This window comes from Chiloscyllium punctatum, unplaced genomic scaffold, assembly GCF_047496795.1.
Source record: "Chiloscyllium punctatum isolate Juve2018m unplaced genomic scaffold, sChiPun1.3 scaffold_842, whole genome shotgun sequence".
Taxonomy (NCBI): Eukaryota; Metazoa; Chordata; class Chondrichthyes; order Orectolobiformes; family Hemiscylliidae; genus Chiloscyllium; species Chiloscyllium punctatum.
In genome coordinates this window covers 472-63,762 of record NW_027310576.1, presented here as the reverse complement: position 1 = coordinate 63,762, position 63,291 = coordinate 472, and the positions used below count along the sequence as shown (strand labels likewise).

General features: G+C 51.7%; 1 protein-coding gene across 1 annotated transcript; it reads left to right on the top strand.

The window, feature by feature from the left end:
• Positions 1-4,961: 4,961 nt before the first annotated feature.
• LOC140474109 (serine/threonine-protein kinase MARK2-like) lies at positions 4,962-41,252 on the top strand. The gene is made up of 15 exons (XM_072567669.1): positions 4,962-5,006; positions 6,248-6,313; positions 13,285-13,355; positions 14,352-14,408; positions 15,760-15,996; positions 17,257-17,376; positions 17,849-17,948; positions 18,035-18,147; positions 18,500-18,641; positions 19,190-19,368; positions 19,511-19,611; positions 21,016-21,147; positions 22,180-22,437; positions 33,058-33,084; positions 41,189-41,252. The coding sequence occupies exons 1-15, from the start codon at positions 4,979-4,981 to the stop codon at positions 41,235-41,237; spliced, it is 1,680 nt and encodes a 559-aa protein (XP_072423770.1). The 5' UTR covers positions 4,962-4,978; the 3' UTR covers positions 41,238-41,252.
• Positions 41,253-63,291: the final 22,039 nt, after the last annotated feature.

Sequence of the window (63,291 nt, the reverse complement as noted above, 5' to 3'; positions counted from 1 at the left end):
TTACATTGACCTCACTGGATTTGACCCTTGGCACGTCAGCTTGGCTGCTGCGCAGTGTTGTTAGTATTTATTTATAATCCCGAGGGGCTGGGAGGTGTGGTTACCACAGAGCTCTTTCATCTCGCTCTTGCTCTTGCTCTTGTTCAGAAATCCTGACGATAACTTCCCGTACTCCTCGCTGTTTGAAGAAGGGAAGGTTCCTTTTGTAACCCATAACCGACCAATACTACAGCTGTATGGCCCCTGGGTGTGTGCTCCTTGTACCTTTGCTGAGAAACTGTGTACATCATGCTAATCCTGGTTGTTTTTTCGTCCAGTACTTACTCTCATCTGGAATGCTTATTTTTTTGCCCCCCTGTCCTCAGTTTGGATACAAATTTCTTTACAGCCGCAAGCTTTTAAGTAAGGACCACCCATAAATCCCAGTGCATTCAATCTCAAAAACAAATGCCAGACAGTCAGAATCTGATTGTTATCAGTCTTCATCAGGGCACTGAATAAAGTACTGCGGCTACTTAAGGGAGTGCGAGAACTTAAGCAATCATGCACAACAGATTTTACTAAGTGTTTATTGTAGCAAACAAGCTGAAAGTTGCAGGAAAGGCTAGATTCAGTTCCTATTTGTGTGGCTGCTGTTAACATTTAGATGGCTCAGGGTTAGCAAAAACGCTTGTCATTCCTATCGCTGCACTGCAATACCTCTCTCATTATTGGAAAATTCACCTTTCTTTCTGTCAGTCTCTCCTTGACTCTGTATTTGCAGATCTCCTCTAGTCCCTGGAGCGCTCAGAGATATCTGAGCTTCTCTGCTTCTGGCCCTTTGCTGCCCCCCCACCTTTTAATCTAGCCCCATCATTGCCCCCAGTTATCATCATAGAATCCCTACAGTGTGGAAACATGACATTTGGCCCATCGAGCCCACACTGACCCTCTGAGCAGCATCCACCCAGACCCAGCTTCAACAAGAATAAAAAGAAATGATTCCCAGTTACAGGAGCAGTCAGAAGCCAGAGGTACACAGATTTAAGAAGATTAGCAAAAGAGAAAGACAATGACAATATTGTAATACAGCAACTTGTTGTGATCTAGAATGTGCTGCCTACTGGGGCAGTGGAAACAGATTCAACAGGAAATATCAAAACGAATTCATAGATTTAATGGAATCCCTAGAGTGTGGAAGCAGGCCATTCAACCTATCAAGTCAGCACCAACCCTCCAAAGAGCATCCTACCCAGATCACACCCCTAACCCCCTACTTAATTAAATAAATCTGCAATTAAAAAGCTAATCACCACCAATGGTGATCATAAAACCATAATGGATTTGTCGTTTTAAAAAAAATACTGCTTTACAAATGTTCTTTAGAGAAGGAAACCTTCCAAGTTGACCTGGTCTGACCTAACCTAAATAGGACTCTAGAGCCACAGCAATGTGATTGATTCCTAACTGCTTTCTGAAACAACCACACAAGACACACTACTGTCCAAACAGTCACTTGGTGGAACAAAACTTGAATCCTCTTGAAAAGAGAAACATGTGATTTTTTTTCATTCATTTGTGGCTTCGCTGGCTGGCCAGCATTTATTGTCCATCCATAATTGTCCTTGCGAAGGTAGTGGTGAGCTGCCTTCTTGAATCACTGCAGTCCATGTGTTGTGGGTTGACGCCTATTGCCCTTAAGGAGAGAATTCTAGGATTTCCACAGAAGGAGTGATGATTTATTTCTAAGTCAGGATGGTGAGTGGCTTGAAAGGGAACTTGTAGGTGATGGTCTTCTAATGTATCTGCTGCACTTGTCCTTCGAGATGGAAGTGTTGTGGGTTTGGAAGGTGCTGTCTGAGGGTCTTTGGTGAATTTTTGCAGTACATCTTGTAGGTGGTATATACTGTCCCTACTGAGCATCCGTGGTGGTGGGAGTAGGTGTTTGTGAATGTGGTGCCAATCAAGCAGGGGGCTGCTTTATTCTTGTGTGTAGTTGGAGCTGCGCTAATCCAGGCAAATGGAGATTATTCCATCACACTCCTGACTTGTGCCATATAGATAGTGGACAGGCTTTGGGAAATCAGGAGGTGAGTTACTCGCCTCAATATTCCTAGCCTCTGCCCTGCTCTTGTAGCATGTGTTTATGTGGTGAGTCCAGTTCATTTTCTGGTCAATGGTAGCCCCCAGGATATTGATAATGGAGATTTGATGATATTAACACCACTGTCAAGGGGTGGTGGTTAGAGTGTCTGTTATTAATGTTTGTCATAGTGTGGCATGAATGTATCTTGCCACTTGTCAGCCTAGACCTGATATTGTCTAGACCTTGTTGCACTTGAACATGGACCACTTCAGTATCTGAGGAGTCACAAATGGTGCTGAATGTTATGCAATCATCAGCACATATTCCCACTTTTGATCTTTTGGTGGAGGGGAGGTCATTGGTAAAGAGCTGAAGATGGTTGGGCCTAGGACACTACCCTGAGGAACTCCAGCATTTGTCTTGTACTCAGAAGAACAAATCAAGAATGCCAAATTTCAGACAATTACATGAATTGCTGCTATAGGGAGAAAAGGCAACTTGGTTGGCAAGTTGACTCTGGCTGATTCTCCAAGCTGCAAAAAATGTGCAGTGCTCAGAATAGTTCAGCAAGTGCTGCCCAATTGTAGAATCACATCTAACTGTCAGTGGTTTGTTTTGGGATTGGAATATACAGGCTTGATGAGGATGGTTAGTAGTACTCTTAAATGATGAAAAATTGAAAGAACATGAGCTTAAACAGGAAATCGGAGATGTATGTGGTAAAAGGACATCTATAATTATGGGTGACTTTAATCTGAAAATAAATTAGGTGAATCAACTTAGTCACAATTCTATCGAGGAGGAATTCTTAGCATGTAAATGGGATGGTTTTCTGGTCCAATATGTTGAGCAACCAATGAGAGACAGGCCGTTCCTAGACTGGGTATTATACAATGAGAAAGGAATAATTGGTAATGTGATTGTGAGAGGCCCCTTGGGAATGAACGACCACAATGTGATAGAACTCTTTATCAAGATTTTAATTTAGATAATTAGACAATTTAGGAGTATAATTTAGATAAATGTGAGGTGCTGCATTTTGGAAAAGCAAATCAGAGCAGGACTTGTATACTTAATGGTAAGATCCTATGGAGTGTTGCTGAACAAAGAGACCATAGAGTGCAGGTTCATAGTTCTGTGAAAGTAGAGACACCGGTAGATAGGATAGTGGAGAAGTTGTTTGGGATGCTTTCTTTTATTGGTTAGAGCATTGATTATCAGAGTTGGGAGGTCATGTTACGGTTGTACAGGACATTGGTTTGGCCACTGTTGGAATATTGTGCAGTTCTGGTCTCCTTCCTATCGGAATCATGTTGTGAAACTTGCAAGGGTTCAGAAAAGATTTACAAGGATGTTGCCAGGGGTTGGAGGATTTGAGGCTGAACAGGCTGAGGCTGTTTTCCCTGGAGCGTTGGAGGCTGAGGGGTGACCTTATAGAGGTTTATAAAATCATGAGGGGCTTGGATAGGGTAAAGAGACAAAGTCTTTTCCCTGGGTTGGGGGAGTCCAGAACTAGAGGTTATAGGTTCAAGGTGAGAGGGGAAATATATAAAAGGGAACTAAGGGGCAATCTATTCACTCAGAGGGTGGTGCCTGTATGGAATGAGCTGCCACAGGAAGTGGTGGAGGCTGGTACAGTTACAGAATTTAAAAGGCATTTGGATGGGTATATGTTTAGGAAAGGTTTAGAGGAATATGGGCTAAGTGCTGGCAAATTTGACTCCCCCACTCACCTATTGTACTCTGCTACTTTCTCCCCACCCCCACCCTCCTCTCATTTATCTCTCCACCCTTCAGGCTCTCTGCCTGTATTCCTGATGAAGGGCTTTTGCCCGAAACGTCAATTTTACTGCTCCTCGGATGCTGCCTGAACTGCTGTGCTCTTCCAGCACCACTCTAATCTAGACTCTGGTTTCCAGCATCTGCAGTCATTGTTTTTACCTTGTGGATAAGCAATGGCAAAGTTCAGAAACATGGTCATAGTTGAAAGATAAGGGGTAAATGTTTAGCACTGAGATGAGGAGAAATGTCTTCACTCAGAGAATGGTGGGCCTATAAAATTCACTACCACTGAAACTGGTTGAGGCGAAAGTATAGTGTGTTTTCAAGAAGGAGATAAAATTAGCTCTTGTGGCTGAGGGGATCTATGGATATAGGGGAAGGGTGGGATTACAGTATCGAGCTCAATGATCATATTGAATGGGTGAGCTGGTTTGAGAGGTCAATTGGCCCACTCCTGCTCTTATCTTTTATGTTTGTATACTTGATTCAATCTGAGAGCTAGCCTACTAACCTGGTGTTACACCAGCACAACATTGTTTAGTCACATCTCAGGCGCAGTCTCTTTTCAGGTTGTTGGCAGAATTTCAGTGACGGGTTGAGAATGGTTCTGTGTTTGTACAGTCACCTAGTTGAGATTAGTTAGCTCTATTTATGATCACTTAGCTAATATTAGTTAGTGTCTGCACTGTCGCTGTAGTTGCCTTTAGGGTCACTGAGGATTGGATTAGTTTGTCCCTGTGTGTTCCCCGGGATTGGATCGGTTTGTTCCTGTGTGTTCCCCGGGATTGGATCGGTTTGTCCTGTGTGTTCCCCGGGATTGGATCGGTTTGTCCCTGTGTGTTTCCCGGGATTGGATCAGTTTGTCCCTGTGTGTTCCCCAAAATTGGAGTGGTTTGTCCCAGGGTTTCCTATTTTGTGTCTATGTTGTCCCTTATTTTAAAATAGATATTGAGATCCCTAATGGGAAAAGTGTCACAGACACATAGGGACAAACTGGTTGAATCTTTGGCGACAGGGTTAAAGTTTTATAAACTCACATGTAGATTCTTTGTGTAATGTAAGATGTCAGGTTATGTTGACTGAATTGTCATTTTGTTTGTTCTCTTCTAGTTATTTCGTGAAGTGCGAATAATGAAGATTCTAAATCATCCTAATATAGGTAAGAGTTTGCTTCTTCAAGCTGACCTTCAGTCTGTGGGGAACTGGCTGGCTCTACTATGAGACTGTTAATGGGCTGTTCTATGTGGAGCAGAGTGTTGAGGGTCTCCTCATTCAGACCCAGCTGTTTTTGTTATGTTCCATCCTTTCTCACTTTGACCCTTCCTGACCCTAACCCTAACCCATCCCAATCTGTGGAAACAACTGATCTGCATCTTCCCTGTCCACCCCTCTCAGTATTTTGTAACTTTCAATGAGATCACCTCTATCCTCCAACTCTCCCAATCTATGGATTCCAGAGCCTAAGTTGGAAAATGTCAGCCCTACAACTTGCTCCAGCCCACCTCACACCATGGCTAAGCAAACACTTCCCGGGTTTGGGGAAGCCACTGAGATTCTTCTCTCTTGAATTAATCATTTCCAATTCAAATATACAGCCTTGATCACCTCAGGATGTAATATGGTGGAAAGTGCTGGCATACAATTAATCCTCTCCTTGAAGGGGTAACCTTCCCTCAGAACAGCAGGGATATGAGCATACCAATTCGGAACAGGCAGAGGTCATTCAGCTCCTTGATCCTGCTCCAATGTTTGTGGAGTTGATAGCTGGCATGTTCGCATTGGAGTTCTGCACTCCCATCTACACACCTCTGCACTTGACTCCCCAGCCTAACAAGTTTCAATCCTCTTCCATCTTAAGTGTTCAGTGACCCCACCTCATTTGCCTTCTGAGGCAGAGTTCCAAAATCAGACAACCCTCTGAGACATAAAAATTCTTCATATCTTCATCCTGAAAGGGTAGTTAATTTTTAAACAGCTCCCTCCAGATCGAGTCCGATCTATCCAAACTTTTGTCCTTAAGACAGCCCACTTTTTCTGGATATCGATGTAGTAAACCTCCTGTGAACTGTCTGCAATGGTAAAACTCTCCCTGGGTACAGAGCATTGGCTGCCACCTCTCATGTACCACAGTCCCCCACTCAGGAATCCTTTGAACATGACAGAGGTTGGGGGAAGATTTGTTTGTGTAACTCTTTCACAGTTTAGTCGCTGATTGTATGATACATACCTGACTCATTGCTCTCAAAGCATGTAGCCGCAGGCTGAAAGTTCAGACCTGTGTTCAGTTTTCTTCTTGATCCTCACCCTTCTTTCAGAAGATTAAATCTTTATTGCCCCATAACAGTATATTGAATCAGAGGTGAAACTTCACCTGATTTCTTTTCTCTCTGTGTTTTGCAGTTAAATTATTTGAAGTTATAGAAACGGAAAAAACACTGTATTTAGTAATGGAGTATGCCAGTGGGGGTGAGTATTGCAGCGGTTTGTGTGTCTGAGAGAATGATGTGTTAGTCACTAGTCCAGAATCTGCTCCAAGCTGGGTAATCCAAATGGAGGACAGGAAAAATTTCTGGCTCTAAGAGCTGCTCCTTTTTTTGAGGTATTTTAGGTGTTGGAGGTGATTTCCTCAAATTCCAGGAGCAGCAATTACTGTTTTATATGCTGTTGCATTGTTTTGGAACTTTGGAGAAAAAAGTCAAAACAACAGCACTTTTAAAAGGGAGAAGAGCAGACAAAGGAAGCACATGGTGAGGTCAGTGCAGGAGAGAGAGAACCTGCACAGTTACTGCCTTTGCTGTTTGAATTCATGTATCGCTGGACATCAGAGTGCATCTGGGAAAATTAACAAACAGTGAAATTCACAACTCATCTTGGAGGAACTGTTGGGTGAAGTTCACAGCACAGAATCAGATAAGTTAATTGTTGTTTTAAGTCTGTCCAAGAGAAAGGCTGCAGTAGTGAGTACAGTGGATTCTTTCTTGGCTGTATGTTTCTGGAGATGAGTCTCTTTATTAAACTTAAAATATAAGCCATAGCTATTAATTTAACCTGGGGCAGTGTTTGTAGAGGAATAAGACGGTGTTATTTTCTGGGTCTGTAGATTGTGAAGGAGTAAAAATGGCCTTTGCAGTGATATGTACTTCTTGTCAGATGTGGGAGTTTAAGGGTTACTGCCATAACTGCTGTTGGATGCGAATCTTATCAGATCGAGTGGATCGGTTGGAGAGACAGATAGAAGCGATGAGGAATTTGCAACAGTATGTGATGGATGACAGTTGTAGATAGGGGGGAAAGTTTCAGATACAATCATATAGCTGGCTTAACTCCAGGAAGGGTAAGACAGGTAGGCAGCTAGTGCAGGAGTCTTTTGGGGATATACCCATTTCAAACAGGTATGCTGTTTTGGAAAATGTAGGGAGTGATGGATTCTCAAGGGAACGTAGCACGAACAGCCAAGTTTCTGGTATTAAGACTGGCTCTAATGCAACAGTGGGGGGGGGGGTGGGGGGGGGGTGGGGGGGGTGGGGGGGGGGGGGGGGGGGGGGGTACGTCGGCTTCCAAGAGATCAGTTGTGTTAGGGGATTCTGTAGTCAGAGGTACAGGCAGACGTTTCTGTGGCCAGCGGAGAAAAAGCAGAATGGTGTGTTGTTTCCCTGGTGCCAGGATCAAGGATGTCTCGGAGAGGGTGCAGAATGTCCTCAAGGGGGAGACGGGCCAGCAAGAGGTCATTGTCCACATTGGAACCAACGACATTGGAAGGGAAAAGGTTGATATTCTGAAGGGATATTACAGAGGGTTAGGCAGAAATTTTAAAAAGGAGGTCCTCAAGGGTAGTAATCTCTGGATTACTCCCAGTGCTACGAGCTAGTGAGAGCAGGAATAGGAAGATAGAGCAGATGAATGAATGGCTGAGGAGCTGGTGTATGGGAGAAGGATTCACATTTTTGGATCATTGGAATCTCTTTTGGGGTAGAAGTGACCTGTACAAGAAGGACGGATTGCACCTAAATGGGAAGGGGACTAATATACTGGCAGGGAAATTTGCTAGAACTGCTTGGGAGGATTTAAACTAGTAAGTTGGGGGGGTGGGACCCAGGGAGATAGTGAGGAAAGAGATTGATCTGAGATGGGTACAGCTGAGAACAGAAGTGAGTCAAACAGTCAGGGCAGGCAGGGACAAGATAGGACTAATAAATTAAACTGCATTTATTTCAATGCAAGGGGCCTAACAGGGAAGGCAGATGAACTCAGGGCATGGTTAGGAACATGGGACTGGGATATCATAGCAATTACAGAAACGTGGCTCAGGGATGGGCAGGACTAGCAGCTTAATGTTTCAGGATACAAATGTTACGGGAAGGATAGAAAGAGAGGCAAGAGAGGAGGGGGAGTGGCCTTTTTGATAAGGGATAGCATTACAGCTGTGCTTAGGGAGGATATTCCCGGAAATACATCCAGGGAAGTTATTTGGGTGGAACTGAGAAATAAGAAAGGGATGATCACCTTATTGGGATTGTATTATAGACTACCCAATAGTCAGAGAGAAACTGAGAAACAAACTTGTAAGGAGATCTCAGCTATCTGTAAGAATAATAGGGTAGTTATGGTAGGGGATTTTAACTTTCCAAACATCGACTGGGACTGCCATAGTGTTAAAGGTTTAGATGGAGAGGAATTTCCTAAGTGTGTACAAGACAATTTTCTGATTCAGTATATGGATGTACCTATTAGAGAAGGTGCAAAACTTGACCTACTCTTGGGAAACCAGGCAGGGCAGGTGACTGAGGTGTCAGTGGGGGAACACTTTGGGGCCAGCGACCATAATTCTATTTGTTTTAAAATAGTGATGGAAAAGGATAGACCAGATCTAAAAGTTGAAGTTCTAAATTGGAGAAAGGTCAATTTTGACAGTATTAGGCAAGAACTTTTGAAAGCCGATTGGAGGCAGATGTTCTCAGGTAAAGGGTTGGCTGGAAAATGGGAAGCCTTCAGAAATGAGATAACAAGAATCCAGAGAAAGTACATTCCTGTCAGGGTGAAAGGGAAGGCTGGTAGGTATAGGGAATGCTGGATGACTAAAGAAATTGAGGTGAAAAATGTGTTGCTGGAAAAGCACAGCAGGTCAGGCAACATCCAAGGAGCAGGAGAATCAACGTTTCAGGCATAAGCCCTTCTCCTGCTCCTTGGATGCTGCCTGACCTGCTGCACTTTTCCAGCAATACATTTTTCAGCTCTGATCTCCAGCATCTGCAGTCCTCACTTTCTCCTAAAGAAATTGAGGGTTTGGTTAAGAAAAAGAAGGAAGCGTATGTCAGTATAGACAGGAGAGATCGAGTGAATCCTAAGAGTATAAAGGAAGTAGGAGTATACTTAAGAGGGAAATCAGGAGGGCAGAAAGGGGACATGAGATAACTTTGGCAAATAGAATTAAGGAGAATCCAAAGGGTTTTTACAAATTTATTAAGGACAAAAGGGTAACTAGGGAGAGAATAGGGCCCCTCAAAGATCAGCAAGGCGGCCTTTGTGTGGAGCCACAGAAAATGGGGGAGATACTAAATGAGTATTTTGCATCAGTATTTACTGTGGAAAAGCTTATGGAAGATATAGACTGTAGGGAAATAGATGGTGACATCTTGCAAAATGTCCAGATTACAGAGGAGGAAGTGCTGGATGTCTTGAAACGGTTAAAGGTGGATAAATGCCCAGGTGTACCCGAGAACTCTGTGGAAAGCTAGAGAAGTGATTGCTGGGCCTCTTGCTGAGATATTTGTATCATTGCTAGTCACAGGTGAGGTACCGGAAGACTGGAGGTTGGCAAACGTGTTGCCACTGTTTAAGAAGGGCGGTAAAGACAAGCCAGGGAACTATAGACAGGTGAGCCTGACCTCGGTGGTGGGCAAGTTGTTGGAGGGAATCCTGAGGGGCAGGATGTACATGTATTTGGAAAGGCAAGGACTGATTAGGGATAGTCAGCATGATTTTGTGAGTGAGAAATCATGTCTCACAAACTTGATTGAGTTTTTTGAAGAAGTAACAAAGAGGATTGATGAGGGCAGAGCAGTAGATATGATCTATATGGATTTCAGTAAGGCGTTCGGCAAGCTTAGATCTCACAGAATACAGGGAGAACTAGCCATTTGGATACAGAACTGGCTCAAAGGTAGAAGACAGAGAGTGGTGGTGGAGGGTTTTTCAGACTGGAGGTCTGTGACCAGTGGAGTACCACAAGGATTGGTGCTGGGCCCTCTACTTTTTGTCATTTACATAAATGATTTGGATGCGAGCATAAGAGGTACAGTTAGTAAGTTTGCAGCTGATACCAAAATTGGAGGTGTAGTGGACAGCGAAGAGGGTTACCTCGCATTACAACAGGATCTGGACCAGATAGACCAATGGGCTGAGGAGTGGCAGATGGAGTTTAATTCAGATAAATGCGAAGTGCTGCATTTTGGGAAAGCAAATCTTAGCTGGACTTATACACTTAATGCTAAGGTCCTAGGGAGTGTTGCTGAACAAAGAGACCTTGGAGTGCAGGTTCACAGCTCCTTGAAAGTGGAGTCGCAGGTAGATAGGATAGTGAAGAAGGTGTTTGGTATGCTTTCCTTTCTTGGTCAGAGTATTGAATACAGGAGTTGGGAGGTCATGTTGCGGCTGTACAGGACATTGGTTAGGCCATTGTTGGAATATTGTGTGCAGTTCTGGTCTCCTTCCTATCGGAAAGATGTTGTGAAACTTGAAAGGGTTCAGAAAAGATTTACAAGGATGTTGCCAGGGTTGGAGGATCTGAGCTACAGGGAGAGGATGAACAGGCTGGGGCTGTTTTCCCTGGAGCGTCGGAGGCTGAGGGGTGACCTTTCAACGTGAGCAAATGCGAGGTCTTGCACTTTTGCAAAAAGAATAAAAGCACAGACTACTTTCTAAACGGTGAGAAAATTCGTAAAGCCAAAGTACAAAGGGATCTGGGAGTGCTAGTCGAGGATTATCTAAAGGTCAACATGCAGGTAGAGTCTGTGATTTAGAAAGCGAATGCAATGTTGTCACTTATCTCAAGAGGGTTGGAATATAAAAGCACCATTGTGCTACTGAGACTTTATAAAACTCTGGTTAGGCCCCATTTGGAGTACTGTGTCCAGTTTTGGTCCCCACACCTCAGGAAGGATATACTGGCACTGGAACGTGTCCAGCGGAGATTCTCACGGATGATCCCTGGAATGGTAGGTCTAACATATGAGGAACGGCTGAGGATACTGGGATTGTATTCGTTGGAGTTTAGAAGATTAAGGGGAGACTTAATAGAGACGTACAAGATAATACATGGCTTGGAAAGGGTGGATGCTAGGAAATTGTTTCCGTTAGGTGAGGAGACTAGGACCCGTGGATACAGCCTTAGAATCAGAGGGGGTAAATTCAGAACAGAAATGCGGAGACATTTCTTCAGCCAGAGAGTGGTGGGCCTGTGGAATTCATTGCCGCAGAGTGCAGTGGAGGCTGGGACGCTAAATGTCTTCAAGGCAGAGATTGATAGATTCTTGTTGTCTCGGGGAATGAAGGGCTACGGGGAGAATGCGGGTAAGTGGAGTTGAAGTGCCCAGCAGCCATGATTGAATGGTGGAGTGGACACGATGGGCCGAATGGCCTTACTTCCACTCCTATGTCTTATGTCTTATGGTCTTATAGAGGTTTACAAAATTATGAGGGGCATGGATAGGATAAATAGGCAAAGTATTTTCCCTGGGGTGGGGGAGTCCAGAAGTAGAGGGCATAGGTTTAGGGTGAGAGGGGAAAGATATAAAAGAGACCTAAGGGGCAACTTTTTCACAGAGGGGTGGTATGTGTATGGAATGAGCTGCCAGAGGAAGTGGTGGAGGCTGGTACAATTGCAACATTTAAGAGGCAATTGGATGGGTATATGAATAGGAAGGGTTTGGAGGGATATGGGCTGGTTGCTGACAGGTGGGACTAGATTGGGTTGGGATATCTGGTCGGCATGGACAGATTGGACCGAAGGGTCTGTTTCCATGCTGTACATCTCTATGACTCTTAAATTTTGCTGCCAGGCCTGGTTACCTGTAGTAGGTTGAAAAGTATTGTGTTACTCTGTCTCACACTTAATTCATTGTCCTTACTTTGAAACTAGACACCATTCCCTGTGATTGTATTCACTGACAGTTCCCTGAATGCTGCATCATAGCTCTGGTCCCTCTGTCTAGACACAGCCAAGAGAGAACCTATGAGAAAAGGCAGCCTGTTTTGATGGACTGCTTTTCATACACCAGTCATCTTCAACACCCCATCCCATATTCCCTAGTTTAAAAAAAGCTCCTGGGAGATGCCATGCCTGGAGAGTTCTTTGTCCACTGTGTCTCTCCAATCCTGCAGCCAAATGCAGGCTCTCCCTGAATCCTGAATTAATCTCCAGAATTCAGCAGATTCTTGACCTGCTGTGATTGCCTCATTATCTGAACATCTATTGATAGGCCCACAGTCTGATTGCATTAGCCTGAGCTGGAATTAGCTGTTCACTGCGTTCCATACAAGCCAATTAAATAATGTTTCAGAGATCATTTCCACCACCTCCACTTTGATACTTCTTTATAAACCTGGTGGTAACACTGGCTCGAACCTGACTGGTGGTATTACTGGACTGTGAGCTAACCTGAGTTGTAAGTTGAACTGAAAACAAAAAATGCTGAAGATCACAGTGGATTAGGTAGCATCCATGGAGAGAAAGCGAGCTAATGTTTTGAATCTCGATGACTCTCTATCAGAGACGCTCTGACCTGTTGTGATCTCCAGCATTTTTAGTTTTCGGTTCAGATTCCAGCAACTGCAGTAATTTGCTCCGGAGTTGTAAATTGATCGGAGAGTGTGCTAACACATTTTCTGGTGACCCTGTTTATCAATGAAGTGTGAACTGTTGGATTCCAAGCTTTTTGGATACTGTGTGGAAGGCCTAACTCTTAACCTTCCCCACCCTGAGCTCCACAGGAGCAGTATTTGACCGGATGCGTGAAGCTGCTGAGAGGCTGTTTTTTCCCCCCAGGGAATAGACTGTAGGTCAGAGGACAGGCACAACTTCATGAAATAGTGAAGAACTGGGGGCAAAGGGCTTAATCCTGCTGTAACACTTCATAAAGACTTGAACAGTTTGGTGGATAGGTGGCAGACGATTGTGCTGAAGAAACCTCATGTGTCGTGGTTGTTAATGAGTTACAGAATTTCACATGGTCTTTCCGCCCAACATCTATTCTTTGGGTCAATAGTTCTTTGTTGTACTTCAGCCTCCAGGTCTCTGAAGGGATGGGGATTGACTTTTGCCTGGTATTATTTTAGTATTAAATGATGGCCGCAGCTCATTGCTCACATTGCGTTCTATGGGCTAAGTTGCTGAACAATTTGGTTGCAGCTTGCTAAGCAGTGTTTGTGTGCTCCTGCAGGGGAAGTCTTTGATTATTTAGTTGCACATGGAAGAATGAAAGAAAAGGAAGCAAGAGCGAAATTCAGACAGGTCAGTGCTCGCCAACAACCTCTCCACTCCATTTCTTCCTTCCCTTATCTCTCTCCGTCCTTCATCAGCCACAGTTCAAATTCATCCTCCACCCTTCCCCGAACCCTGCCACCTCTGACTGGCCCTTCTCTGATTCCTACCTCCTCGTCCTCTCCTTACCTCCCTCACCACCTTCCCTTTCTCCTTTCTTCCCTTCCTCCCTCCCTCCCTCCCTCCCCCGTTCATTCCACATTTTCCCACATCTCCGTCCTTTCCCACACCATTTTCAGCCGGAGCCCATCCCCACTGTCTCCTCCCCCAGACCCCTTTACCAACCTAGATGTTATGTGTTGACTTTTGCCTGATATTATTTTGGTGGGGGGGTGTTGGTGGCAGTGGTATGGAGGAGGGGAGGCAGAGGACGAGGTGGTGTTGCTAAGTGGGAGCTGGACCTCTAGCTGTGGATCCCTGACCTTCTCCGCTGTGCCCACCCAATGAATACTGAGGGGCTCAACTGGTTCTCATTGAGCTGAGCACAGGACAGAGGTGAGGCATGGGTCCTCCTGCATGGTGTAGAGGGTTGCTACAACATTTGGAATCTGCTAACAGCAGACATTACTGTATTGTTCTATATTCAAAAGCTAAGATGTTCACAAAACCTCACAACCTGGAATTACATTCTTTTATCTACAATGTGCATGTTAAGCTGCCATGTTGACATTTCCTATTTAACTTGCCTGCCTGTACTGTCACTGTGCATTTGCAGCCCCTGGCCTCACTGGTATCTGGTGAATTTTTCACCACAATATCTTGTCCTCTGTCATTCACAAGTATCATTGTTTGTGATTTCTGTCGAGATTCTTGATTGTTCCAATCATGATCCTGCTCATTGGGATATTGGTGAAGTCACTGATATTGAAATTAATCCTGGACTAGCTATAGTCTGGTTTGCTGAGTTGATTAAGACCCTAGATGTTAACCAGATGTCTCACTGTTTCTCCTGCTTGTGTTTTGTAGATAGTATCTGCTGTGCAGTACTGTCACCAGAAGTGCATTGTTCATAGGGACCTAAAGGTAAGGACCACTGTGACTGTTTCTCCTCCTATTAGCTTCCATTGTGATACGTGATGACTATGCTGGTTCATTGCTTATTTGCTAGTTGTTCTGTGATTATACTTATCCTGAATATTGTGCTTCACATTATTGACTCCTCTGACGAGTGAATTGTACTTGGCATGCATTGCTTGATATGTGGGTGAGTTGATGCAATCCATTTAGTAGTGCACACGCTCGCAGCCTGCTTGATTGGCACCACATCCACAAATATCCACTCCCTCCACCACTGATGCTCAGTGACAGCAGTGTGTACCATTTACAGGAGGCACTGTAGAAATTCACCAAGGCTCCTTCCAAATCCAGAATCACTTCCATCTGGAAGGACAAGGACAGCAAATACATGAGAATACCACCCCCTGTAAGTTCCCTGCCAAGCTGCTCATTATCCCCACTTCAAATGTATCATTATTCTTTCAGTGTCATTAGGTCAAAATCCTATGACTCCCTCCCTAAAGGTATTGTGGGATTCCCTGCAGCAGCACATGAAATACAGCATTTCAAAAAGGCAGCTCACTACCACCTCAATGGCAGCTCGGGGTAGGCAATGAATGCTGGCCTAGCCAGTGGCATCCATCTCTTGTGAGTGAGTTAACATGAACAGCATAACTAAGAGCAGCTGTAACCCTGAGGTGTATTTGAACCTTGCTGGTTCCTCCAGGCACTGTGGTCTCTCTGCCCCCTTCTTATGGATTACTCGCCTTATCTCAGGCTGCAGGACTGGACCCAGGCCTTCTTGCATAGAGGTAGGGCTACTACCACTACCAGAACAATCCTGCTGAAAGAGATTACGCAGACCATGCTCATTTTCCAGGTGTGGGAACCTGATCAAAATTGATAAGATGATTAACGGGTTCAGTTGAGAGAAACCATTTCCTCTGGTGAATGGCAGAATCCACAGCATGTGAATAATCTTACAACATGAGCCAGATCTATGAAGCAAGATGGCAGGGAGCACTTTGGCCAGGGTAATGGAAATCTCCATAATGCTGAAAGCTGATTGGTGTCCTTTTGTTCCTGATACAAATAAGTGACTTATGTCACAACCTTCTCACTGCACTGAACTGAAAATAAGCAAATGAATCAGACTTCAAATTGTTTTGACGAACTGACCTGACTGGAGGATGATTGTTACAGGCTGATTGCTCTGTGTTTAGAAACAGGTTGGAGTTTAGTGTTACTGGTGACTGCTCTTGCTGTCACTCTGTCTCACTATTGTCACACTCCTTTTGTGTGATCAAATAATTTAATCTGCTCCATTTTCTGTTTCTGTAATATTCAGTTAATTTTTATTTGTGTCCTTCCCATTCAGGCCGAGAACTTGCTGTTAGATGGAGATATGCACATAAAAATAGCAGACTTTGGCTTCAGTAATGAATTCACACTGGGGAATAAATTAGACACATTCTGTGGGAGTCCACCGTACGCAGCTCCTGAGCTCTTCCAGGGGAAGAAATATGATGGACCAGAGGTGGACGTTTGGAGTCTGGGAGTGATCCTGTACACACTTGTGAGTGGTTCACTGCCCTTTGATGGACAGAACTTGAAGGTACTTGGATACTCTGCCTTTATATAAAAGGGTCACATGGGATCATTGGCTGCATTTTTGGAGGTTTAGGCTACAGAATCAGTGGAGTGATACCGAACTGTAGTGAATAACTGGGTCAGGTCTCAACAGTGGTAGTGTATCTATTTCTGAACTGCATGCTTTAGGAACAATGTCAGGAATCGTGGGACAGCTGTAAGAGAGGTTTGTCCAGAATCCTGCTTTAGGGATGGAGAATTTCAGACCGGAGAAACTGGGGCCCCTTCATTTTTAACATGTGTATCGGGTCACCTCTCAGCCTCCTGTTTATCCAAGAGGGTAGAGCCCAGTCTGTTCTGTTATCTTTCCTGATATTTAAAACCCTCTCAGTTCCAACATTATTCTCATTGTAGCTCCTTCAGTGCCTCATGTTCTTCTGGTCATATGGGATGAGTTGAAAGTGTCATTCCATTTCTTGGGCTATCTTGCCCACTGCCCTGCAAGATTTTACACGTCAGGTATTAACCCTATGACCTTCTGGATGTTCCTGCTGAGTCTATATGCTAGGCCCTATGACAGTTTTGGAAACAGCTGAGGCCTGCAGTGGAAAAGCGTAGGGTCTCTCTACTGGTGTGTATTAGGGTGGACCAATGACTGCCCTCATCCAGAATCAGGGCCTGCTGGTATCTGTGGGAGACTGAAGCTCCTCTTGTAACAATCTGTAATATCTTTTTACTTTCCAGTTAATACTTGTTTGTTGCAGAAGGAGGTCACAGCCTGAGGTGGGGAGGGGTGTGTATATAAGGTGCTGGTTCTCTGTGTGTCTCCCACTGTATGGGCATTTGCTGGGTGGGGAAGGGCATGTGACTATTGATCTATTCCTTTTTGTGTGATTATAATGGCTGAGCCTGGATTACTAGATTGGGGCAAGTTTGAACAGAGGTTCTTGTCAATCTAGTACCTTCTTAATGCTTCACACATGGTGCATCAAAGTGGAGCAAGTGTTTGTGGACCCGCTATCTTTTACCTCACGAGATCCTAGAAGCCACAATGGGCCTGATCTAATTTATTGGTGTTGGTCAAGGGTAGAGGCAAAGGATTCTCTGCTTATTCCTCACCCCCTCCCTCCCTCTATTGACCCTCTCCCCCTGAGCCTCTCATGCCCACAACCCTGTGTCTCCTGGCCCCTTTGCTGTCCCCCTGCTCCTCCCCCAACCTTTGAGTCTGACTAGGGTGAAATCTGCTTCTTTTTAACTTAAATACTTTTTTCTATCTTTCCGTCAGGAACTCCGAGAGAGAGTGCTGCGAGGCAAGTATCGAATCCCCTTTTACATGTCCACAGACTGTGAAAACCTCCTGAAGAAATTCCTGGTATTAAATCCAGCTAAACGAGGTAGCTTAGAGGTGAGTTAGAGAGAGACGTCAGTGTACAGTCTTTGTGTAGGGTTTAAATTACAGTGCTGCTCCCACAGTGCAGCCAAGTGTAGTCTGTACAGACACATCAGTGTACTTGCTTCAGTCAGCCAGGTTGAGGCTGTGCTTGACATTCATCCTCCTGAAGTACTGTTCTCAGTCAGGTCTACTGCCTGGTGGGCAGAGAGGGTGGTTATCTCCCAGTCTAATTATCTTGCCTCTTTTCATTTGGTGCATCCCAAGAACGAGAGGTCTTTGCGCCTTTGCAAACACAGTGCAGAATTAGCGGCACAGAAATGTGGATCTTGCTGTGGTGTTGGCTGCTGCGATTTCTCCATTGCCCAGGTGTCTATCCAAGGTAAAATCTGATTGGCCAAAGGCGTTTGGGAGGCCCTCGGGTGCTGGAAGGCAATGCAGAAATCGGAGTTCCTTTGAGACTGACTGTAATTATTATCTTCACCAGCAAATAATGAAAGATCGCTGGATGAATGTTGGTTATGAAGACGATGAACTGAAACCGTACACAGACCCTGAGCCAGACTACAAGGATCCCCGGAGAACAGGTCAGTCTTTTTCTCAGTAGCCATTCCTCTAATCTCGGAACTTGGCAGTCCTTGTTTGCTTTAACAGTGTATACCCTTTGCTGCAGAGCTCATGGTAAACATGGGATACACTCGGGATGAGATCACTGACTCTTTGGTGAACCAGAAGTATAACGAAGTCATGGCAACGTATCTGCTACTGGGCTGGAAGACCTCTGAGGTAACTGAGAGTTAAGAATTCATTGACAGGAGCTGATGCCAGATTCCCATTGCATTCTCCCTTAAGTTTGTCACATTCATGTTTCCCAACTGTGACAGAAGGTGTTCCTGAACCACTGCCTTCTCCCTCATTTACTGTCCCTACCTCCCCTCTCAAACCACACAGCTTTTACCAGAAACCACTAAACGCCTGGTTACATCGAACTGTTTGTGTCAGCCTGGTTGTGCCACACCTTCAGCCTGGTTGTCCTGTGGTAGTCTGTGGTTAATGCCTGAGTCCGGTTATTGGTGGTATGATGTGGCCAGTTGATGTGCTGAGTTTCTGAGATTGGGATTGTTTGTTTTGTGCACAGTTGGATACAGATTCGCTGTCCACCAGTAACCTGTGTATGAAGCCACGTACTGACCACGCCAACAGCAACGCACAATCTCCCTCCAGCAAGGTACAGCGAAGTGTCTCATCCAGTCAGAGACCACGTCGGATCAGTGAACAAGGTATTTTCAGATAGTTTCTCACTGCCCAGGAAGAGCTGGGTTTCTGTGCTAATGATTCATTGGGAAAGATTAGATTGTATATTTTCACTATTTGAATGCTGTACTCAATGACTATAATACACTGATTGTGGCAGAGACTCAGATCTAAGCTTTAGTGATACTTGTTTCAGCGTTTTACTGCCTCATACAAAGGCAACTTTACTGTCTATCAAACCCCATGCTGTCCCTGTCCTTTGGAGTGTTCAATGGGTGGGACAGTGTAGCGGGAGCTTTCCTTTGTATTCTAACCCTGTGCTGTATCCAGGTTGATGATGTGTTGCAGGTTCGATGTAGTCAGTTGCTGAATTTATAAAGTACTGGTGGATTTTCGACCCTCAGTCTCTGGGAATGGATAGCAGGAAGGGCTGAGGGTGGTGATTATTCAGTCCCTTGAACAGTTTTTGTGCTGAAATCTGGGGGACAGTTCTGTCTTGAATACTTACTGCTGTCAGTTGAAATTCCCCACCCTCTGTCATTCACCCTGTGACTCTTTCTGATCACTTCTGCAGCTGGTCCCATCAACCCCAGCAGTAATTCCTACTCCAAGAGGAACCAGGCCAACAGCACTGACTCCAAACACCAGGATGAGGACAAGGACAGTTCACGGCGCTCCAACAGCAATGTGAAGGTACCAGCCAGTCCACACACTGGTTCAGACAGGAAAAAGGCAACCACACCATCCTCCATGGTGAGTTGGGCTACAGTATCATTCAGCTGCAGGGATAATATGTCACCAGCCTCATGAACGTCACTCTGCCTCACTCTCCTGTTCTTAAGTGAATGTTGTTTTTTTGTCTCTGCTCTGAACCCCACCTGTCCCATTGTTACAGAACAACGCACTGACCAGCAGCGTGAGCCGTGACAGGAACTCCCCGATGGCAGATCGAGCTGGCACAGGTCAACAAGGCAACGTGCAGAACGGCAAAGACAGGTAACTGCTCTGAATCAGACCATTGTGTCATTGTGTGCAGCATCTATACTGCAGACTGTAGGCATGTCTGCATGATTGCAGACTACGTTCACTGTGCCTGCTCGATCCCTTACTGGGCATCCTGGACCTGTACAAGGCCACAGTCAGGATGTAGTTGGATTCTATCAACATTTGAAATCAGAGCAGAAATAGCCCATTCAGGCCCTCAAGTTTGCTCCACCATTCAATAAGATCATGGCTGATCTGTTTATAATTTGGATTCCATACTCCCATCTTCCCCAATAACTCTAATACTCCTGCATAAGAAAACTCTATCTAACTCTGTCTAAAATATATTCAATGCCCTGTCTCTCAGACCACCTGAGGCCAAGATTCCAAAAATATGCAACACTTGGAGAAAATACTTCTCCTCATTTCCGTCCGAAGGAGAAAAATCCTAATTTTATACCGGTGCCCCTTAATTCTGGACTGTGCCACATGAGGAAACATCTTTTCCATGTCCACCTTGTCAAGACCATTCAGGATCTTATGCACTTCAATCAGGACGCCCCACGTTCTCCTAAACTCCAGTGGAAACAAACCCAATCTGTCTGACTGTTCCTCATTCGATAACCCACTCATATCAATCAGTGATAGAGAATGGTCTGCATGGGTACAGTCCAGACTGTTGCCACTCTTTCTGCTGCCTGTCAGCCTCTTCATCTCCACTTAAACTTCACCAGTCAAGTGATGAACTGCAAGTTCTCGTCAGATATCAGAGTAAAGAGCTAACACTGTCTAGTGACATAGTTTAGGAATCCTACACTCAATGATGAGACTTAATATAGGAACTCCAAACTCCACACTCAACAAGACACCATAAAGGAACTATATCCCCACATCTCCCCACCATAGCTATGTGAGCAAAATAACAGCATCAGGAAAGCCTGGGGCAGGGCAGAGAGTCAGAGGGTGAGGGGGCTAGGGTTTGGTGCTCAGGCAAATGAGAGGAAAAGGTAAGGGGGAGGTAATTATGCGCTGCTGGGAGGGGGAATGGGGGAGTGCTGGGTGAGGGGGCAGTTACACGTTGGGCATGGGTTGAGGGGATGAGAAGGGGTAACAAGATCGGGGTCAGTCATGAGGTGCATCCTGGGTGGGAGGCTGAGGGTTGGACAGGATATTACTGGAGTCCTTCACTATGCACAGGGCTTCACCCCCGGCTCCGCTGGCTGACCCCCTGACTCCCGCTCACCAATCAACTGCCCCCCAACCCGGCCCTCGGGTGTAGGTGGGTTGTATGGAAAGGAGACACAGGATGAGAGAGTGGTGGATGCAGAGGATGAGGTGGGATGAAGGGGTTTATGTGTGTATAATCTGTGAAGTAGGATAAGCAGAACTTTGCTAATTATATTTTTTATCTTCCAGTTCGTCAGTGCCAAGCTCCAGAGTATCTTCCATGTCTGTCACCTCAGCAAGAACACGGCACACAAAATCCATGTCCACCTCTGTTCACCCATCCAAAAACACAGCAACAAACAACGACGCTCAGCGTCCAAGGTTAGCTTTCTGCAAGCGGTCTTTTATCCAGTTATAAAACTTGCTGGTCTGCTGTGATCTTGAGTTGCTGTGTACCTGGGACTGCAGTTTTTCACAGCAACTTCCATCCCAGGAGCTCTCCTGTCTTTCACTTGCACTGCAGGACTGCCTGACTCTGAATATTGAGCTTTTGTTTCCCCTGTCTTGGCTGTGCCACTCAGATTCCCAGGCACCAAAAGCTAAGAACTAGCGGGGGGATATCAAGCCTGAGGCAGACTGTGCAATACAGCCAATGGAGAGGACAGTCTGAAGCTGTCAAGGGGAAGCCCACTCCACATTTCTGAATGCAAGCATTATCCTGGGGGAATCCTGTTGTTTTTCACTGAAAAAACGTGCATGTACTGCAAAGCACTCACTGCAGAGGGGAAGCAACCACAATTAATATTCCCTGTCAGTCCTGGAGCAGGCAGGTTCCCTGAGAATGGGAGCGATTTCACTTACCGAGTGTGAGCTTCACAAATCACTGGCTCAAACTGTGAGCTGAGGCCACTCGTGTATACAAGGATACCCCCATTGGAGTTAGCTCTTCTACAAAGATACCTGAATGCTTTAGGTGCATTATGATTTGATTCAAGAGTGGAGCCACAAAAGCCACTTTGTCCGTAGTCAGATCCCAGAGCAATGGTGAAGTAAGGAAGGTGTTGTTGTAGGTTGCTCATATTCAGAAATATTGGCCCTGGTAGATCAGGGAGAACCCATGCAGCTCCCCGGCCACTTGTTCTGCTGTGGAGACCTTAAGCATCCGCTGGAATAGATTAGTGTGATACAACGCCACTGATGATTCAGCACTGACCCTCTGACAGTGTGGCTCTTCCTCTATGATGATTCTCTGACTGTGTGGCGCTCCCTCGGCCTTGACCCTCCCTTGTGAAAGCTGACTGTAGTACCCAGTGTGTAGTTTGGGTTTATTGTTCAGAAGTGTAGTGCTGTTTTACTGTTGTGTTTGCAGGGTATTTGTTCATATTTTTTGGCTTCTTTCTGTTCCCTCCACAGCACGGCTCCCCAGCGGATCCCTGTCACCTCGCCGTCTGCACACAACATTAGCGCTGCCACTGAGCCCAGTAACTTTCCAAGGGGTGTTGCTAGCCGTCGCACCATTGATGGGGGACAACTTCGACAATTCCGTGATCAACAGAACACTGCGTTCAATGGCCCCCCTGCCTCACCCACTCTGTCTCATGGCAACAGCCAAGCACGGAGAGGGGCATCGGGCAGCATCTTCAGCAAGTTCACCTCCAAATTTGTCCGCAGGTAAAGAGTTCATCTGTTTTTCCTCTCCTCCCGTTCTCCACTTGGGGACCCCTCTTTGGTGATCACCTGGTGTCCTGAAAGCTGTATACAACAATCAGCCACCCACCCCCACTTTCTGCTCACCCAGTCCCTGTGGGAGACCTGGTTTGATAAGTGGATGGAGAAATTGCCAGGGCTGTGGCTAAAAGCAACAGGAGCAGTAGGATGAACCAGGTAGACCCCACCAAAGAACCAGCCTGAGCATGATGGGTAGAATGGTCTCCTCCATTTTATGACTCTGAAGTTGTCTTGGTTTTATCCTTGTGGTACAGTCAAACTCTCACTCCAGCAAGATGGCAAAACTCAAGGTGAATTGTCCAGTGCCCCTCTTCGATTTCTCTTCAGAAGCCAATGCAGACTTTGTTTAGATTCCAGCTCCTCCGTCTCCAAGAGCACAGTGCCTGAACTGCCTTCTCTTATCCCAGCAATTCTGCCCTGGTCCCACGGTTGGTAGGGCTGCATCTCCTCAGGAATGGCACCTCATTGGAGAGATAAAGGGGATGGATTGTTGCTGAGGGAGGCATGAGGAGAAACTGGGGAAGGTGCTGGCACTGCAGAGGTATTGAAAGTGCCTCAGGAATCTCATAGTCATGTGGCACTGGAAGCTAACAAGCAACCACAACATCTCAGAACATCTCATCAAGCTAAGATACTTTGGAGGGGTGGTTATGCTAATAAGCACAACCGGGAGGAATGAGCTAAGTTCAGGAAGTGGGTGTCGAGCCAGCTTGCTTAAAGATGAAATACTGACTGACGAAAGGCACTTGTAGGATTGTATACAGATCCTCCAACAAAGTAATCACACGGCAATGTATTCAGGAAGAAATTTGGAACTTGTCAGAAAAGCACAGTGATCATTTGGAGGATTTTAACCTGCAAGTAATAGACAATAGGTGCAGGGGTAGGCCATTACGGCCCTTCGAGCCAGCACCACCATTCATTCTGATCATGGCTGATCATCCACAATCAGTATCCTGCTCCTGCCTTATCCCCATAACGCTTATCCTTAAGAGCTCTATCCATCTCTTTCTTGAAAGTATCCAGAGACTTGGCCTCCACTGCCTTCTGGGGCAGAACATTCCATATGTCCACCACTCTCTGGGTGAAGAAGTTTCTCCTCAACTCTGTTTTAAATGGCCGACCCCTTATTTTTAAACTGTGTTCTCTAGTTCTGGACTCACCCATCAGCGGAAAAATGCTTCCTGCCCTCAGAGTGTCTAATCCTTTAATAATCTTATACATCTCAATCAGATCCCCTCTCATCCTTCTAAACTCAAGTATATGCAAGCCCAGTCGTTTCAATCTTTCAAAATATGATAGTCCTGCCATTCTGGGAATTGACCTCATGAACCTATTCTCTACTCTCTCAATAGCCAGAATGTCCTTCCTCAAATTTGGAGACCAAGACTACACACAATACTCCAGATGTAGTCTCACCAGGACCCTTTACAGCTGTAGAAGGACCTCTTTGCTTGTATACTCAATTCCTTTTGTTATGAAGGCCAACATGCTATTAGCTTTCTTCACTGCCTGCTGTACCTGCATGCTTGCTTTCATTGACTGATGCACAAGAACACCTAGATCTCGTTGTACTGCCCCTTTACCTAACTTGACTCCATTTAGATAGTAATCCACCTTCCTGTTCTTGCCACCAAAGTGGATAACTGCACATTTATCCACATTAAACTGCATTTACCATGCATCTGTCCACTCACCTAGCCTGTCCAAGTCACCCTGTATTCTCATAACATTCTTCTTACATTCATCCTGCCACCCAGCTTTATGTCATCAGCAAATTTGCTAATATTACTTTAATACCTTCATCTATATCATTGATGTATATTGTTAACAGCTGCTGTCCCAGCATCGAACTTTGTGGTACCTCACTGGTCACTGCCTGCCATTCTGAATGGGACCCGTTTATCACTACTCTTTGCTTCCTGTCAGCCAGCCAATTTTCAATTCAAGTCAGTATTTTGCCCCCACTACCATGTGCCCCACCAATCTCCTATGTGGAACTTTATCAAAGGCTTTCTGAAAGTCCAGGTACACTACATCCACTGGCTCTCCCTTGTCCATCTTCATGATTACATCCTCAAAAAATTCCAGAAGATTAGTCAAGCATGATTTCCCCTTGATAAAACCATGCTGACTCTGGCCTATCCTGTTACTGCTATCCAAATGAGACGTAATTTCACCTGTTATAATTGACTCCAACATCTTTCCCTCCACTGACGTCAGGCTAACTGGTCTGTAATTCCGTTTTCTCTCTCCCTCCCTTCTTGAAAAGTGGGACAATATTAGCCATCCTCCAATCCGCAGGAACTGATCCTGAATTGGTAGAACATTGAAAAATGATTACCAATGCGTCCATGATTTCTAGAGCCACCTCCTTAAGTACCCTGGGATGCAGACCATCAGGTCCCGGAGAGTTCAGACCTAACAGTCAATCCAACACCATTTCCTGCCTGAGATTGCTTGTGAAGACAGATCCAAAGTACCTATTCAACTCTTCTGCTGTTTCCTTGTTCCCCATAATAAATTCACCTGTTTCTGTCTTCAAGAGCCCAATTTTAGTCTTAACCATTGTTTTTCTTTTCACGTACGTAAAAAAGCTTTTACAATCCTCCTTCATATTTTTGGCCAGTTTGCCTTTGTACCTCATTTTTTCTCCGCGTATTTCCTTTTTAGTTATACTCTGTTCTTTAAAAGCTTCCCAGTCCTCCGATTTCCCTCTCACCTTTGCTATGTTATACTTTTTCCCTTTTGTCTTTATATGGTCCTTAACTTGCCTCGTCAGCCACGGCCACCCCTGCCTCCCCTTAGGATCTTTCTTCCTCTTTGGAATGAACTGATCCTGTACCTTCTGCATAATATCCAGAAATACCTGCCATTGTTGTTCCACTGCCATCTCTTCTAGGGTATTGAACCAATGAACTTTGGCCAGCTCCTCCCTCATAGCTCCATAGTTCCCTTTGTTCAACTGCAACACTGACCCTCCCGATTCTCATATTATGGTCACGACCTCCTCATGGCTCCTTTACTTCAAGGTCCCTGATCAAATCCAGTTCATTGCACAACTCCAGATCCAGAATTGCTTTCTCCCTGGTAGGCTCCAGTACAATCTATTCTCAGAATCCATCTTGAAGGCACTCCACAAACTCCTTTTCTTGGGGACCAGTACCATCCTGATTCTCCCAGTCTACCTGTATGTTGAAATCCCCCATAACAACTGTAGTAATACCTTTGCGACAGGCCAATTTCAACTCCTTATTCAACTTACACCCTACATGCAGACTACTGTTTGGGGTCCTGTACCTAGCTCCCATTAGGGTCTTTCTGCTTTTAGAATTTCTCAGCTCTCTCCATACTGACTCTACATCTCCTGATTTTATGTCCCCTTCCCTCGCAAGGGACTGAATATCATTCCTCACCAACAGGGCCACGCCACTTCCCTCTGCCTGTTAGTCTGTCCTTTCGATAGCACGTTAAGTCTTGAATATTCATTTCCCAGGCCCTGTCCACTTGAGGCCACATCTCACTTATCCCCACAACATCGTACCTGCCGATTTCCAACTGAGCCTCAAGCTCATCCACCTGTTAGGTCTGAACTCTCCGGGACCTGATGGTCTGCATCCCAGGGTACTTAAGGAGGTGGCTCTAGAAATCATGGACGCATTGGTAATCATTTTTCAATGTTCGTGCATTCATATATAATATGAATTTAATTTGTTACTCCCCTCACCCTTCCTATCATTCCCTATTTCACTTGACCATACTGTATGATCCCTTGAGTTTTCTGCTCCATTGATTCTGTTGTCTTTCTTAACTTCTTTTATTCTCATTTTCCCTTTAACTTCCTAGAAATCCAGATTCCTCCCCCCCAACTTCTTAGTTTAAACACTCCTGTATTGCAGTGGCCAACCTGCCAGCCAAAATGCTGGTTTCCCCCACCTATGAAGGTGCAGCCCATCCCTCTTGTATATTTTATAATTACTGCAAAACATATCCCAGTGATCCAAGAATTTAAATCCTTGCTTCCTGCACCAGTTCCTCGGCCACACATTCAAGTCCAATATCTCCCTGTTCCTGCCCTCTCCAGCCCAACAAACTGGAAGAAAACCAGAGATAACCACCCTGGAAGTCCTGTTTTTCAGCCGCCTTCTGAGTTCTCTGAAGTCTTGCTGTAGCACGTCCCTCCTCTTCTTCCCGGCATCCTTTGTGCCGGCATGCACCACCACCTCTGGCTCTTCACCTTTGACATTGAGGATTCCCTGCTCTCTGTCGGTGACGTCCTGGATCCTGGCACCAGGGAGGCTGTCCACCATCCTCAAATCCCGTCTGTTGCCACAGAAACCCCTTTCAGTCCCTCTCACTATGGAGTCCCCTATTATCACGGCTCTGCATGATGTTTGACTTCTTAGCTCTGCCTCCACACCAGTTTTTGATTGGCAGACCTGTTGCCTTTTGGACTGATAGTGTCGCCTGTCTCGACGGTTTCCAAGTGGATACATGGTAAACATTTACAGGGATGGATTGTGGGTCAGAGGATTGGACATCATATTAACAGGAAGGAAAATAATAACTAAAAGATAAATAAGGAATGAAAGATTGGAGTATGGGAAAAAAGTAGCCAGAAATATGAAAGCAGTAAGAGTTTTCTATAACATTTTGATAAAGAAGAGTTCACAAAGTGAGCATTGATCTTACAGAGAGTGTGTCTCGAGAACGCATAATGGAAAATAATAGATGGAAAGTGAATCAAACAGGTGTTTTACATCAGAGTTCATAGGAAAGATACAGAGGCTTTGGAGAGGGTGCAAAGAAGGTTTACCAGGATGCTGCCTGGACTGGAGGGCTTGCCTTATGAAGAAAGGTTGAATATGCTCGGACTTTTATTTCTGGAGAGAAGGAGGAAGAGAGGAGACCTGATTGTGGTGTACAAAATAATGAGTGGAATAGATAGAGTCAATAGCCAGAGACTTTTCCCCAGACCAGGGTTGACTGATACGAGAAGTCATAGTTTGAAGATATTAGGAGATGGTATAAAGGAGACATCACAGGTATGTTCTTTACTCAGAGAGTTGTGAATGCATGGAATGTGTTGCCAGCTGAGGTGGTGGAAGCCAAGTCATTGGGGACATTTAAGCGACTGCTGGACATGCACATGGATAGCAGTGAGTTGAGGGGCGTGTAGGTTAAATTACTATATTTTACATTAGGATTAAGTCTTAGCACAATTTTGTGAGCCTAACGCCCTGTTCTGTGCTGTACTTTTCTGTGTTCTATGTTCACTGTAAAGGATAAAAGTAAGATCCCCAAACTAGGTGTAAATCAGGAAGTGGAAGGGAGGAAGAAACTTGGATAAATCACAATCACCGGGGACACTGGAGTCAAGGGGTGGCAAGTCCCCAGGTTTGGGGTGAAGAGCCACAGGAGTCATTGCTGGGGCCGCCACAGCTTACAAGTGACTGTAACGAAGGGTTCAAAGATATAGTTTCTAGGTTTGCTGATGGCACAAAGATTGCCAGGAAGATGTGGAAAGGACATAGATAGCTCCAAAAGGTTATTCATAGGTGGTGAATAGGCAATGATCTGACCGATGAAGGCCAGTGTGGGGAAAAAAAAAGTGAAGTTGTCCATTTGGCAGAAAGAATAAAGCAGATTAATTAAACAGTGAGATATTGCAGAGCTCAAAGATGCAGAGGGATCTGGGTGTTCGAGTGCATGAATCACAAAATGTTTGTCTGTAGGTACAGCAAATATTCAGGAAAGGGATTTGAATGTATCGCTGTGGATATGAGACTTGAGCATGAATGGGGAGATAATGTGTCAACTATTCAGTCTGCATCTAGGGGTATTGTGTTGTTATTATTCTAGGAAGGATGCAAATATGTTGGAAGCATTTCAGAGAAGACTTTCGGAACTTGGTTCATCAAAAGGTGATGGAAGCAGAGTCTTTGAATATTTTTAAGGCAAAGATGGAGAGATTCTTGATAAGCAGGGTGGGGGTGGGGGTGCGGGGGGAGGAATTAAAGGGTATTGGGGTAGATAGTAATGTGGAGTGATCAGGCCATCCACAATCTGAACAAATGGTGCAGCAGTCTCGAGGGGCTGGGTGACCTTGTATGCTCATGTGTTGGCCTTTATCTCAAGTACAGAGATAAAGATGCTTGACTTCAATCTCATTGAACCTTTGTGAAGCCACATCTTGAGTATTGTGTGCAGTTCTGGTCCCTTACCTTTGGGAGAGAATGTTTTTTCGTAGAAGGATGCTTCCGCAGATTGATTCTCTCCTTTGAGCAAAGGTTGAGGAGGCTGGGCCATTAATCTTTGGAGTTCATGAGAGATCTCTCAGAAACTTACTCAGCACAGGTTATATTCAAAAAAGATGACCCTGATCCCCGTTTGCTGTCCTCTTCCTAGATTTAATTTGTTTTCTGGGCCATGTGTGTTGCTGACTGGGCCAGCATTTATTACCCGTCCCAGCATTTATTACCTGTCCCTACTTGTTGAGAAGGTGGTGCTGAAAGACCCATTATGCTGTGAGGGAGGGAGTTCCTTATGCCTTACAGCTGGTGGACAGACTCTGTGAAGTCGGGAGATGAGCTACTTGCTGCAGGATTCCCAGCCTTTACCTTGCGACTGTAATCACTGTATTTGTACAGTCAGTCCCATTCATTGTGTCCTAGCTGGGGTCTGGGCTGCTGAAGCCAATCATATGGGGAATTGAACTACGGTGGCATAGGTGGGCGCAAGCACACTGCCCTCATTTCCCAAGGAAGCATGGCCAATAACTTCTAGTTGACACATTTGGAATACTGTGCACAGTTCTGGTTGTTACACTACAGGAAGAATGCATCCTTTGGAGAGGATGCAGAAGAGGTTTACCAGGATGTTTTTTTAGATCCGAGTGTATTAACTATAAGGTGAGGTTGGACAACTTGGAGTGTTTTTGCTGGAGTGTTGGGCCTCTTAGAAGTTTATAAAATTATGAGATGTATAGATAGAGTAGACAGAGTCTGTTTCCCAGGGTTTAAGGTGAGAGGGAAAAGTTGAATAGAGGTGTGCAAGATTTTTACAGATGGTGATAAGTATCTGGAATGCCCTGCCAGGGGACATGGCAGACGCAAAGTTTAAGCAGCACTTAGACAGGCACACAGATGATAGAAGGATATGAACCATGTGCAGACAGATGGGATTAGTTTAGGATAGTATTACGGACATGTTGGGCCAAAGGGCCTGTTTCATTGCTGCACTGTTCTATGACCAGCCCTGGTTTCCAATTACATCCTGGCCTGTACATGGCTGACACCTAGTGGCTCCTGAGAGAATGGCAGAGCATTGAGCTGGAGAATGTCTGAGCAAGAGTGAGTAGTAGGTGGAAAGAAGGCTTTTCAAAATGAGCAGACACAAAACTGTAACCCACAAGAATAACTGACGTTCAGCAGTTGTAAATTGAGTTAATCTTTGTGTCTTAACTCTACTGAAGAATTTCCTGTGATCTGTGTGTCTCCTTTCCTGTCCCTATTGAATACTGGACAAGGACAGCAAGCAAAAATGAGCAGTCCTATAGCCAGGAGAACTTGACCAGCTCAGAGCTGCTAACTAGGAAAATGTGTGTGTGTTAGAGAGAGGGTCTGCATTGCGCATAGTGTTAGCAGGGCTGGGTCACTGTCCTTGTTCAGTGTCTGGAGAAGACGTGAGCAGGTGATTGGTATTCAGTTCATGTGTCGGGTGTTATCAGGCAAGGCAGGCTCGACAAGTTCATATTCATGTGCAGTGTTAGCAAACAAAACACAGCATTTTAACTCAGCAGGGTGGACCTGTCAGACTCCTACAGAGCAGGCATGCTGTTCAGCCCCTCAAGTCTGGTCTATCCATTACATCATTGGCTGACCTGTATCATAATTGTATCCATCCGTCCCATAAACATTACATCCTGACTCAAAGATCTTGCTGCTCCCAACATCTGGGAGGGTGTGGAGGGGGAGGAGGGTGGGTGGACGTGGACGCAAATTCTTCTGGAGGGAGTAGGGCGTGTGTGTTGGGGGTGATAGGATGAATGGGTGTGGCGGTATGGGTAGGTGTGTGGTTGGGAGTGGTGTGTATGTGGGGGTGTTGAAGGTGGGGCGTGGAGGGAAGGGGTTGGGGTGTAGTTAGCTGCGTGGGTGGGTGGGGGGCTGTTGGTGAAACAGAATGTGTGTATGGAGGGGAAGGGGCTGTGGGTATGGCTAGGTGTGTGGGTGGGGGAGTGAATGTGGGTGGGGGCAGGGGGTATGTGTGGGGGGAGGGGAGTTGCCAGAGGGGAGGGAAAGGAAACAGAGTTACTTGTCCCCAATTGCCCCAAGAGTCAAAGGAGCTGCTGGGCAGTGTCAGAGGGCAGTTAAGAGTTAATCCCATTGGCGTGGTGTAGGCACGACTGGGTAAGGACAATAGGTTTCCCTCACTAAAGGAGAGTAGTGACCCAGCCAGCTTCTTATTGTAATTAGACAGTGTTTGTGTGGTCACCATTAGAATAGCTTTTTTTATCCCAGAGATTTTTATTGCATTTAAATTGTCACCAATGTTTTAATTGAAACTTGGCTCCGTTTAACTTTGCTCAGCATCCAAAGATGCGTGTTTGCATCAGGTGTTTGGGTGATGAAGGATTCTCACTGTTCAGTGTTAACCTGTGTCCTGCCTGAAAACAATAATCACTTGTTAAAATTTGGGACCTGGAGGAAGGACACTGCCTTTGATTTTCGGTCCATCCCCAGAAGAGTAGAGCATGTACATAGTGAGTGATCGGAAGAGAATACCGCACTTACTGCTGTACACTGTCTCCGTGGCAATATCAGGATGTGGGTGGTCTGTGACTGTTACCATGGTGACACATTTAACTCGACAAAGCTCCCGAGCCTCATCTCATTCACTGTGAAAGGGTACCATGTTGTAATGAACTCCACACCGGCTCCCAGTCCCCAGTGCACTTCTCCAGGCAGACCCTCTCACACTCTTCTTGCCCCCCTCCTGCCCTCCCATCTTTTGCCCTCGCCCTAACCCTTTCCCTGTTGTTTTGTTCCATTGGCAATGGTGCTTCATTGGTGGGAGGGTGGAATTATTTTGTGACTTGTTTATAGAGGAAGATTGCGTGTTAATGGAATAAAGTAGTGTGATATGTGGCAGGAAGGAAGCGCACACAAATAATTGGTTTTACAAATTAAATGAAGAACACACTACTATGAATTTGGTGCAAAACCAGCCATCCGGCCCCTTGAGTCTGTTCCACCCTTCAGTAGGATCACAGCTATCTTTTACTTAGAGTGTCACTTGATTAATTCAAGGTTGGGGGCGGGAAAGGCATAAGTGTGCTTTATTATTGTGTGTGCAGCAAGAGGTGGTGGCCTCAGGCATTGGCTGATTATTGGAGTTAGTGTTGCTGACAGTAGAGTTTGGCCTGGCCTCGTCCTCTTTCTGATGCTCCTTTCCTTTGCCCCTGATGCTGTATGTCACTGAGTCATCTTCTCTGTGTGTCATGTATGTCATTGCTGTTTCAAATGGGGAAACTGGTCACACTTGCCTGACTCTCTCCATTGAGACATGGCGGTGTGTTGGAACATCTCCACGTGTCTGTGGGGTCAGAGAAACCGGTTGACCTGGTTGCTTTTAGATTCCCCTTCCTCACCCTCCTTGATTTTAGATCCCCCTCTTTTCCCCCCCCCCCTTCAAAAAAAAACTCATGTCCTCCTGGATTTTAGACTGTCCCCACCCTGCGTTTGTGTAATGTTTCAGTCTTAGGGCTGGAGGTGACCCCCTCCCTCCATCAATCCCTGATGCTGGGGTGATTCACCTCCTTTTGGTGCCATTGGTATGGATGGTGCTAGTTGATGGGTTTATAATTGGTTGTGACATTTTGGGAAGGTTGAATGTTACATCCTGCAGATAAATGTAACCATCTTAGCTGATTTCCTACAAGCAGCGAGTAACCTGCCAATTGTTTACTCGCTTACGAGTGTTCGTATTGACACCAGCTCTTCCTGTGAAACCTGTGACAGGAATATGTTCCCCACACCCCCTAGATTTGTCCCCACCAGGTCAGGCAGCTGTGTGCCAGTCAGTCACCGGGCTAGGGAACTGTCCTTCTGCCAGTGGAGGCCCAGTTCAGGCTTGGGGGCTGGGGGTTTGCTGGTATGTGGAGATGCAGCAGCCTGTCTTTTGGAGACTAGGTCAAACAGTGTCCTAAATCTCCAACCTATTGTTCAGCTGACCAGCCCTCTTTGTCTGCACTCCCTCCTGTTCTGAGCCATATCCATGGATGTAGCTGAAAGTGGGCTGTGACGGCCAGAGATTCCCCAACTGATTCCTGTCCAGTGAGCTCTGCCTCTAGGTGGATAATGGGCAAAGACTATAGTGCACCTTACAGCCAGCTAGCTCCTGAGTGAAGGTTGTGGTGAGAAAGGGAATGGTGTATAGCAATCTGGAATCTCTGAACTGCTGCTGGTGATTGTAGCAGTGTGCACTGCATCATGTCGACAATGGTGGCGTCGGTCATTGTGACTCATTTGCCCTTCACACCTTTCTTCTTGTTTCTGTTTTTAGAAATCTGTCTTTCAGATTTGCGAGAAGGTAGGAACACACACCCATTGTATGTTTTCATGCTGGTTATGTTACTAACACCTTGGCCTCTCTTTCTGTCATCACTGCTCTTGCTGTCTTGTCACTCAACCTTTCCTCTCTGTTTCCGTCACTGTTCGGTGTTCTTAGGGCTAATGTGGGATATGTTGTTTTCTAAGGTGACGCATGCTGTTTTGGAGATGTGAGGGCTGTTGTGAGTGGGGTGGGGTGGGGGGAGCTGGAATGGATTGGTGTCTCGGGCTTGTGGGCAGTTAAGCACTTTCTCTCGGGAGCAAACCTTTCTTATCCTGAGGACAATACATTATTTGAGGGTCACTTCTCCTAATTGTCTTTCTAAGGTGGGACCTTCCATTCACCTGTCTCCGTCCACCTCCCTAAACTCCAATCCACCACAGAGAACACAGCAATGATTGAGTGATCAGAGTAAGCTGCAATACTCCTTTGGGATAGAATAGCCAATCAACAGAATGGCTTTCTGAGGAAGAACATTCACCCAGTTAGGATGCTGCTGGTGTTCCCTATCCCTCTGGAGGCCTTACTGTGGAGCGGAGTTGCTGGTTTCAGAATTGAGGTTACGGTTAGAATCATTCTTGGAGAGCGTGGCAAATTTGGATTGCTCCCGTGAGGAACCTGCTGCTGTTTCTTTCAACTACCAGAGTCTCCATGAGTAATGCTCTGGATCTGTGGGTTCAGAGATTCACTTTGATTTCAGAGTGGCCAAAGCCGAATGTTTAAGTGTTTTTCACCATTTCGGAGAGAACAGTGAAAGGAAAAGGTGCTGAGCAAGTGCTGTTAATAAGAGATCAGTATGTTTGTGTAGTAGGTCAGAGGGAGATGTTCAGTCAACTTGGGTGGAGCTAAGAAACACCAAGCATTGGTCAGAGTGCTGTAGAAGCCACTAGACAGTAGAGGTAATGCCAGGCATGGTATTAATTAGGAAATTAAAAGATATGTGTAGCAAGAGTAATGCTGTAACAATAGGGTCCTTCATGTAGGTCAGGTCAACCTAACTAGTGCTAATACTGTGGAGGACTGATTCCTGGAATGGGTGTGGGATGATTTTCGTGACAGAACGTGATGAGTTGAGAATGGGCAATGAGAGGCCGAATTAATAATCTTGCGGTAAAGAGGCCTTTAGGAAAATGGCCAGAGTATGGCAGGGCTAAACCATTAAGTTCAAAAGTGATATAGTTCACCCTGAAATGAGGGTCTTTGATCTAAACAAAGGAAACCATGACAGTATGGGGGGGCAAATTGGCTGTGACTACGTTAAAATGATGTAGGTAGCCAATGTCTAACATTTTTGGCCACACAATGGCTAAACATGGTTTGCAACACATTTATTATCCAGCAGGATGGATGCTCCAACCATAGGTAACAAGGGAAGTTAAAGATTTTATGAGATCAAAAGCATAGACTTACAAAGTTGCCAAAAAAGTAGAAAGTCCAAACATTGGTAGCATTTTAGAATTCAGTCAAGGAAGACACAAAACTAATAAAGGAAGGGAGAATGAAAAGTGAAAGTAAAAGAGTGAGAAACCTCGACAGGTTTATGTAAAGAGAAAAAGATGAACAAGCCAAATGTGAGCCCATTGCAGCCAGAGGCAGGAGATTCTGAAATGGGGAATAAGGGAATAGCAGAGTAACAAAACAATGACTTTATATCTGACTTTCAGCAATACTAGGGAATTGAGGTAATGGTACAAAAGTGGTAGTGGAGAAAATAATGGAACTGAAAGTTGATAAATCCTCAGGACCTGATGATCTACATCTTAGACTATTGGAAGGTGAAGGTCAAAAGATGGTCAGAGTTCTATCTAATTCTGGAATGGTTTCTGCAGAATAGAATGTGTCAAATGTAACTCCCCTGTTTAAACAAAGATTAGAGAGAAAATGGGGAGTTACTGACTTGTAAGACTGATGTCAGTTGTCGGAAAAATATTCAAGTCTAATATAAAGGATGTGATAAGGGGATACTTCAACAGTGATAGTTGTGGATAGAGGCAACATGGATTTCTGAAAGGGAAATGAGATTGAACAGAACTTTGAGTTTTGAGTGTCTGGCGGAGTTGATAAGGGAGTGTGCAGTGTGTTGGGGTGGGGGGCGGTGAGCGCGGTGAAAATGACTTTGAGGTTGATGCTGCAACAAAGTTTAAAGGGTATATGGACAGATTGGTGAGTGGAATAGACAGGTGGAATATATGTGGAAAATGATGTCCACTTTAAATGCCAGTAAGAGATTGGAAGTGTGTTGATGTGCAAAGGGACTGAGTTGTCCTTGTCCAGGAGTTACTGAATGCTGTCATGAAGGTGCCCGGAAACAATTCTGAAGACAAACGGTCTGTTAGTATTTATCATGAGGATTTGTGTACAGGAGCCCAGGAGCATTACTCCAATTACACAAAACACTGGTGAGACTGCACCTGGAGTATGGTGCGCATTTCTGGTCCCTTCCCCTTCCCATATTATACTCTTCATAGGGATTCACTAGACAATTCCTGGGATGATGGGACTGTGTTCTCTGGGGTTTCAAGGAATGAAGGGCGATTCCCATAGAAACTTGTCAACCTCTTTCAGACATTTGGGCAGCACGGTGGCACAGTGGTTAGCACTGCTGCCTCACAGCGCCAGAGACCCGGGTTCAATTCCTGCCTCAGGCAACTGTCTGTGTGGAGTTTGCATATTTTCACATTGTCTGTGTGGGTTTCCTCCCACAGTCCAAAAATGTGCAGGTTAGGTGAATTGGCCATGCTAAATTGCCCGTAGTGTTAGGTGAAGGGGTAAATGGAGGGTTGCTCTTCAGAGGGTCGGTGTGGACTTGTTGGGCCGAAGGGCCTGTTTCCACATTGTAAGTAATCTAATCTAGGTAGTATTCTAATTTACAGTAGATACAGAAATGAGGTGTCCCCCTAGTAGTGAGGTCTATGAACTGGCATAGTCTCAGAGTATAGGGCTCAATTCTGAATGAGATGAGGAGGAGATTGGTGAATCTGTCATTGGGCAGGTTCAAGTTAGAGATATAGATATCCCAATGTTAACAGATGTCAATGGACATGGGGTTAAGGTGAAAGGTCAGTTATGAATTAGAGCAGGTTTGAGGGGAGGAATGGCCTTCTCATCTTATTTCCCATGTTTCTCTGCAAGGACTGAGGCTGATGAAATAAGTAACTCCTGTTCATCTGGTAGTTTTGTTGGCACAGGGTCTTGAAGTTCAACACTTTTGTAATTATACCTGAGTGCACTGTCCCCAAGCAGTCAGGCACCTGTCTTGATGCCTCACTCCTCAGTTTTGTACAAACTAGAGAGAGAGAGTGGGAAGGGCCCAGGTTTGGTCCTGCTCACTGTGAGAGACAATGCTTCTAGTAAGTGCCCCTCTAATCATTCAAATGTATCATTGTGATGTCTGGTTGTTTTGCCTCACAGCTAGAAAATTTACTGTCCAACTTCAGGAGGTCATACATGTAAATTAAGAACAAGAGTGGTCCATTTGGTCCCTTGAACCTGCTCCACAATGGAATAAGATTGCAGCTGAGCTGATTGTGGCCTTGACTCCACTTTTCTCCTTGTACCTGATCACCCCGACTGTCTCTTTGATTGCTTTTTTAAGCTAATTCCCCATGTTCTAGTCTCTCCCGCATCAGTATCCACCTTACAAGTCCTCTCAGGATCTTGTATGTTTCATTAAAGTTCACCTCTCGGTCTTCGAAATGCTGATGGATACAGGCTCAGTCTGTCCAAAGTTTCCTCAAAAGATAAATCCCCTGCCCCCAATCCCAGGAATCGGTCAAGTGAATCTTTCCTGAACAGCTTTGAATAGTTTCTTAATTAAGGAGATCAAAGGTGTACACTGTATTCTAGATGTGGTATCACAAGCATTCTATACAATTGCAATAAAACTTCACAAATTTTGTACTGTATTCCATTCCCTTTGCAATAAACAGTAACATGGCATTTGTTTTCTGAATTGCAGAGAACTTCATATGAGCCTCTGTATCTCAGTTCTACAAGCTCTGTTCAATTTTAAATAATGCTGCTTCTCTATTGTTCCTGCCAAAATGCACAAGTTCACATTATTCCACATTTTATTACATCTGTCACATTTTGCCACTCACTTAAATTATCTATATCCTTTGGCAGACTCCTTTCTTCTTTACAACTTGGTTTCCTATCTGGCTTTATAAAAATTGAAAATAATTGAGGTCCCAACACTAAACTCTGGCACTCCACTAGTTACATTTTGTCAATTGGAAAGTGACCTATTTAGGCACACCCTCTACTTCCAATCAGCTAATTAATCCTCTGTCTGTGCTAATAGCCACTGTACCATGGGCTGGTATTTTGTGGAGTAATATGTGTGGCACCTTGTCACAAGTTTCCAGGAAATCTCCGTACAGTGAGTCCGCTGGTTTCCCCTTAATAGACTTTGCTCATCACTTCCACAAAGAATTCTCATAAATAGATTAATTACTGTTTCCACTTCATGAAACCATGACTCTTACTGAATGCTTTCAGATTTTCTGTCTGCCCTGTTTTTTACAGTAGATTCCAGCATATTCCCTATGACAGTTGTTAGGCTAATTGGATAGTAGTTTCCTGCTTCGTGTCTCCCTTGAATGGAAATGTTACATTCATTGTTTTCCCATCTGATGGGTCCATTACTGGGAATTCATTTGAAGAACTGAAACCTCAGCAGCCACTTCTTTTTCACGTTGGAGTTGGTAGACATTCTGGGCCAGGAGATGTGTCAGATTTCAGTTATATTGACTTTCATTGTACCCTCTCCCTGGTGATCACTGTTGAAGTTCCTCAATCCCTTTCAGCCTCTGATTCACAATTATTTTTGGATGTTATTTGTATCTGCTACAGTGAAAACAAATGCAAACTACTTGTTCAATTCCTGTTCCATCTCGCATCTTTTTATTAGTTCGCAAACATAATTACTGGAGAGCAGCTCTCACTTGCTCATTTCCTTGTTGAATACTTATTGAAATTCTTAATATTTGTTTTTATATTTCTAGCTTGGTTTCTCTTGTACTCTTAATTTTCCCCTCCCTATTCACTTTCTAGTCATTTTGTGCAATTCTTTGTATTCTGTCCAGTTTTCTGACCTGCCAGCCATCATTGTGCAATTTCAGTTTGATGCTTTCTTTAACTTCCTTAGTTACCCTCAGTTGCTGTCCTTTTAGAATCTTTCATTCTCACTGGCATGTAAACTTCAGCATCTCATCACTCCCACATTGTCCTGCCCATCCAACCCGTCTCCCAAGCACTGCCCCATCCTCCAGGCCCGCACCAACCCCTCATCGGCCAAGTCCACACCCAAGCTCCCATCTCGCAAGCCCATCCCCACCATCCCAATCCTGTAGGCCCATGCCCTACCCCCAGCACAGCCTATCTACTTCATGCCAGTTGCGAACTGAGGAGAGAAGGGAGGACAGTAAACACTAACCTCTGGTATATCAGCCTATGCTGGCAATGTTTCTTTAGGCCTGGAACAAGGTGAGAATCCATACGGATGGGGTGTTGGTTGGCTGTTTCGCAAAGTGCATGCTTGGTCTAACATTGAATGTGACTAACCCATTTGTTGCTGTGCGTGTCAAATTTAACCGTTATATTTGATGGATAATTTAGTTTCAAAAGGAACAATTGCAACAAAGATACTTGATTCCTCCTAATCCGTTACAAGTGTAAACTGCCAGGCGTCTCGTCTTTTGGACTTCCACTTCAACAGCAGCTGGATGGGAGAAGGCACTGGGTGTGAATGGAATTGTGGCAGGACATGACTGGGAGATGATGAACAGAGCTCTGTCTAGTCAAACACTGTAGCATAGTGCTTGCAGCTAGAAAGGAGTACTAAATTAGACTGCACATTAGTGATTAAATCACTCCACATCAATTCCACCCAATTCATAACGCACCCCAAATCAATCCCATGTCAATTCTTAACACACTCTGATATCAGATTCTGGATTAGTGGTGCTAGAAGAGCACAGCAGTTCAGGCAGCATCCGAGGAGCAGTAAAATTGACGTTTCGGGCAAAAGCCCTTCATCAGGAATAAAGGCAGAGAGCCTGAAGCGTGGCGAGATAAGCTAGAGGAGGGTGGGGGTGGGGAAAAATCAGTCAACTTGTCAGTAACACACCAAATCAATCCCACCTCAATTTATAACACAACCCGAAATCAGGCTCCATGTCAGTAACACGGCCCAAAATCAATCACCACGTCAGTAACACGCCCTGAAATCAATCACCACGTCAGTAACACGCCCTGAAATCAGGCACCACGTCAGTAACACGCCCTGAAATCAGGCACCACGTCAGTAACACGCCCTGAAATCAGGCACCACGTCAGTAACACGTCCCGAAATCAGGCACCACGTCAGTAACACGCCCCGAAATCAATCATCACGTCAGTAACACGCCCCGAAATCAGTCACCACGTCAGTAACACGTCCCGAAATCAGGCACCGCGTCAGTAACACGCCCCGAAATCAATCACCACGTCAGTAACACGTCCCGAAATCAGGCACCATGTCAGTAACTCACCCCAAAATCAATCACCACGTCAGTAACACGTCCCGAAATCAGGCACCATGTCAGTAACTCACCCCAAAATCAATCACCACGTCAGTAACACGTCCCGAAATCAGTCACCACGTCAGTAACACGTCCCGAAATCGATCACCGCGTCAGTAACACGCCCCGAAATCAATCACCACGTCAGTAACTCGTCCCGAAATCAATCACCACGTCAGTAACACGTCCCGAAATCAGGCACCACGTCAGTAACACGCCCCGAAATCAGGCACCACGTCAGTAACACGCCCCGAAATCAGGCACCACGTCAGTAACACGCCCCGAAATCAGGCACCACGTCAGTAACACGCCCCGAAATCAGGCACCACGTCAGTAACACGCCCCGAAATCAGGCACCACGTCAGTAACTCGCCCCGAAATCAGGCACCACGTCAGTAACACGCCCCGAAATCAGGCACCACGTCAGTAACACGCCCCGAAATCAGGCACCACGTCAGTAACACGCCCCGAAATCAGGCACCACGTCAGTAACACGCCCCGAAATCAGGCACCACGTCAGTAACTCGTCCCGAAATCAGGCACCACGTCAGTTACACGCCCCGAAATCAATCATCACGTCAGTAACACGCCCCGAAATCAATCTCCACGTCAGTAACGCCCCGGAATCGATCATTATGTTAGTAACATGCCCTGGAATCGATCACCACGTCAGTAACACATCCTGGAACTAACTATATTGTCATCAATAGCCTACTCCCCAGAGGGCTCTTGTGACATAGTGGGTAGCATCCCTACCTCTGTGCTAAAAGTCTCAAGTTCAAAACTCAGCTGTCTCAGAAGTTTGTAGCAACATTTCTGAATAAGTTGATTTAAAAAAAATAATGCTGTTGCTGTCAGTTTTGATGCTGCTCAGTCTGAGATGCTAAGCATGTGCTGTGGAGGTGATGTGTTCTGCTCCTGTCTGTACAATAGGGCAGCCAGTCATCAAGAAGAGACTGCAGTGAACAGAGCCTGAACGTGGGTGTAGGACAGCGTGGGCTGCGGCTGGTATAGGTTCTGTCTGGGTGGCTGAGGGATCTCTGTAGTGTCTCTGGCAGGAAGCTAAGGATGGAAACAAGAGACGTTGCAGTCGGATTGTAGGTTTCATGGAAAGACTTCCTGAAACATTCAGAACTCTGTTCATGAGGAAGGTTGTTCAGGACTCTCAAGCCCATCAAATAGTGCAGGTGGAAGTGGGATTCAGGGTAGAGGTAGCTCCCGCTATCCAAAAGTACAGCGTTCCCAGGAAATTTTTCAAGCCGAAAATGGCGTAAAGCGAAGGTACATGATTTATGTGGAAAAAAGTATCGCTTTTCGTAAAAGTGAAAATCCTCTTCAAATTCGCGAAAACAGATAGTGATGTAGCTCTTTTGTAAAAGCAAAATTGCATAAAGTAAACATTTGGAAAGTGGGGATTACCAGTAACAAGATGTTCCACCTGCTTATTGTCTGCAGCTTTATCTAAAAAGATGTCTTCCCTTTGTTTTGTTCTAAATTTGAACTTTGATTATTTTTTTGAGGATGCCCATTGAGGGAGACAGCAGAGAGCGGGCTGAGGGCTCAAGGTGAGAATGTAAAGCCATTTCTATAAAGCTTGTGCCTCTATCGCCTCCACACTTTCTAATTTCAGCCCAAGGTGAACGTGTCAATCGAGCTCAAACCAGATCCGTAAAACACTTCAAAACTGTCAACATTCCAAAAGACATTTCCTGCATTAGTTGTCCCTTGCTCTTCAACGCATGAAAGACCAGCAGCCACAACTACCTGTGGCCCACAGGGAAAGCTCTGTGTGTGTTTGTGTGTGTGTGTGTGTGTGTGTGTGTGTGTATGTGTGTGAGTCACTCGTACCCTGAGCAGTGAGCTCTGTGCGTGTTTGCCAGTCGCGCCCTGAGCAGTGAGCTCTGTGTCAGTCGCCCTGAGCAGTGAGCTCTGTGTCAGTCGCACCCAGAGCAGTGAGCTCTGTGTGTGTGTCGGTCGAGCGGTGAGCTGTGCGCGCCTGTGTCAGCTGCAACCTGAGCAGTGAGCTCTGTGCGTGTGTCATTCGCAGACTGAGCAGTGAGCCTTGTGCGTGCCAGTCACGCGGTGAGCTCTGTGTGCGCGTGTCAATTGCATGGTTAGCTGTGTCGGTCGCACCCTGAACAGTGAGCGTTGTGTGCGCGTGTCAGTCGCACAGTGAGCTCTGTGCACGTCGGTTGTGCAGTGAGCTCTGTGCATGTTTGTCAGTTGCACAGTGAGCTCTGTGCACGTCGGTTGTGCAGTGTGCTCTGTGCATTTGTCGGTCGCGCAGTGAGCTGTGTGTGTGTTTGTCGGTCGCGCAGTGAGCTCTGTGCGTGTTTGTCGGTCACGCAGTGAGCTCTGTGCGTGTTTGTCAGTCGCGCAGTGAGCTCTGTGCGTGTTTGTCGGTCGCGCAGTGAGCTCTGTGCGTGTTTGTCGGTCGCGCAGTGAGCTCTGTGCGTGTTTGTCGGTCGCGCAGTGAGCTCTGCGTGTTTGTCGGTCGCGCAGTGAGCTCTGTGCTCCTGTCGGTCGCGCAGTGGGCTCTGTACACCAGTCGGTCGCGCAGTGAGTGCTGTTGCTGTGTCGGTCGCGCAGTGAGCTCTGTGCGTGTTTGTCGGTCGCGCAGTGAGCTCTGTGCGTGTTTGTCGGTCGCGCAGTGAGCTCTGTGCGTGTTTGTCGGTCGCGCAGTGTGCTCTGTGCGTGTCTGTCGGTCGCGCAGTGTGCTCTGTGCGTGTCTGTCGGTCGCGCAGTGAGCTCTGTGCGCCTGTCGGTCGCGCAGTGAGCTCTGTGCGCCAGTCGGTCGCGCAGTGAGCTCTGTGCGCCAGTCGGTCGCGCAGTGAGCTCTGTGCGTGTTTGTCAGTCGCGCAGTGAGCTCTGTGCGCCAGTCGGTCGCGCAGTGAGCTCTGTGCGCCAGTCGGTCGCGCAGTGAGCTCTGTGCGCCAGTCGGTCGCGCAGTGAGCTCTGTGCGCCAGTCGGTCGCGCAGTGAGCTCTGTGCGCCAGTCGGTCGCGCAGTGAGCTCTGTGCGCCAGTCGGTCGCGCAGTGAGCTCTGTGCGCCAGTCGGTCGCGCAGTGAGCTCTGTGCGCCAGTCGGTCGCGCAGTGAGCTCTGTGCGCCAGTCGGTCGCGCAGTGAGCTCTGTGCGCCAGTCGGTCGCGCAGTGAGCTCTGTGCGCCAGTCGGTCGCGCAGTGAGCTCTGTGCGCCAGTCGGTCGCGCAGTGAGCTCTGTGCGCCAGTCGGTCGCGCAGTGAGCTCTGTGCGCCAGTCGGTCGCGCAGTGAGCTCTGTGCGCCAGTCGGTCGCGCAGTGAGCTCTGTGCGCCAGTCGGTCGCGCAGTGAGCTCTGTGCGCCAGTCGGTCGCGCAGTGAGCTCTGTGCGCCAGTCGGTCGCGCAGTGAGCTCTGTGCGCCAGTCGGTCGCGCAGTGAGCTCTGTGCGCCAGTCGGTCGCGCAGTGAGCTCTGTGCGCCAGTCGGTCGCGCAGTGAGCTCTGTGCGCCAGTCGGTCGCGCAGTGAGCTCTGTGCGCCAGTCGGTCGCGCAGTGAGCTCTGTGCGTCAGTCGGTCGCGCAGTGAGCTCTGTGCGTGTTTGTCGGTCGCGCAGTGAGATCTGTGCGTGCATCGGTCGCGCAGTGAGATCTGTGCGTGCATCGGTCGCGCAGTGAGATCTGTGCGTGTTTGTCGGTCGCGCAGTGAACTCTGCGCACGTTGGTCGCGCAGTGAATTCTGTGCGCGTTTGTCAGTTGCGCAGTGATCTCTGTGCGCATCAGTCACGCAGTGAGCTCAGTGCGCCTGTCGGTCGCACGGTGCACTCTGTGTGTCTGTCGGTCACGCAGTGGGCTCTGTGCACCAATCGGTCGCACAGTAGGTGCTGTTGCTGTGTCGGTCGCGCAGTGAGCTCTGTGCGCCAGTCGGTCGCTCAGTGAGCTCTGTGCGCCAGTCGGTCGCGCAGTGAGCTCTGTGAGTCTGTCTGTCGGTCGCGCAGTGTGCTCTGTGAGTCTGTCGGTCGCGGAGTGTGCTCTGTGCGTGTTTGTCGGTCGCGCAGTGTGCTCTGTGCGTGTTTGTCGGTCGCGCAGTGAGCTCTGTGCGTGTTTGTCGGTCGCGCAGTGAGCTCTTTGCTCCCGTCGGTCACGCAGTGTGCTCTGTGCGTGTTTGTCGGTCGCGCAGTGTGCTCTGTGCGTGTTTGTCGGTCACGCAGTGAGCTCTTTGCTCCTGTCGGTCGCGCACTGAGCTCTGTGCGTGTTTGTCGGTCACGCAGTGAGCTCTGTGCGCCAGTCGGTCGCGCAGTGAGCTCTGTGCGTGTTTGTCGGTCACGCAGTGAGCTCTGTGCGCCAGTCGGTCGCGCAGTGTGCTCTGTGCGTGTTTGTCGGTCACGCAGTGAGCTCTTTGCTCCTGTCGGTCGCGCACTGAGCTCTGTGCGTGTTTGTCGGTCACGCAGTGAGCTCTGTGCGCCAGTCGGTCGCGCAGTGAGCTCTGTGCGCCAGTCGGTCACGCAGTGAGCTCTGTGCGTGTTTGTCGGTCGCGCAGTGTGCTCTGTGCGTGTCTGTCGGTCGCGCAGTGAGCTCTGTGCGCCAGTCGGTCGCTCAGTGAGCTCTGTGCGCCAGTCGGTCGCGCAGTGAGCTCTGGGAGTCTGTCTGTCGGTCGCGCAGTGTGCTCTGTGAGTCTGTCTGTCGGTCACGCAGTGAGCTCTGTGCTCCTGTCGGTCGCGCAGTGAGCTCTGTGCGTGTTTGTCGGTCGCGCAGTGAGCTCTGTGCGCCAGTCGGTCGCGCAGTGAGCTCTGTGCGCCAGTCGGTCGCGCAGTGAGCTCTGTGCGCCAGTCGGTCGCGCAGTGAGCTCTGTGCGCCAGTCGGTCGCGCAGTGAGCTCTGTGCGCCAGTCGGTCGCGCAGTGAGCTCTGTGCGCCAGTCGGTCGCGCAGTGAGCTCTGTGCGCCAGTCGGTCGCGCAGTGAGCTCTGTGCGCCAGTCGGTCGCGCAGTGAGCTCTGTGCGCCAGTCGGTCGCGCAGTGAGCTCTGTGCGCCAGTCGGTCGGGCAGTGAGCTCTGTGCGCCAGTCGGTCGGGCAGTGAGCTCTGTGCGCCAGTCGGTCGGGCAGTGAGCTCTGTGCGCCAGTCGGTCGGGCAGTGAGCTCTGTGCGCCAGTCGGTCGGGCAGTGAGCTCTGTGCGCCAGTCGGTCGGGCAGTGAGCTCTGTGCGCCAGTCGGTCGGGCAGTGAGCTCTGAGCGCCAGTCGGTCGGGCAGTGAGCTCTGTGCGCCAGTCGGTCGGGCAGTGAGCTCTGTGCGCCAGTCGGTCGGGCAGTGAGCTCTGTGCGCCAGTCGGTCGGGCAGTGAGCTCTGTGCGCCAGTCGGTCGGGCAGTGAGCTCTGTGCGCCAGTCGGTCGGGCAGTGAGCTCTGTGCGCCAGTCGGTCGGGCAGTGAGCTCTGAGCGCCAGTCGGTCGGGCAGTGAGCTCTGTGCGCCAGTCGGTCGGGCAGTGAGCTCTGTGCGCCAGTCGGTCGGGCAGTGAGCTCTGTGCGCCAGTCGGTCGGGCAGTGAGCTCTGTGCGCCAGTCGGTCGGGCAGTGAGCTCTGTGCGCCAGTCGGTCGGGCAGTGAGCTCTGTGCGCCAGTCGGTCGCGCAGTGAGCTCTGTGCGCCAGTCGGTCGCGCAGTGAGCTCTGTGCGCCAGTCGGTCGCGCAGTGAGCTCTGTGCGCCAGTCGGTCGCGCAGTGAGCTCTGTGCGCCAGTCGGTCGCGCAGTGAGCTCTGTGCGCCAGTCGGTCGCGCAGTGAGCTCTGTGCGCCAGTCGGTCGCGCAGTGAGCTCTGTGCGCCAGTCGGTCGCGCAGTGAGCTCTGTGCGCCAGTCGGTCGCGCAGTGTGCTCTGTGCGCCAGTCGGTCGCGCAGTGAGCTCTGTGCGCCAGTCGGTCGCGCAGTGAGCTCTGTGCGCCAGTCGGTCGCGCAGTGAGCTCTGTGCGCCAGTCGGTCGCGCAGTGTGCTCTGTGCGCCAGTCGGTCGAGCAGTGTGCTCTGTGCGTGTTTGTCGGTCGCGCAGTGTGCTCTGTGCGTGTTTGTCGGTCGCGCAGTGTGCTCTGTGCGTGTTTGTCGGTCGCGCAGTGAGCTCTGTGCGCCAGTCGGTCGCGCAGTGAGCTCTGTGCGCCAGTCGGTCGCGCAGTGAGCTCTGTGCGCCTGTCGGTCGCGCAGTGAGCTCTGTGCTCCTGTCGGTCGCGCAGTGAGCTCTGTGCTCCTGTCGGTCGCGCAGTGAGCTCTGTGCTCCTGTCGGTCGCGCAGTGAGCTCTGTGCGTGTTTCTCGGTCGCGCAGTGAGCTCTGTGCGCCAGTCGGTCGCGCAGTGAGCTCTGTGCGCCAGTCGGTCGCGCAGTGAGCTCTGTGCGCCAGTCGGTCGCGCAGTGAGCTCTGTGCGCCAGTCGATCGCGCAGTGAGCTCTGTGCGCCAGTCGGTCGCGCAGTGAGCTCTGTGCGCCTGTCGGTCGCGCAGTGAGCTCTGTGCGCCTGTCGGTCGCGCAGTGAGCTCTGTGCTCCTGTCGGTCGCGCAGTGAGCTCTGTGCTCCTGTCGGTCGCGCAGTGAGCTCTGTGCTCCTGTCGGTCGCGCAGTGAGCTCTGTGCGTGTTTGTCGGTCGCGCAGTGAGCTCTGTGCTCCTGTCGGTCGCGCAGTGAGCTCTTTGCTCCTGTCGGTCGCGCACTGAGCTCTGTGCGTGTTTGTCGGTCACGCAGTGAGCTCTGTGCTCCTGTCGGTCGCGCAGTGAGCTCTGTGCGTGTTTGTCGGTCGCGCAGTGAGCTCTGTGCGCCAGTCGGTCGCGCAGTGAGCTCTGTGCGCCAGTCGGTCGCGCAGTGAGCTCTGTGCGTGTTTGTCGGTCGCGCAGTGAGCTCTGTGCGTGTTTGTCGGTCGCGCAGTGAGCTCTGTGCGCCAGTCGGTCGCGCAGTGAGCTCTGTGCGCCAGTCGGTCGCGCAGTGAGCTCTGTGCGCCAGTCGGTCGCGCAGTGAGCTCTGTGCTCCTGTCGGTCGCGCAGTGAGCTCTGTGCTCCTGTCGGTCGCGCAGTGAGCTCTGTGCTCCTGTCGGTCGCGCAGTGAGCTCTGTGCTCCTGTCGGTCGCGCAGTGAGCTCTGTGCTCCTGTCGGTCGCGCAGTGAGCTCTGTGCGTGTTTCTCGGTCGCGCAGTGAGCTCGGTGCGCCAGTCGGTCGCGCAGTGAGCTCGGTGCGCCAGTCGGTCGCGCAGTGAGCTCTGTGCGCCAGTCGGTCGCGCAGTGAGCTCTGTGCGCCAGTCGGTCGCGCAGTGAGCTCTGTGCGCCAGTCGGTCGCGCAGTGAGCTCTGTGCGCCAGTCGGTCGCGCAGTGAGCTCTGTGCGCCAGTCGGTCGCGCAGTGAGCTCTGTGCGCCAGTCGGTCGCGCAGTGAGCTCTGTGCTCCTGTCGGTCGCGCAGTGAGCTCTGTGCTCCTGTCGGTCGCGCAGTGAGCTCTGTGCTCCTGTCGGTCGCGCAGTGAGCTCTGTGCGTGTTTGTCGGTCGCGCAGTGAGCTCTGTGCTCCTGTCGGTCGCGCAGTGAGCTCTTTGCTCCTGTCGGTCGCGCACTGAGCTCTGTGCGTGTTTGTCGGTCACGCAGTGAGCTCTGTGCTCCTGTCGGTCGCGCAGTGAGCTCTGTGCGTGTTTGTCGGTCGCGCAGTGAGCTCTGTGCGCCAGTCGGTCGCGCAGTGAGCTCTGTGCGCCAGTCGGTCGCGCAGTGAGCTCTGTGCGCCAGTCGGTCGCGCAGTGAGCTCTGTGCTCCTGTCGGTCGCGCAGTGAGCTCTGTGCTCCTGTCGGTCGCGCAGTGAGCTCTGTGCTCCTGTCGGTCGCGCAGTGAGCTCTGTGCGTGTTTGTCGGTCGCGCAGTGAGATCTGTGCGTGCTTGTCGGTCGCGCAGTGAGATCTGTGCGTGTTTGTCGGTCGCGCAGTGAACTCTGCGCACGTTGGTCGCGCAGTGAATTCTGTGCGCGTTTGTCAGTTGCGCAGTGATCTCTGTGCGCATCAGTCACGCAGTGAGCTCTGTGCGCCTGTCGGTCGCACGGTGCACTCTGTGTGTCTGTCGGTCACGCAGTGGGCTCTGTGCACCAATCGGTCGCACAGTAGGTGCTGTTGCTGTGTCGGTCGCTCAGTGAGCTCTGTGCGCCAGTCGGTCGCTCAGTGAGCTCTGTGCGCCAGTCGGTCGCTCAGTGAGCTCTGTGCGCCAGTCGGTCGCGCAGTGAGCTCTGTGAGTCTGTCTGTCGGTCGCGCAGTGTGCTCTGTGAGTCTGTCTGTCGGTCGCGCAGTGTGCTCTGTGCGTGTTTGTCGGTCGCGCAGTGTGCTCTGTGCGTGTTTGTCGGTCGCGCAGTGTGCTCTGTGCGTGTTTGTCGGTCTCGCAGTGAGCTCTGTGCGTGTTTGTCGGTCGCGCAGTGAGCTCTTTGCTCCCGTCGGTCACGCAGTGTGCTCTGTGCGTGTTTGTCGGTCGCGCAGTGTGCTCTGTGCGTGTTTGTCGGTCACGCAGTGAGCTCTTTGCTCCTGTCGGTCGCGCACTGAGCTCTGTGCGTGTTTGTCGGTCACGCAGTGAGCTCTGTGCGCCAGTCGGTCGCGCAGTGAGCTCTGTGCGCCAGTCGGTCGCGCAGTGAGCTCTGTGCGCCTGTCGGTCGCGCAGTGAGCTCTGTGCTCCTGTCGGTCGCGCAGTGAGCTCTGTGCTCCTGTCGGTCGCGCAGTGAGCTCTGTGCGTGTTTGTCGGTCGCGCAGTGAGCTCTGTGCGCCAGTCGGTCGCGCAGTGAGCTCTGTGCGCCAGTCGGTCGCGCAGTGAGCTCTGTGCGCCAGTCGGTCGCGCAGTGAGCTCTGTGCGCCAGTCGGTCGCGCAGTGAGCTCTGTGCGCCAGTCGGTCGCGCAGTGAGCTCTGTGCGCCAGTCGGTCGCGCAGTGAGCTCTGTGCGCCAGTCGGTCGCGCAGTGAGCTCTGTGCGCCAGTCGGTCGCGCAGTGAGCTCTGTGCGCCAGTCGGTCGCGCAGTGAGCTCTGTGCTCCTGTCGGTCGCGCAGTGAGCTCTGTGCTCCTGTCGGTCGCGCAGTGAGCTCTGTGCGTGTTTGTCGGTCGCGCAGTGAGCTCTGTGCTCCTGTCGGTCGCGCAGTGAGCTCTTTGCTCCTGTCGGTCGCGCACTGAGCTCTGTGCGTGTTTGTCGGTCACGCAGTGAGCTCTGTGCTCCTGTCGGTCGCGCAGTGAGCTCTGTGCGTGTTTGTCGGTCGCGCAGTGAGCTCTGTGCGCCAGTCGGTCGCGCAGTGAGCTCTGTGCGCCAGTCGGTCGCGCAGTGAGCTCTGTGCGCCAGTCGGTCGCGCAGTGATCTCTGTGCTCCTGTCGGTCGCGCAGTGAGCTCTGTGCTCCTGTCGGTCGCGCAGTGAGCTCTGTGCTCCTGTCGGTCGCGCAGTGAGCTCTGTGCTCCTGTCGGTCGCGCAGTGAGCTCTGTGCGTGTTTGTCGGTCGCGCAGTGAGATCTGTGCGTGCTTGTCGGTCGCGCAGTGAACTCTGCGCACGTTGGTCGCGCAGTGAATTCTGTGCGCGTTTGTCAGTTGCGCAGTGATCTCTGTGCGCATCAGTCACGCAGTGAGCTCTGTGCGCCTGTCGGTCGCACGGTGCACTCTGTGTGTCTGTCGGTCACGCAGTGGGCTCTGTGCACCAATCGGTCGCACAGTAGGTGCTGTTGCTGTGTCGGTCGCTCAGTGAGCTCTGTGCGCCAGTCGGTCGCTCAGTGAGCTCTGTGCGCCAGTCGGTCGCTCAGTGAGCTCTGTGCGCCAGTCGGTCGCGCAGTGAGCTCTGTGAGTCTGTCTGTCGGTCGCGCAGTGTGCTCTGTGAGTCTGTCTGTCGGTCGCGCAGTGTGCTCTGTGCGTGTTTGTCGGTCGCGCAGTGTGCTCTGTGCGTGTTTGTCGGTCGCGCAGTGTGCTCTGTGCGTGTTTGTCGGTCTCGCAGTGAGCTCTGTGCGTGTTTGTCGGTCGCGCAGTGAGCTCTTTGCTCCCGTCGGTCACGCAGTGTGCTCTGTGCGTGTTTGTCGGTCGCGCAGTGTGCTCTGTGCGTGTTTGTCGGTCACGCAGTGAGCTCTTTGCTCCTGTCGGTCGCGCACTGAGCTCTGTGCGTGTTTGTCGGTCACGCAGTGAGCTCTGTGCGCCAGTCAGTCGCGCAGTGAGCTCTGTGCGTGTTTGTCGGTCACGCAGTGAGCTCTGTGCGCCAGTCGGTCGCGCAGTGTGCTCTGTGCGTGTTTGTCGGTCATGCAGTGAGCTCTTTGCTCCTGTCGGTCGCGCACTGAGCTCTGTGCGTGTTTGTCGGTCACGCAGTGAGCTCTGTGCGCCAGTCGGTCGCGCAGTGAGCTCTGTGCGTGTTTGTCGGTCACGCAGTGAGCTCTGTGCGCCAGTCGGTCACGCAGTGAGCTCTGTGCGTGTTTGTCGGTCGCGCAGTGTGCTCTGTGCGTGTCTGTCGGTCGCGCAGTGAGCTCTGTGCGCCAGTCGGTCGCTCAGTGAGCTCTGTGCGCCAGTCGGTCGCGCAGTGAGCTCTGTGAGTCTGTCTGTCGGTCGCGCAGTGAGCTCTGTGAGTCTGTCTGTCGGTCGCGCAGTGTGCTCTGTGAGTCTGTCTGTCGGTCGCGCAGTGTGCTCTGTGCGTGTTTGTCGGTCGCGCAGTGTGCTCTGTGCGTGTTTGTCGGTCTCGCAGTGAGCTCTGTGCGTGTTTGTCGGTCGCGCAGTGAGCTCTTTGCTCCCGTCGGTCACGCAGTGTGCTCTGTGCGTGTTTGTCGGTCGCGCAGTGTGCTCTGTGCGTGTTTGTCGGTCACGCAGTGAGCTCTGTGCGTGTTTGTCGGTCGCGCAGTGAGCTCTTTGCTCCTGTCGGTCGCGCAGTGAGCTCTGTGCGCCAGTCGGTCGCGCAGTGAGCTCTGTGCGCCAGTCGGTCGCGCAGTGAGCTCTGTGCGCCAGTCGGTCGCGCAGTGAGCTCTGTGCGCCAGTCGGTCGCGCAGTGAGCTCTGTGCGCCAGTCGGTCGCGCAGTGAGCTCTGTGCGCCAGTCGGTCGCGCAGTGAGCTCTGTGCTCCTGTCGGTCGCGCAGTGAGCTCTGTGCTCCTGTCGGTCGCGCAGTGAGCTCTGTGCGTGTTTGTCGGTCGCGCAGTGAGCTCTGTGCTCCTGTCGGTCGCGCAGTGAGCTCTTTGCTCCTGTCGGTCGCGCACTGAGCTCTGTGCGTGTTTGTCGGTCACGCAGTGAGCTCTGTGCTCCTGTCGGTCGCGCAGTGAGCTCTGTGCGTGTTTGTCGGTCGCGCAGTGAGCTCTGTGCGCCAGTCGGTCGCGCAGTGAGCTCTGTGCGCCAGTCGGTCGCGCAGTGAGCTCTGTGCGCCAGTCGGTCGCGCAGTGAGCTCTGTGCTCCTGTCGGTCGCGCAGTGAGCTCTGTGCTCCTGTCGGTCGCGCAGTGAGCTCTGTGCTCCTGTCGGTCGCGCAGTGAGCTCTGTGCGTGTTTGTCGGTCGCGCAGTGAGATCTGTGCGTGCTTGTCGGTCGCGCAGTGAGATCTGTGCGTGTTTGTCGGTCGCGCAGTGAACTCTGCGCACGTTGGTCGCGCAGTGAATTCTGTGCGCGTTTGTCAGTTGCGCAGTGATCTCTGTGCGCATCAGTCACGCAGTGAGCTCTGTGCGCCTGTCGGTCGCACGGTGCACTCTGTGTGTCTGTCGGTCACGCAGTGGGCTCTGTGCACCAATCGGTCGCACAGTAGGTGCTGTTGCTGTGTCGGTCGCTCAGTGAGCTCTGTGCGCCAGTCGGTCGCTCAGTGAGCTCTGTGCGCCAGTCGGTCGCTCAGTGAGCTCTGTGCGCCAGTCGGTCGCGCAGTGAGCTCTGTGAGTCTGTCTGTCGGTCGCGCAGTGTGCTCTGTGAGTCTGTCTGTCGGTCGCGCAGTGTGCTCTGTGCGTGTTTGTCGGTCGCGCAGTGTGCTCTGTGCGTGTTTGTCGGTCGCGCAGTGTGCTCTGTGCGTGTTTGTCGGTCTCGCAGTGAGCTCTGTGCGTGTTTGTCGGTCGCGCAGTGAGCTCTTTGCTCCCGTCGGTCACGCAGTGTGCTCTGTGCGTGTTTGTCGGTCGCGCAGTGTGCTCTGTGCGTGTTTGTCGGTCACGCAGTGAGCTCTTTGCTCCTGTCGGTCGCGCACTGAGCTCTGTGCGTGTTTGTCGGTCACGCAGTGAGCTCTGTGCGCCAGTCGGTCGCGCAGTGAGCTCTGTGCGCCAGTCGGTCACGCAGTGAGCTCTGTGCGTGTTTGTCGGTCGCGCAGTGTGCTCTGTGCGTGTCTGTCGGTCGCGCAGTGAGCTCTGTGCGCCAGTCGGTCGCTCAGTGAGCTCTGTGCGCCAGTCGGTCGCGCAGTGAGCTCTGGGAGTCTGTCTGTCGGTCGCGCAGTGTGCTCTGTGAGTCTGTCTGTCGGTCACGCAGTGAGCTCTGTGCTCCTGTCGGTCGCGCAGTGAGCTCTGTGCGTGTTTGTCGGTCGCGCAGTGAGCTCTGTGCGCCAGTCGGTCGCGCAGTGAGCTCTGTGCGCCAGTCGGTCGCGCAGTGAGCTCTGTGCGCCAGTCGGTCGCGCAGTGAGCTCTGTGCGCCAGTCGGTCGCGCAGTGAGCTCTGTGCGCCAGTCGGTCGCGCAGTGAGCTCTGTGCGCCAGTCGGTCGCGCAGTGAGCTCTGTGCGCCAGTCGGTCGCGCAGTGAGCTCTGTGCGCCAGTCGGTCGCGCAGTGAGCTCTGTGCGCCAGTCGGTCGGGCAGTGAGCTCTGTGCGCCAGTCGGTCGGGCAGTGAGCTCTGTGCGCCAGTCGGTCGGGCAGTGAGCTCTGTGCGCCAGTCGGTCGGGCAGTGAGCTCTGTGCGCCAGTCGGTCGGGCAGTGAGCTCTGTGCGCCAGTCGGTCGGGCAGTGAGCTCTGTGCGCCAGTCGGTCGGGCAGTGAGCTCTGAGCGCCAGTCGGTCGGGCAGTGAGCTCTGTGCGCCAGTCGGTCGGGCAGTGAGCTCTGTGCGCCAGTCGGTCGGGCAGTGAGCTCTGTGCGCCAGTCGGTCGGGCAGTGAGCTCTGTGCGCCAGTCGGTCGGGCAGTGAGCTCTGTGCGCCAGTCGGTCGGGCAGTGAGCTCTGTGCGCCAGTCGGTCGGGCAGTGAGCTCTGAGCGCCAGTCGGTCGGGCAGTGAGCTCTGTGCGCCAGTCGGTCGGGCAGTGAGCTCTGTGCGCCAGTCGGTCGGGCAGTGAGCTCTGTGCGCCAGTCGGTCGGGCAGTGAGCTCTGTGCGCCAGTCGGTCGGGCAGTGAGCTCTGTGCGCCAGTCGGTCGGGCAGTGAGCTCTGTGCGCCAGTCGGTCGCGCAGTGAGCTCTGTGCGCCAGTCGGTCGCGCAGTGAGCTCTGTGCGCCAGTCGGTCGCGCAGTGAGCTCTGTGCGCCAGTCGGTCGCGCAGTGAGCTCTGTGCGCCAGTCGGTCGCGCAGTGAGCTCTGTGCGCCAGTCGGTCGCGCAGTGAGCTCTGTGCGCCAGTCGGTCGCGCAGTGAGCTCTGTGCGCCAGTCGGTCGCGCAGTGTGCTCTGTGCGCCAGTCGGTCGCGCAGTGAGCTCTGTGCGCCAGTCGGTCGCGCAGTGAGCTCTGTGCGCCAGTCGGTCGCGCAGTGAGCTCTGTGCGCCAGTCGGTCGCGCAGTGTGCTCTGTGCGCCAGTCGGTCGAGCAGTGTGCTCTGTGCGTGTTTGTCGGTCGCGCAGTGTGCTCTGTGCGTGTTTGTCGGTCGCGCAGTGTGCTCTGTGCGTGTTTGTCGGTCACGCAGTGAGCTCTTTGCTCCTGTCGGTCGCGCACTGAGCTCTGTGCGTGTTTGTCGGTCGCGCAGTGAGCTCTGTGCGTGTTTGTCGGTCGCGCAGTGAGCTCTGTGCGTGTTTGTCGGTCGCGCAGTGAGCTCTGTGCGTGTTTGTCGGTCGCGCAGTGAGCTCTGTGCGTGTTTGTCGGTCGCGCAGTGAGCTCTGTGCGCCAGTCGGTCGCGCAGTGAGCTCTGTGCGCCAGTCGGTCGCGCAGTGAGCTCTGTGCGCCTGTCGGTCGCGCAGTGAGCTCTGTGCTCCTGTCGGTCGCGCAGTGAGCTCTGTGCTCCTGTCGGTCGCGCAGTGAGCTCTGTGCTCCTGTCGGTCGCGCAGTGAGCTCTGTGCGTGTTTCTCGGTCGCGCAGTGAGCTCTGTGCGCCAGTCGGTCGCGCAGTGAGCTCTGTGCGCCAGTCGGTCGCGCAGTGAGCTCTGTGCGCCAGTCGGTCGCGCAGTGAGCTCTGTGCGCCAGTCGATCGCGCAGTGAGCTCTGTGCGCCAGTCGGTCGCGCAGTGAGCTCTGTGCGCCTGTCGGTCGCGCAGTGAGCTCTGTGCGCCTGTCGGTCGCGCAGTGAGCTCTGTGCTCCTGTCGGTCGCGCAGTGAGCTCTGTGCTCCTGTCGGTCGCGCAGTGAGCTCTGTGCTCCTGTCGGTCGCGCAGTGAGCTCTGTGCGTGTTTGTCGGTCGCGCAGTGAGCTCTGTGCTCCTGTCGGTCGCGCAGTGAGCTCTTTGCTCCTGTCGGTCGCGCACTGAGCTCTGTGCGTGTTTGTCGGTCACGCAGTGAGCTCTGTGCTCCTGTCGGTCGCGCAGTGAGCTCTGTGCGTGTTTGTCGGTCGCGCAGTGAGCTCTGTGCGCCAGTCGGTCGCGCAGTGAGCTCTGTGCGCCAGTCGGTCGCGCAGTGAGCTCTGTGCGTGTTTGTCGGTCGCGCAGTGAGCTCTGTGCGTGTTTGTCGGTCGCGCAGTGAGCTCTGTGCGCCAGTCGGTCGCGCAGTGAGCTCTGTGCGCCAGTCGGTCGCGCAGTGAGCTCTGTGCGCCAGTCGGTCGCGCAGTGAGCTCTGTGCTCCTGTCGGTCGCGCAGTGAGCTCTGTGCTCCTGTCGGTCGCGCAGTGAGCTCTGTGCTCCTGTCGGTCGCGCAGTGAGCTCTGTGCTCCTGTCGGTCGCGCAGTGAGCTCTGTGCTCCTGTCGGTCGCGCAGTGAGCTCTGTGCGTGTTTCTCGGTCGCGCAGTGAGCTCGGTGCGCCAGTCGGTCGCGCAGTGAGCTCGGTGCGCCAGTCGGTCGCGCACTGAGCTCTGTGCGCCAGTCGGTCGCGCAGTGAGCTCTGTGCGCCAGTCGGTCGCGCAGTGAGCTCTGTGCGCCAGTCGGTCGCGCAGTGAGCTCTGTGCGCCAGTCGGTCGCGCAGTGAGCTCTGTGCGCCAGTCGGTCGCGCAGTGAGCTCTGTGCGCCAGTCGGTCGCGCAGTGAGCTCTGTGCGCCAGTCGGTCGCGCAGTGAGCTCTGTGCTCCTGTCGGTCGCGCAGTGAGCTCTGTGCTCCTGTCGGTCGCGCAGTGAGCTCTGTGCTCCTGTCGGTCGCGCAGTGAGCTCTGTGCGTGTTTGTCGGTCGCGCAGTGAGCTCTTTGCTCCTGTCGGTCGCGCACTGAGCTCTGTGCGTGTTTGTCGGTCACGCAGTGAGCTCTGTGCTCCTGTCGGTCGCGCAGTGAGCTCTGTGCGTGTTTGTCGGTCGCGCAGTGAGCTCTGTGCGCCAGTCGGTCGCGCAGTGAGCTCTGTGCGCCAGTCGGTCGCGCAGTGAGCTCTGTGCGCCAGTCGGTCGCGCAGTGAGCTCTGTGCTCCTGTCGGTCGCGCAGTGAGCTCTGTGCTCCTGTCGGTCGCGCAGTGAGCTCTGTGCTCCTGTCGGTCGCGCAGTGAGCTCTGTGCGTGTTTGTCGGTCGCGCAGTGAGATCTGTGCGTGCTTGTCGGTCGCGCAGTGAGATCTGTGCGTGTTTGTCGGTCGCGCAGTGAACTCTGCGCACGTTGGTCGCGCAGTGAATTCTGTGCGCGTTTGTCAGTTGCGCAGTGATCTCTGTGCGCATCAGTCACGCAGTGAGCTCTGTGCGCCTGTCGGTCGCACGGTGCACTCTGTGTGTCTGTCGGTCACGCAGTGGGCTCTGTGCACCAATCGGTCGCACAGTAGGTGCTGTTGCTGTGTCGGTCGCTCAGTGAGCTCTGTGCGCCAGTCGGTCGCTCAGTGAGCTCTGTGCGCCAGTCGGTCGCTCAGTGAGCTCTGTGCGCCAGTCGGTCGCGCAGTGAGCTCTGTGAGTCTGTCTGTCGGTCGCGCAGTGTGCTCTGTGAGTCTGTCTGTCGGTCGCGCAGTGTGCTCTGTGCGTGTTTGTCGGTCGCGCAGTGTGCTCTGTGCGTGTTTGTCGGTCGCGCAGTGTGCTCTGTGCGTGTTTGTCGGTCTCGCAGTGAGCTCTGTGCGTGTTTGTCGGTCGCGCAGTGAGCTCTTTGCTCCCGTCGGTCACGCAGTGTGCTCTGTGCGTGTTTGTCGGTCGCGCAGTGTGCTCTGTGCGTGTTTGTCGGTCACGCAGTGAGCTCTTTGCTCCTGTCGGTCGCGCACTGAGCTCTGTGCGTGTTTGTCGGTCACGCAGTGAGCTCTGTGCGCCAGTCGGTCGCGCAGTGAGCTCTGTGCGCCAGTCGGTCGCGCAGTGAGCTCTGTGCGCCTGTCGGTCGCGCAGTGAGCTCTGTGCTCCTGTCGGTCGCGCAGTGAGCTCTGTGCTCCTGTCGGTCGCGCAGTGAGCTCTGTGCGTGTTTGTCGGTCGCGCAGTGAGCTCTGTGCGCCAGTCGGTCGCGCAGTGAGCTCTGTGCGCCAGTCGGTCGCGCAGTGAGCTCTGTGCGCCAGTCGGTCGCGCAGTGAGCTCTGTGCGCCAGTCGGTCGCGCAGTGAGCTCTGTGCGCCAGTCGGTCGCGCAGTGAGCTCTGTGCGCCAGTCGGTCGCGCAGTGAGCTCTGTGCGCCAGTCGGTCGCGCAGTGAGCTCTGTGCGCCAGTCGGTCGCGCAGTGAGCTCTGTGCGCCAGTCGGTCGCGCAGTGAGCTCTGTGCTCCTGTCGGTCGCGCAGTGAGCTCTGTGCTCCTGTCGGTCGCGCAGTGAGCTCTGTGCGTGTTTGTCGGTCGCGCAGTGAGCTCTGTGCTCCTGTCGGTCGCGCAGTGAGCTCTTTGCTCCTGTCGGTCGCGCACTGAGCTCTGTGCGTGTTTGTCGGTCACGCAGTGAGCTCTGTGCTCCTGTCGGTCGCGCAGTGAGCTCTGTGCGTGTTTGTCGGTCGCGCAGTGAGCTCTGTGCGCCAGTCGGTCGCGCAGTGAGCTCTGTGCGCCAGTCGGTCGCGCAGTGAGCTCTGTGCGCCAGTCGGTCGCGCAGTGAGCTCTGTGCTCCTGTCGGTCGCGCAGTGAGCTCTGTGCTCCTGTCGGTCGCGCAGTGAGCTCTGTGCTCCTGTCGGTCGCGCAGTGAGCTCTGTGCTCCTGTCGGTCGCGCAGTGAGCTCTGTGCGTGTTTGTCGGTCGCGCAGTGAGATCTGTGCGTGCTTGTCGGTCGCGCAGTGAACTCTGCGCACGTTGGTCGCGCAGTGAATTCTGTGCGCGTTTGTCAGTTGCGCAGTGATCTCTGTGCGCATCAGTCACGCAGTGAGCTCTGTGCGCCTGTCGGTCGCACGGTGCACTCTGTGTGTCTGTCGGTCACGCAGTGGGCTCTGTGCACCAATCGGTCGCACAGTAGGTGCTGTTGCTGTGTCGGTCGCTCAGTGAGCTCTGTGCGCCAGTCGGTCGCTCAGTGAGCTCTGTGCGCCAGTCGGTCGCTCAGTGAGCTCTGTGCGCCAGTCGGTCGCGCAGTGAGCTCTGTGAGTCTGTCTGTCGGTCGCGCAGTGTGCTCTGTGAGTCTGTCTGTCGGTCGCGCAGTGTGCTCTGTGCGTGTTTGTCGGTCGCGCAGTGTGCTCTGTGCGTGTTTGTCGGTCGCGCAGTGTGCTCTGTGCGTGTTTGTCGGTCTCGCAGTGAGCTCTGTGCGTGTTTGTCGGTCGCGCAGTGAGCTCTTTGCTCCCGTCGGTCACGCAGTGTGCTCTGTGCGTGTTTGTCGGTCGCGCAGTGTGCTCTGTGCGTGTTTGTCGGTCACGCAGTGAGCTCTTTGCTCCTGTCGGTCGCGCACTGAGCTCTGTGCGTGTTTGTCGGTCACGCAGTGAGCTCTGTGCGCCAGTCGGTCGCGCAGTGAGCTCTGTGCGTGTTTGTCGGTCACGCAGTGAGCTCTGTGCGCCAGTCGGTCGCGCAGTGTGCTCTGTGCGTGTTTGTCGGTCATGCAGTGAGCTCTTTGCTCCTGTCGGTCGCGCACTGAGCTCTGTGCGTGTTTGTCGGTCACGCAGTGAGCTCTGTGCGCCAGTCGGTCGCGCAGTGAGCTCTGTGCGTGTTTGTCGGTCACGCAGTGAGCTCTGTGCGCCAGTCGGTCACGCAGTGAGCTCTGTGCGTGTTTGTCGGTCGCGCAGTGTGCTCTGTGCGTGTCTGTCGGTCGCGCAGTGAGCTCTGTGCGCCAGTCGGTCGCTCAGTGAGCTCTGTGCGCCAGTCGGTCGCGCAGTGAGCTCTGTGAGTCTGTCTGTCGGTCGCGCAGTGAGCTCTGTGAGTCTGTCTGTCGGTCGCGCAGTGTGCTCTGTGAGTCTGTCTGTCGGTCGCGCAGTGTGCTCTGTGCGTGTTTGTCGGTCGCGCAGTGTGCTCTGTGCGTGTTTGTCGGTCTCGCAGTGAGCTCTGTGCGTGTTTGTCGGTCGCGCAGTGAGCTCTTTGCTCCCGTCGGTCACGCAGTGTGCTCTGTGCGTGTTTGTCGGTCGCGCAGTGTGCTCTGTGCGTGTTTGTCGGTCACGCAGTGAGCTCTGTGCGTGTTTGTCGGTCGCGCAGTGAGCTCTTTGCTCCTGTCGGTCGCGCAGTGAGCTCTGTGCGCCAGTCGGTCGCGCAGTGAGCTCTGTGCGCCAGTCGGTCGCGCAGTGAGCTCTGTGCGCCAGTCGGTCGCGCAGTGAGCTCTGTGCGCCAGTCGGTCGCGCAGTGAGCTCTGTGCGCCAGTCGGTCGCGCAGTGAGCTCTGTGCGCCAGTCGGTCGCGCAGTGAGCTCTGTGCTCCTGTCGGTCGCGCAGTGAGCTCTGTGCTCCTGTCGGTCGCGCAGTGAGCTCTGTGCGTGTTTGTCGGTCGCGCAGTGAGCTCTGTGCTCCTGTCGGTCGCGCAGTGAGCTCTTTGCTCCTGTCGGTCGCGCACTGAGCTCTGTGCGTGTTTGTCGGTCACGCAGTGAGCTCTGTGCTCCTGTCGGTCGCGCAGTGAGCTCTGTGCGTGTTTGTCGGTCGCGCAGTGAGCTCTGTGCGCCAGTCGGTCGCGCAGTGAGCTCTGTGCGCCAGTCGGTCGCGCAGTGAGCTCTGTGCGCCAGTCGGTCGCGCAGTGAGCTCTGTGCTCCTGTCGGTCGCGCAGTGAGCTCTGTGCTCCTGTCGGTCGCGCAGTGAGCTCTGTGCTCCTGTCGGTCGCGCAGTGAGCTCTGTGCGTGTTTGTCGGTCGCGCAGTGAGATCTGTGCGTGCTTGTCGGTCGCGCAGTGAGATCTGTGCGTGTTTGTCGGTCGCGCAGTGAACTCTGCGCACGTTGGTCGCGCAGTGAATTCTGTGCGCGTTTGTCAGTTGCGCAGTGATCTCTGTGCGCATCAGTCACGCAGTGAGCTCTGTGCGCCTGTCGGTCGCACGGTGCACTCTGTGTGTCTGTCGGTCACGCAGTGGGCTCTGTGCACCAATCGGTCGCACAGTAGGTGCTGTTGCTGTGTCGGTCGCTCAGTGAGCTCTGTGCGCCAGTCGGTCGCTCAGTGAGCTCTGTGCGCCAGTCGGTCGCTCAGTGAGCTCTGTGCGCCAGTCGGTCGCGCAGTGAGCTCTGTGAGTCTGTCTGTCGGTCGCGCAGTGTGCTCTGTGAGTCTGTCTGTCGGTCGCGCAGTGTGCTCTGTGCGTGTTTGTCGGTCGCGCAGTGTGCTCTGTGCGTGTTTGTCGGTCGCGCAGTGTGCTCTGTGCGTGTTTGTCGGTCTCGCAGTGAGCTCTGTGCGTGTTTGTCGGTCGCGCAGTGAGCTCTTTGCTCCCGTCGGTCACGCAGTGTGCTCTGTGCGTGTTTGTCGGTCGCGCAGTGTGCTCTGTGCGTGTTTGTCGGTCACGCAGTGAGCTCTTTGCTCCTGTCGGTCGCGCACTGAGCTCTGTGCGTGTTTGTCGGTCACGCAGTGAGCTCTGTGCGCCAGTCGGTCGCGCAGTGAGCTCTGTGCGTGTTTGTCGGTCACGCAGTGAGCTCTGTGTGCCAGTCGGTCGCGCAGTGTGCACTGTGCGTGTTTGTCGGTCACGCAGTGAGCTCTTTGCTCCTGTCGGTCGCGCACTGAGCTCTGTGCGTGTTTGTCGGTCACGCAGTGAGCTCTGTGCGCCAGTCGGTCGCGCAGTGAGCTCTGTGCGTGTTTGTCGGTCGCGCAGTGTGCTCTGTGCGTGTCTGTCGGTCGCGCAGTGAGCTCTGTGCGCCAGTCGGTCGCTCAGTGAGCTCTGTGCGCCAGTCGGTCGCGCAGTGAGCTCTGTGAGTCTGTCTGTCGGTCGCGCAGTGAGCTCTGTGAGTCTGTCTGTCGGTCGCGCAGTGTGCTCTGTGAGTCTGTCTGTCGGTCGCGCAGTGTGCTCTGTGCGTGTTTGTCGGTCTCGCAGTGAGCTCTGTGCGTGTTTGTCGGTCGCGCAGTGAGCTCTTTGCTCCCGTCGGTCACGCAGTGTGCTCTGTGCGTGTTTGTCGGTCGCGCAGTGTGCTCTGTGCGTGTTTGTCGGTCACGCAGTGAGCTCTGTGCGTGTTTGTCGGTCGCGCAGTGAGCTCTTTGCTCCTGTCGGTCGCGCAGTGAGCTCTGTGCGTGTTTGTCGGTCGCGCAGTGAGCTCTGTGCGTGTTTGTCGGTCGCGCAGTGAGCTCTGTGCGCCAGTCGGTCGCGCAGTGAGCTCTGTGCGCCAGTCGGTCGCGCAGTGAGCTCTGTGCGCCAGTCGGTCGCGCAGTGAGCTCTGTGCGCCAGTCGGTCGCGCAGTGAGCTCTGTGCGCCAGTCGGTCGCGCAGTGAGCTCTGTGCGCCAGTCGGTCGCGCAGTGAGCTCTGTGCGCCAGTCGGTCGCGCAGTGAGCTCTGTGCGCCAGTCGGTCGCGCAGTGAGCTCTGTGCGCCAGTCGGTCGCGCAGTGAGCTCTGTGCGCCAGTCGGTCGCGCAGTGAGCTCTGTGCGCCAGTCGGTCGCGCAGTGAGCTCTGTGCGCCAGTCGGTCGCGCAGTGAGCTCTGTGCGCCAGTCGGTCGCGCAGTGAGCTCTGTGCGCCAGTCGGTCGCGCAGTGAGCTCTGTGCGCCAGTCGGTCGCGCAGTGAGCTCTGTGCGCCAGTCGGTCGCGCAGTGCGCTCTGTGCGCCAGTCGGTCGCGCAGTGAGCTCTGTGCGCCAGTCGGTCGCGCAGTGAGCTCTGTGCGCCAGTCGGTCGCGCAGTGAGCTCTGTGCGCCAGTCGGTCGCGCAGTGAGCTCTGTGCGCCAGTCGGTCGCGCAGTGAGCTCTGTGCGCCAGTCGGTCGCGCAGTGAGCTCTGTGCGCCAGTCGGTCGCGCAGTGAGCTCTGTGCGCCAGTCGGTCGCGCAGTGAGCTCTGTGCGCCAGTCGGTCGCGCAGTGAGCTCTGTGCGCCAGTCGGTCGCGCAGTGAGCTCTGTGCGCCAGTCGGTCGCGCAGTGAGCTCTGTGCGCCAGTCGGTCGCGCAGTGAGCTCTGTGCGCCAGTCGGTCGCGCAGTGAGCTCTGTGCGCCAGTCGGTCGCGCAGTGAGCTCTGTGCGCCAGTCGGTCGCGCAGTGAGCTCTGTGCGCCAGTCGGTCGCGCAGTGAGCTCTGTGCGCCAGTCGGTCGCGCAGTGAGCTCTGTGCGCCAGTCGGTCGCGCAGTGAGCTCTGTGCATGTTTGTCGTTGCGTACTGAGCTCTGTGCACGCGTCAGTCATGCAGTGAGGTCCGCGTGCGCGTCAGCCGCACAGTGAGCTCTGCGCATCTGTCAGCGGCGGTCTGTGCATGTGTCAGTCGCACACTGATCAGTGAGCTCTGTGCCTGTTTGTCGGTTGCACACTGAGCAATGAGCTCTGCGCGTGTGTCAGTCGCACACTGAGCAGTGAGCTCCGCGTGTCAGTCGCACACTGAGCAGTGAGCTCTGCGCACGTGTCAGTCGCATACTGAGCAGTGAGCTCTGCGCGCGTGTCAGTCGCACACTGAGCAGTGAGCTCTGCGCACGTGACAGTCGCACACTGAGCAGTGAGCTCTGCACGTGTGTCAGTCGCACGCTGAGCAGTGAGCTCTGCGGGCGTCTCGGTTGCACAGTGACCTCTGCGCACGTGTTTCAGTATCGTGCGGAGCAGTGAGTTCCATGCGTGTGTCAGTCACGCAGTGAGTTCCATGCGTGTGTCAGTCGCGCAGTGAGTTCCATGCGTGTGTCAGTCGCGCAGTGAACTTTGCGAGTGTGTTAATTGCGCCTTGAGCTCTGCACGTGCGTGTCGGTAGGTCAATGGGCTCTGTGCGCATGTATCAGTCACTCAGTAAGCTCTGTGCGCGTTAGTCGCGCGGTGAGCTTATGCGCATGTGTCAGTCACGCTGTGTACTCTGCCCATATGTGTCAGTCATGTGTGGAGCCATGTACTCTGCGTGTGTGTCAGTCATGTGCGGAGTGGTGAGCTCTGCGCATGTGCTTGTTGCCCGCGATCAGTGAGATTCGCGTGTGAGTCAGTCGCACCCTGAGTGGTGAGCTCTGCGCCTGTGATTGTTGCCCCCTGACCAGTGAGTTCTGCATTTGTGTCAGTCACACAGTGAGCTCTCTGCGTGTTTGTCAGTCACACACTGAGCAGTGAGCTCTGTGTGTCTGTCAGCTACAACCTGAGCAGTGAGCTCAGTGCATGTGTGTCAATAGTGGTCTGTGCATGTGTCAGTCGCTCATTGATTAGTGAGTTCTGTCAGTGTGTTAGCTGCACAATGAACTCTGTTCGTCTGTGTCAGATGCACCCTGGACTATGAGCTCTGTGCGTGTGTCACTCGCATCCTGAGCAGTGAGCTTTGTGCGCGTGTTGGTTACACACTGAGCAGCGAGCTCTGCGTGTGTCAGTCGCACACTGAGCAGTGAGCTCTGTGTCGGTCGTGCCCAGAGCAGTGAGCTCTGTGTCGGTCGTGCCCAGAGCAGTGAGCTCTGTGTGTGTGTCGGTCAGGCGATGAGCTGTGTGCGCCTGTGTCAGCTGCAACCTGAGTAGTGAGGTCTGTGCGTGTTATTCGCAGACTGAGCAGTGAGCCTTGTGCGTGCCAGTGCCAGTCGCGCGGTGAGCCGTGCGCATCTGTGCCAGTCAAACGGTGAGCCCTGTGTGCGCGTCAATTGCATGATTAACTGTGTGCGCGCGTGTGTCAATTGCTTGGTTAGTTGTGTGCGCGCGTGTCGGTCACACCCTGAGCAGTGAGGATTGTAAGTGTGTCAGTTGCGCAGTGAGCTCTGTGCTCCTGTCGGTCGCGCAGTGAGCTCTGTGCTCCTGTCGGTCGCGCAGCGAGCTCTGTGCTCCTGTCGGTCGCGCAGCGAGCTCTGTGCTCCTGTCGGTCGCGCAGCGAGCTCTGTGCTCCTGCTGGTCGCGCAGCGAGCTCTGTGCTCCTGCTGGTCGCGCAGCGAGCTCTGTGCTCCTGCTGGTCGCGCAGCGAGCTCTGTGCTCCTGCTGGTCGCGCAGCGAGCTCTGTGCTCCTGCTGGTCGCGCAGCGAGCTCTGTGCTCCTGCTGGTCGCGCAGCGAGCTCTGTGCTCCTGCTGGTCGCGCAGCGAGCTCTGTGCTCCTGCTGGTCGCGCAGCGAGCTCTGTGCTCCTGCTGGTCGCGCAGCGAGCTCTGTGCACACGCAGGTCGCGC

Excerpts from the sequence above, each read along its gene's own strand:
- LOC140474109 (XM_072567669.1), top strand. The coding sequence starts at position 4,979 with ATGAAGATTCTAAATCATCCTAATATAG. Across the intron at positions 17,949-18,034 it reads CAAGGATCCCCGGAGAACAG|AGCTCATGGTAAACATGGGA; the intron begins GTCAGTCTTTTT and ends CCTTTGCTGCAG. Across the intron at positions 18,148-18,499 it reads TGGGCTGGAAGACCTCTGAG|TTGGATACAGATTCGCTGTC; the intron begins GTAACTGAGAGT and ends TTTTGTGCACAG.